This window comes from Mercurialis annua, linkage group LG7, assembly GCF_937616625.2.
Source record: "Mercurialis annua linkage group LG7, ddMerAnnu1.2, whole genome shotgun sequence".
NCBI lineage: Eukaryota > Viridiplantae > Streptophyta > Magnoliopsida > Malpighiales > Euphorbiaceae > Mercurialis > Mercurialis annua.
In genome coordinates this window covers 34853933-34926021 of record NC_065576.1, presented here as the reverse complement: position 1 = coordinate 34926021, position 72089 = coordinate 34853933, and the positions used below count along the sequence as shown (strand labels likewise).

The 72089-nt window shown below is 34.7% G+C and overlaps 5 protein-coding genes across 5 annotated transcripts; 3 read left to right on the top strand and 2 right to left on the bottom strand.

Annotated features, from left to right (window-relative positions):
* Positions 1-3715: 3715 nt before the first annotated feature.
* On the top strand, positions 3716-6501 carry LOC126656253 (U-box domain-containing protein 9). Its single transcript, XM_050350767.2, has 2 exons — positions 3716-4181; positions 5181-6501. The coding sequence occupies exons 1-2, from the start codon at positions 3891-3893 to the stop codon at positions 6264-6266; spliced, it is 1377 nt and encodes a 458-aa protein (XP_050206724.1). The 5' UTR covers positions 3716-3890; the 3' UTR covers positions 6267-6501.
* Positions 6502-24677: 18176 nt separating this feature from the next.
* On the bottom strand, positions 24678-29478 carry LOC126657796 (E3 ubiquitin-protein ligase CHIP). The gene is made up of 8 exons (XM_050352572.2): positions 29088-29478; positions 28919-28986; positions 28751-28814; positions 27997-28068; positions 25548-25681; positions 25246-25399; positions 25065-25175; positions 24678-24980 (listed from the first exon to the last, which is right to left on the bottom strand). The coding sequence occupies exons 1-8, from the start codon at positions 29202-29204 to the stop codon at positions 24849-24851; spliced, it is 852 nt and encodes a 283-aa protein (XP_050208529.1). The 5' UTR covers positions 29205-29478; the 3' UTR covers positions 24678-24848.
* Positions 29479-31492: 2014 nt separating this feature from the next.
* On the bottom strand, positions 31493-35213 carry LOC126657421 (adenylylsulfatase HINT3). The gene is made up of 7 exons (XM_050352099.2): positions 34864-35213; positions 34743-34798; positions 34318-34375; positions 32961-33027; positions 32164-32219; positions 31921-31974; positions 31493-31828 (listed from the first exon to the last, which is right to left on the bottom strand). Exons 1-7 carry the CDS (start codon positions 35041-35043, stop codon positions 31709-31711), a joined length of 591 nt encoding a protein of 196 aa, XP_050208056.1. The 5' UTR covers positions 35044-35213; the 3' UTR covers positions 31493-31708.
* Positions 35214-39213: 4000 nt separating this feature from the next.
* Positions 39214-45658, top strand: LOC126657084 (uncharacterized). The gene is made up of 3 exons (XM_050351708.1): positions 39214-40536; positions 40754-41383; positions 45632-45658. The coding sequence occupies exons 1-3, from the start codon at positions 39214-39216 to the stop codon at positions 45656-45658; spliced, it is 1980 nt and encodes a 659-aa protein (XP_050207665.1).
* Positions 45659-60693: 15035 nt separating this feature from the next.
* LOC126657083 (E3 ubiquitin-protein ligase SINA-like 10) lies at positions 60694-61429 on the top strand. Its single transcript, XM_050351707.1, has 2 exons — positions 60694-60780; positions 60860-61429. Exons 1-2 carry the CDS (start codon positions 60694-60696, stop codon positions 61427-61429), a joined length of 657 nt encoding a protein of 218 aa, XP_050207664.1.
* Positions 61430-72089: the final 10660 nt, after the last annotated feature.

The window sequence follows — 72089 nt, the reverse complement described above, 5'->3', positions numbered from 1 at the left end:
CTCTAATTCCCTTAAAACAGCCAACAAACTCATCGTTTTCATGCCAAAAACCAACCTCTTACCTTGATTTGATGTACAAGATTGATAGAGTTTCCAATTCTGAAGAGATCGCCACAAGAATCGCTTGAATCGGACGTCGAACGGAGAAACGGCGGCGAAACGACGATGATCAATATAAAATGAAGCTTCTGGGGCTCTAGTTTCATCATTCATAAACAAAACCTTCCTTCTGATTTCATCATTCATAAATAAAACCTTATATATTAAGGTTAAAGTGCTTCTTTAACCCTTATTTTGTTTATTTGTTACAACTTATCCTTTAAACTTTTTTTTCGTTCAATTTAATTCATAACTCAATCAATTAATACTTTAATTATAACTTATACGTATTATTTATATCCAATAAATAATACGACCCGAGAATTTATACTTTCCCGTCAAAACCTAAAATTTCCATTTTTGAGACGTAGTGGCTAAATTACCACTTTAGTCTCTGAACTTTATTTTGGGAATTTTCTTGACATTTTTCCTCTTAATTCCTATTCCATCTTCGGAACTAAAGTATAATATTAAATTTCCCGCAATAATCTTTCCGAAACCGACGTACTAAATTTACTTATCCTAATTTTCTCGGAAAGCTTTCCGATATCTCCACTCCGACGACTCAAAACGGGACACGTGGTTCAATTAGATAATTGAAATCTTTTGGGGTATTACATCTTTGGAATTCGGTCTTTTTGAGGATTCAGGCGAATTCGGTCTTTTTGAGGATTCAGGCATGGCGAGGTCCCATAAATTCGGGTATTATTATTCTAGACTTTTTTTTTTATCTTGGGCGAGTCTTAGGATTTACTCGGAAGAATGAATCTTGTATGACTCTATTCCCCTATACCTATGTTGGAATTTAGCTTCCATCCGTTAAAATTTTATTTTCGAATTTTCTTTTAATTATAATTATATTAATTATTCAATTAATTTTATTTTTTAGAATTTTAAAATTATTAATTTATAACTATTTAATATTTATTTTAATATAGTTATTTTCTTACAAAAAAATACCCTACTTAATTAGAAAATGTCAAAAATTAATAAACACCACTATCTCCTAGCCTATCCCATAGTGGAATTGAAATGGCACGTTAGCTTCTTGTATACAAGTGGAAGGTGACACATGTCACTCAAAATAGTTCCACGTGTAAGGCAAAGAAATAGGTCTAGAATCTGTCGCATACAAACAAAACTCTGTAACAGTCCAAGTTAAATTGATGCTTACTTCTAAAACTGCCTCCATTCAGAGAGTTGAGCCCACGCGTCATGCCAGCTGCTCATGCCATGGATTCCGTGATTGCCTACATGTCGGCCTGCTGTGGGTCCATTTTACTTTTCTTTTTTTAATTATTTCATGAAAAATTATTGCACACAACCGTTGCGCCACGTCATTCGTGCAACAAACCAATTGTGCGTTAGCCATGTGGAAAATTGAATGATAAAAAAAATAAGTAATAATTAAAAAATTTCCTATCGCAAATGCTCATTGGCTTGATGTAAAAATGACGTGGCGCAACGGTTGCATGGGATAAACACTCTTATTTCATTTCATCATTTCGTATTTTTTGTTTATGGCTTCAAATTATTTACGGAGTGTTTATCCCATGCAACCGTTGCGCCACGTCATTTTTACATCAAGCCAATGAGCATTTGCGATAGGGAATCTTTTAATTATTACTTATTTTTTTTATCATTCAATTTTCCACATGGCTAACGCACAATTGGTTTGTTGCACGAATGACATGGCGCAACAGTTGTGTGCAATAATTTTTCTTATTTACGACCATAATTTAATGATATAATGCCTCCTCGCCATCTAGCTCAAACTCTAATAATATTACTAGAATTGTATAGTTAAAATGATATGCATAGTATACAGTATTTTGCCAAAACCGTCAAATTATTTTTCCTAATACTAAACATTATTATTTTGCCAAGCCATCAATGATATTATAATTGTACACAAAATTTAAAATTTCCGAAAATGGAAATAATTTTTATTATAAAATCTAATTCATTATTTCATTCAATTTGATTTAATTTAATTTAATTTTAAAATAAATTTATTTACTTATTCATTAGACATAAATAGCTTAAAAATAATATTAAAGTGAACTAAATATATTTATATTTATTTGTAAATATATTTTTAAAAATTATAAAGTTAATTTATATCAAAAAATTAATTAATTCGTAATTCAATCTATTCATTTTAAAAGGTCAATTGTCTAATTTGTGTTTCTTGATCTTTCCAACTTAATAATCAAATAAAATTAAAAATAAAATGATTTAAATTTTATAATGATTTTTATTATTTCTGACAAAATAAGTTTCTCAAGACATTCTAAAAATACTCCATAAATAAATTAATAGAATTTAATAGACTCTAATATCTAAAGATAGTTTTATTATAATTTCAGTTTATTATTATTAATTCATTTACTAAAATTAAGAAAGAGCCTCACATATTTTGTCCAAAATTACATGTCCAAAGTTGTTTTTCCCTTTATCCTCATGAATGTCTCTCACAACTTCTGTTTATAAGCTTCTATTTTGATCCTCATTTTTTTCTATTGCATCTCCTCACTATTTTTAGTTATACTTCCAAATTGAAAAAACAATATTGAACCAACGAGCTGTAGCTCAAATGGTATAAGCGCTGGACAGCAAACTGTTAAGGTCGTGGGTTCAATTGCTTCCACAAGCGCTCCCCCCTCCTCCAATTATCAAAAAAAAAAAAAAATATTGAAGTCAATTGTTACAATGACACATTTTTATGAACAAAAGATCAACTCGTTTTTTAAATTTATATTTTGAAATTAAATAATTTATTTTTAACTATCTTGATCAATAGAACATAATATTGAAAAAATATTTCTTACTTATAATTTGATTAAAAATAAGATTTAGATAATTCTGATTTATACTTATTCATATTGTACTCCCTCCATTCTAAATTAATTGTCTATTTTACTATTTGTATATAATTTAAATAGTATAATTTTATAAAAAAAAATTATTAAATTTATATTAAATATTATGAGTACCGCACTTTATTGAGAAAGTGCCAATAAATAATGAACTTTGAACAAGCATAATAAAAAAATTAATTGTAAAAACTACAATTTATTAAAATAATGAATTAATATTTTTCTAAAAAATAATTATATTTTTTTTATCAAAGATAAAATTGCATTTGATTAATTATTACCGGAGGTTAGCAGGAATTAATTAATACACATTTTTAATTCAATTTTTAAATCAGCCAAATAGCGAGCTGCGGAGAGTCGGGGTCGAAGTCCGGCCTCACGCACATAAAACCTTAGCCACTGTTCAAGTGCAATCACATAGAAACAGAGAGAATATAATTTTATCTTTAATTAATTTAAAAATAAAATATTATTTTTGAGTAATTAAAATATTTAAAACAAACTTTTAACCATAAATCATAAATAAAAAAAATCAGCATAATTTACTAATATTGTTTTTCCTTATCCAAGTATTGTGAGTGATGAATGAGAAGTGTCTTATATAGGAAGTTTTTTTTTTATTTTACTTTTAAAAGAAATATACACATACATTTAACCTTTCATATTATTTTATTAATACTACTAGTAAGCCTACTCCCTACTCCTCACCCAGTTCATAAAACTACAAACCTAAAATAAGATATTTTTTGTCAAAAACCCAAAATAATAAAATAAAAAGAATGAAACAGAGCATTCTCTCTCTAATTCTCATTCTCTGTTTCACCATTTCAGTCCCTTACTCTAAAAATCACACATAAAACGCACTACCCACTTGTCGTTTCCTTCACTTCTTCTCCATCTTGTTTCACTTCCATGGCCAAAACCAGCGTGTGCAATTCTGATCCAACGGTCATGGCGAAAGCAACAGAATTGAAGAAGGAATTGGAAAAGTTAGTTAAATTTATAGTTGATGAAGAAGATTACAGTTTAGAAAGAATTGATGAGGCTAGAGAAACGCTGTCTGCTTTGAGAGAGATGAAGATAAAGAAGAGATCTTTGTCTCTTAAGTTTAGAGACAAAACTGTGGTGTCTTGTCCTGATGAGTTTAAGTGTCCCTTGTCTAAGGAATTGATGAAAGATCCTGTTATTTTGGCTACTGGTCAGGTTGGTTGTTCTTGATTCTTGGTTTTTGAAGAGAATTTTGTTTCTTGGATTTCTTGGTTTGGCTTGAGAAAATGTAATTGGGTGGTCTTAATTTTGAATTATGATTCTTTTGTTTGAAATTTTGTTGCTTCTTGAAGTTTTAGATTATAGGGTGGTTTTAATTTTTATGTTTGTAGAATTTTGAAGTAAAATTGAGGAGTTATGACTCAAATTTTTCATCTTTGGAGTGTTTGGTGATATGGTTTGTTCAATTAAGTTGCTGGAGTTCTTAATCTTGTAGAGTTTTGAGGTGAATTATGAATGAAGATTCATTATTTTTACATGGAAATGCGGTTTGTTTTGTATTGATAATTTGACTTTGTTTTGTATGGAGATTTCTTTAAATTGCGAACCCTTTAATCTTGATTTTCTTCTCTTTGTGCTTCTGTCAGATTGATTTGAGTTATTTTAGTCAACTGGGTCTCTTGAAAACTTCAATTTCTTGTTCATTCTGTTCTTATCCCTCTGTTTTTCTATGGAACCAAACAGTGAGTTAAGAGATTCTCCTTACGCCTGTGAGATGTAATGTTGGGTAGTTTAGGGTATTTGATTGTGTTCAGCCTTTTTATTGCCATTAATTTGAATGGTAGTGGTTGGTAAAATGCAAATGTTTTGATGTTTGTACTATATTTGGACAATGTTGCTCGGAAACGTCTGCATTTCCCATTTCAGCGTTTCTGTTTGTGTGCTACATAGTTTCCGAAACTACGAGAAGTTGGCAGTTCTCACGACCGATTGAAATTTGGTGTTATTCAGATTGTTGATGTGTTTATTATGTCTTTCTGTGTTTGTTATGTTTTTCAGTTTTAAAGCTTTTATAGATCTTGGTATATTAGATCAATGTGAAAGTTTATATATGTTTCTATTGTCTCTAAACCATTCAGGGAAAGAATTTTTCTGGTGTGCTATGGTTATTATAATGTTTGTCCTGATTTGTGTATTTTCTGTCTCTTTGTGCAGACTTATGATAGACCTTTTATTCAGAAATGGTTAAAAGCAGGCAATCTAACATGCCCTCTCACTCAGCAAGTCCTGTCACATACACTCCTGACTCCAAATCATTTGATCAGGGAAATGATATCACAGTGGTGTAAGAATCGGGGGTTAGAGTTGCCGGATCCTGTTCGCTACGCCAATGAAGAAGGAATATCGGAAGCTGATCTTGATCAATTTTTATCCTTGCTTGAGAAAATGTCCTTGGAACTTCCTCAGCAAAGAGAAGCTGCAAAGGAGCTTCGGAGGTTGACAAAGAGGATGCCATCATTTCGTGCACTATTTGGCGAGTCTGTCGATGCTATTTCACTACTGCTCAATCCTCTATCGTCTAGCAAGTCTGGAAACGGGGTACACCCTGATCTTCAAGAAGATGTTATCACCACCCTTTTAAATCTTTCTATCCATGACAACAACAAGAAGCTAGTCGCAGAAACCCCTACTGTAATTCCTCTGCTCATGGAAGCATTAAGGTCTGGAACTATTGAAACAAGATCGAACGCAGCTGCAGCCCTTTTCACATTATCTGCCCTTGATTCCAACAAGCCACTTATCGGGAAATCAGGTGCCTTAAAACCACTTATAGACCTTCTAGATGAAGGACATCCGTTAGCCATGAAAGACGTCGCATCTGCAATTTTTACCCTATGTTTCGACCATGAAAACAAGGCAAGAGCTGTGAGGGACGGGGCAGTGAGGGTGATTCTAAAGAAGATCATGGACGGTAGGCTTGTCGATGAGTTATTAGCTATACTTGCAATTCTTTCCACTCATCAGAAAGCTATCGAAGAAATGGGCGAGCTCGGAGCTGTTCCCTGCTTGCTCCGAATTATCAGGGATAGCAACTGCGACCGCAACAAAGAAAACTGCATAGCCATCCTTCACACGATATGTTTCAACGATCGAAGCAAGTGGAAGACGATAAGGGAAGAGGAGAATACGTATGGAACAATCACAAAACTGGTGCGAGACGGCACTGCAAGAGCCAAAAGAAAAGCTAATGGAATTCTTGAGAGACTGAATAGAGCTGTTAATCTCACACATACAGCATGATTCATGATGAAGTTGAGGGAAATGTAAATTCTACAACTGTTCCCGGTATTTTATCTGTGCAATTTGCCGTGTAAATTCTTGTCTCTGAAATTTCTATGCTCCGGTTTATGCGTCGGCCGATGTGAATAAACATGCCATAAGCCTTGCTATAAATTTTTGTTTTTTTGCCTTCTTTTTCTTCTTGTAATAGATTTGTTTGCGCATAAATACAGAGTCTGCATGCATTTTACTTCAATTCTTACACTTTTCCTTTTTTGGGTAGTTGAGAGAATGGCCAAATCGTACGATGATAGCACTAGTAAGTTGGAGTGTCCATTCAATTTGAACGGGATCCAGTTACATTATCACACTTTTCGCCTTTTGGGTAGGTAAGAGAGTCGGCAATTAAATATTTTTTTTGGCAAAATGCATATTTAGGTTCCTATATAATTATATTTTTTATTGGATCCACTATAATTTACATATTATAAGTCCTTGTATTTTTAGTTTTTTAAAATATTAGGTCGTTCAGTCAAAAAGTGTTAATAATGTCAAGTTAGACCGAAAATATACCACTGACGAACTTATTTCAGCAAAAATATGAAAGTGTAGGATTAAGTTCAATAAAATTAATTAAAGAATGAATAAGTTTATTATCCAAATCGCACTAATGGTGCGTAGAGCACACCCAACAAATGAATTTAATATTTATAAAACTAAAAGTATAGGGACTCAATCTTGACAAATAAAAATAAAGGGAGCCAATTTAAAAATGTGTGATAATATAGGAATTCAAATATGCATTTTTACCAATTTTTTTACTTTAACCAAATCAAATTTATCTATTCGGTTTGGTCTATAGACACTCAATCCCAATTGTAAAATTGATGGGTTCACGTAAGCAATGCGGTGGTTATTGATGAAAAACACAGGATTCAGATTGAAATGGAAAATTGAAGAGATTGAGTATGGCATAGGCAACAATCCAAATCCATGAAATGGGAATAATGTGGGCATATTGAATGGAGTTGAGGTTCCTGTAATTGTGGTCCATTCAACATGCCTAACCATTACCATATCTCTTCATTTACCTCATTTTCATAACCAAAATAAAAATAAAAAAAACATTTTGTCAACATAAATTCTACTTCATAAGTTGGATGTTCTTCCTTAATTGACTTTTCTTTTTTCTGTAATCAATTCACAAGAATTGGCAATTGATCAAGAGATCAAGTGAGCAATATTTTTTGTATGATGTACTCTTTGGGTAAAGGGTCGTTCCGGTACCTGAAATTATGACTTAGAATTATATAACTTACTCTCAATCATTTGATAAATTGAGAGAAAACGCTCTATTTTTAGGTCGATAAAACTAGATCATTCTAGTCTCAAAATTTGTTTATATCGTATAAATTTGTCCTTAATTGATCTAAAAATTAAGAATATTATCCTTAATCGATCAAGTGATAAAAAGTGAGTTATTTGACGCTAAGTTACAAGTTGAGAGACGAGCTTGATTCTTTGTTCGATTTTAATTCAGTTCGGTTGATTCGATTCAAACTAAAGGTACACTCATCATTTAACTCCGGTCATTGTCCGTTTTCTTTCCGTTGTTTCTTGGTTCCCATCATCAATCCCATAATTTGCAGCAAAACAACAAAAATTGCCAGCTAAACTTATAAACGAATAAATGCTTCATATTTCAGAAATTTTATCTTCAATTTGGATTTAATGTAATAAATCAAGTACTAATTGGTAGCTAGAAAACCTCAAAATAATGATATGTAATAAACATTTCACATGAAATCAATTTCTTATGCAGGGCATAATTGAATACAGTTTGACTGTGACAGCTCCAATTCAACAATAATTCAAAATATGCTCGAAATACTAAAATTCCATCTTATTTCCTTTTTCTTGCAATTTTATAAAAATATAGAGATGAGAATTAAAATTCATGAAATTATAAAATCAAAATTGAGTGGACTAACAATAATTGTTCATTCTTTTAGCTATGATTTTTTTGAAGAAAAAAAAAATATTAGCTGTGATTATAAAGATCAAACAAAGTGAATAACAGAAGGAAATGGGTCTACCATGTGGCACCTGCAACTTAATGGCTTAACTAAGCCAACACCAATCTACAAGGATATATTAGCATCACATGCCAAATATAAATTAAATTAAATCAGATTGTAATTTTCTTTTTATTTTGTGCAGAATGTTTGAATTTGAAACCATTGTTGTTAAATCCGACCTGGTTCGGCCGGTTCAACTGGAAAATCAGAAAACAAGGTCTTAGCTGAGCTAAATTTCCCTTAAAATCCTCCTTTTGACAAATACGTTTAAACCCGTTTAACCCATCCTAAAATAGCCAGTGTAGGCCTAATTTGGATGGTCGAGGCGTCTCCAAATGCATCAACAGGTCATGGGTTCGAATCCTGCACCCGTAACCAACAACTGACAAATTGAGACTTTAAAAATCATAATTTATCTTTGGCAAAAAAAAATACCCATCCGATTATTCATTTGATCCGGATAATCCGGTCCGAATTACTGGTGTGATGGATTTCTTCCATTATTTGATTTAATCTAACTTTTTCTCTATAAATCCAGATATTTACTCATTCTTAACGAAATGATTTTGTATAGAAATTGTTTGAAGCTTTAAACTAAACTATTTTAATAAAATATTTTTTTAATATGTAGTATACAATTCTATATTTGATCATATAAAGTATTTATTTCTCATAAAATCGCATATATAGTTATTAAAAATTATTAACTATTTTTAATCGATTCAATTTCAGTTGAATTCCGGTTGATTCTTAAATCCTTTATTCTCTGCATGCTTTAAGTAATTCAATGCCCGGATCTATCTTGACAACATTTGCAACTCTTTATTACAATGTATTTTTGGTTAGATTAAATGTAATTTCTAACAATAATTAATCGAGTAAAGGATCAACCGGATCTAACTTGAGAACATTTGCAACTCTTTATTACAATGTATTTTGGTTAGATTACATGTAATTTCTAACAATAATTAATCGAGTAAAGGATCAAACCACTCCCCCCCCAATGAAATATCAAATAAATCTAAATTTGCAAAAGTGGATCAAATCACCCTACAACTATGCAAAAATTTATCAAATATCTTTTTCCCCACTATCACCCTGAAGAGTAAACACACTCTCCGGTTTTATATGGTTTTAGGTGGTTTTAAATGGTTAAAAACTTAAAATAGTCTTTAATATTTATTTTATTTATAAAACTAACATTTAATTATTTTTAAAAATATATTATTTCTTTAGAATTTTAAAATTTAAAAAACCTTATGATTTTTTAATTAAAAAAACAATAATTATTTTTAACTTTGCCCCATTAAAATTCCAGCAAACCCCTTCATACTAACCGTCAGCCTACCGACTGTCGGCATGATTTTTTTTTGACCACCTCAACAGACCCATCTGAGTCTGCTTCATGAAGGAGCAGACCTATCTGGGTCTGTCTTCTCCTTCATCGAGAAGGCAGATACAGATGGGTCTGCCATCTACAATGAAAAAGAAGACAGAGGTAGATGGGTATGCCGTCTCCGATGAAGAAAAAGACAGACCCGGATGGGTTCGATGAAGGAGAAGATATACCCATCTGGATCTGCCGTCTCCGATGAAGGCAGACCCAGATGGTCTGCTGTCTCCGATGAAGGAGAAGACCCATCTGGGTCTGCCTTCTCAGCCACCCTTTTTCCTAAGATGGGTCTGCTTCGGCAAAAGGGGTGGCTGGAATTTTTTACCGACAGTGATAAGTTGGGCAGAGGTGGATAATTAATTTTAGAATTTGTATTAGTTTATGGTTTATTAGTATTTTAAGGGTTTAATTAGAGTTAATTTGAATTATGGTTGATATAAGAATTATTAGCCTTAATTAAAAAAAAGTTGAAAAAGCCTCTAAATTTATATTAATTAAATTTTATATTAAATAGGATTAATTAGTGTTTTAATTAAGATTAGCTAAAATTAATTAGGATTAATATTTTAAAAAAAATTCTCTTTTTTTGATAAAAGAGAAAAACTGATCCGGTTTTGTATAGTTATAAGGTGATTTGATCCGGTTTTGTGAATTTAGGTGTATTTAATATTTTGTGCTAAATTTAGAGAGTAAATTGATCCTCTATTCATAATTTATCTATTATAAACTTATTATTATAATCTCTGAGATTGACCTCAGCATTCTCTGGGAAAACTATCGGTGGTTGGTGATCCATACGAATACTTAGCGCTCTTTAAAATAAGAAGAATTGAAGGGGTATTATGTTATAGAAATAATAAAATTGATCTAGTGGTATTAGATTCATTTTTTAAAAGGGTTAATGTAAAAAAAATCACGAATTTTATACGTTCTTTTATATTAATCATATACAGTTTAAATCTTTTTATTTTCATACATAAACTGCCATTTTTTTTTTCAAATTCATGCACGGTGCTGAGATGACACTCATTCATTGGTGTAAAGTTACACCAATGAAGTCGTGACACCTTAACACCGTGCATGAATTTGAGAAGGCCTAATGGTATAAAAAAATACAAACCTTTACAACTTGTTGCAATTATATCCAAACCTTTTAATTTTTGCAATAATATCCAAATTGCATTTTTTTTATTGCAATAATATCCAAATTGTATTTTTTGTAGCAATAATAGTCAAATTGATGGCTAAATTTGTTGTTTTCAATTAAGATATTAGGCTATTATTATGTTTTGATGTGTAATTATATAGTAAAAGTCCCAAAAAATGGCAAAAAACTAAAAAAAAATCACATAAAAAGTGCAATTTGGATATTATTGAAACAAAATAATGCAATTTGGATATTATTGCAAAAATTAAAAGGTTTGGATATAATTGCAACAAGTCGTAAAGGTTTAGTTTTTTTTTTGCCATTAAGCCATTTGAGAATAACTGATATTTCGTGCATGAAAATGAGAAAATTTAAACTGCGTGATTGAAATGAAAAAACGTGTAAAATTCATGAATTTTTTATAACATTAACTTTTTTTAAATAATATTGTAGTTAATGTGAGAGAAGGTAGTATATATAAAGTGAATAATTTGATAGTTTGGTAGAAGTGATGTGAAGAATAGCTTGAATGATTAACATTTTAGCTAATAATCACTTATGAGTTTAATTTTTAGGTCTGTGAATCATTAAATCTTTTAATATTTAAAAACGATCACCCACTTTTTTTAATTTTATGGCGGTGCTCGCCAAACCTCTAAACCTAAAATCGGCGATTGTAAAGAAAAAGGTGATATGGCGGCGACTTTTCATGTCAGACCCAATAAAAATTTGTCCTCATGTCAGGCGTCAGCTGACACCTCACAAAAAAAACCAAAAGATCTAAAAAAAAATTAAAAATTAAAAGAATCAAACCCAACCCAATTAAATCTAATCAAATCACTTCACCCCTAAACGTCACCCACCACCTCAATTAAAAAACTATTTTTTTCAATAACACCCTGAACTTGTAAAACGGTCAATTTAACCTTATTTTATATTTTTGACTGTCAATAGCACCCCGACTTTATAACAATCAATTTTACCGTATTTTGTATTTTTGATTTCCAATAACACTCTAAATTATCAAATTGAACTATTTTATTTAAGACTTATTGTAATTATATTTTAAGTTAAATGACATGTATGAATCTGTTCAAATAGAGAAAAGTATGATATGACCCTTACATTTAGTTTTATTGAATATTTTCATCCTTATATTAATAAATTTTTTTTTTCAATTTAGGGTGCTATTAATAGTCAAAAATACAAAATAAGGTAAATTGAACGTTTTATAAGATCATGGTGTTATTAAAAAAAATAAAAATTAGTAGTTTTTCTGCCTATTAGTCTTTATTTTTCAAGGGGTTAATTCCATATAAAATTACCACCTTTACACGTTTTTTCATTTTAATCACGTCCTTTAAAATGTGTTAAATAAAATCACCACCTTTTATTTTTTTGCAAATCTATCATCGATGAGTAAAATTTGATGTCTTTTTCCTCCCAAATAAATATTTTAATCTGACTAATGCCCTATTAACACACAAAATACTTCCTCTTACTCTTTTCTTGTTGATTCCGGTTGTCGAGTAAATAAAGATACACCGAATTTTCACATTCGTGATAGATTTGCAAAAAAATGAAAAATAGTGATTTTATTTGGCACTTTTTAAAAAATGTGATTAAAATGAAAAAGACATATAAAGGTGGTGATTTTATATAGAATTAATCCTTGAAAAGAATAAAATTTTGAAATACTCCAAAAGAAGAAAAGGTTAAATTCATAAATTGTTAATAAATTATGAAATACTCCAAAAGAAGAAAAGGTTAAATTCATAAATAGATTAACAATGGAACTCATTTTGATAGGCAAATGAGCATATGATTCTTTGTCGTGTTTGAATTAATTAGAAGCATGATCATTAAAAGAAATTAGTGGTTGGAATCATAATTTAGATTAACTTTATTGTCTCATTTGATTAAAACATAAAATTAGCAATAAGCAAACATTATTGTCTCTTTTGAATGTCTTTCCATTCATACAAATTCCAAATAATCAAGGCTAAACCCATCTAGAGGCCCTTGTACTGTATCATTTTTGTTCAAAAAGCCCCTGTACTATTTTTTTGTTCTTCAAGTCCCTCTACTTACATAATTTTTAATTTTCAAGTCCTTTTTTAGTTTTTTTCAGTCCCTCTACTTACAATTTTTTTGTTCCTCCAGTCCCTCAAAAGGACCTGAAAATCGGAATTTTGTCAAGTACAGGAACCTGAAGAACAAAAAAATAGTACAAGGGCTTTTTGAACAAAAATGATATAATACAAGGGCTTCTACATGGGTTTAGCCAATAATCAAACAAATATAACCATGGCATTGCCGACAATATATTTCTGTTTTAGTAATTTCTTTTTTAAAATAGCTATTTTCTTTTTTCTTTCTCCAAATTTAGCAGACGAATGATGCTAAAAGGGGGAGAAGAGGAGTTCAACAATAGAATGAAGTCAAAGATTACCTTGCATATTCTACTACATCCTTTTAAAAAGTAATACTATAAATTATAATATAAATTATTAGCTTTTATGTATAATCACAAGTGTCGACTTAGTTTAAATGTTTAGATTTGTTTTCTAATTTCTCGACTCCATTATTTACTAGTAAAACTTAGAAAATTTTGAAAATTCATTATTCAACAGGTAAATGTTTATTTCAGAACTAAAAAATAATAGAGAAATTTGAATGATAAAAAAAACTAATACAAAAAAAAGGAATTTAATTTTTTTTGTTAATATTATTTCCAATATTAACGTTTTTTTAATATCTCTCATAGTTTATATAAAAAAAATTATACTAGAAAACTATTGAAAAATATTTGTGCTTAAAATAAAATAAAAATCGATAATTATGAACACAAAAATATTGACTTTTCTAAAGTCCTATACTCTTAATATTGAGGTTATTGAAATGAGCATTTTTATTGTGAGAGAAATTAAGGTGGTGGTCAATTCGGAGAAAAGGGGACATGAATGAGATAGATGCAAAATTCCAAGAATGGCAAATACATAAAATAAAAGCTATAATTAGATGATATGTTATTGTCATTGCCGACTATTATAACAACATGCATCATCTTTCATCGTCTTCAATCTTATTGAATCATTCAACTAGATCTCTATTCCATAATTAATTGATTCAAATTTATTTTTTTATAGAGTGTGTATAGACATTTCCATTAATTAAAGGCTCTTACTAGTTTGAATCATTTTTTATAAATCAAACTGATAACCGAGTAAAAAAAAATTGATAACCGAGTCAATATGGTCATCAATAACCGATAAATAATAGGAATAATGCTATATAACCCTCCTTTTCAACCCACCTTTTTTAACACACCTATTAGAAACTGAACTCAGAGTGTATTGAAATCAAAAAGAGAAAATTCTCATTAACCATTAAATGAATTATAAGAGATGTTTATATAGTAAATACATAACGGCTATATTGTCTAACGGATATTTCTGTTTCTTATCTAATTAACTAACTCTGTTAACTAATTAACAGACTTTAACTGCTATACTAACAGACACACCTATTGTGTGTTGCTGAGCTGGAATGAGCTGGAGTTTGTTTGTAACTGATTCAGCTTTCTTCTTCTTGCTGAGCTGGAGGTTCTTCTTCTTGCTGAACTGGAGGATAATGAGCTATATGTTTAACATCCCCCCTCAAGCTAGACCATAAACATTGTAAATGGAAAGCTTGCTCAAAAACTGAATGAAAGTTGAAGAAGGTAGTGGCTTAGTGAAGAAGTCTGCTAACTGTTTCTCAGATGGAACAGGAAACAAATGTATAAGTCCAGATTCCAGCTTTTGCCTGACTATGTGACAATCTATGTCTATGTGTTTGGTTCTCTCATGGAAAACCGGATTGTGAGCTATGTGGCATGCTGACTTATTGTCACAGTAAATCATAGCTAGGAAGGAAGACTTGATTTGTAGATCTTGAAGCAGATAACTTATCCATTGAAGTTCACAAGTGACATTAGCTAATGCCCTGTACTCAGCCTCTGAATTGGACTTAGAAACTGTAGCTTGTTTCTTTACTTTCCAAGATATTAATGAATCTCCTATAAATATGCAGAAACCTGTTATAGACCTTCTAGAGTCAGGACATGTTGCCCAATCTGAGTCAGAAAAGGCCTTTATCTTCAAACTATTGGATGCTGGAAAGAAAAGACCTTGTCCAGGTGACTTTTTGAGATACCTTAGTATTCTTGAAATTGCTGAGTTGCGAGTAACAGTTGGACAGTCAAGAAACTGTGACAACTGCTGAACAGGAAAGGCAATGTCAGGCCCTGTACTGCATAAGTAAATGAGCTTGCCTACTAGTCTTCTGTATGAGGTTACATCAGCATATGGTTCACCATCTTCCTTTGTGAGTCTTGTTGAAGATGTCATTGGTGTTGTAGCAGGTTTTGATCCAATATATCCAGTTTCTGTTAACAAATCTAGGACATACTTCCTCTGGCATAAATTAATTTCTTCTTTTGATCTGGCCACTTCTAAACCCATAAAATATTTCAGCTCTCCAAGATCCTTGATTTTGAATGTATCTTCAAGATATGCTTTAATAGAAGTAATATGATCCAAGCTATTTCCTGCAAGAATTATATCATCTACATATACAAGTAATATTGTGAATGTATTATCCTGTTTCTTTGTAAAAAGAGATGTATCTGAATTAGATTGTACAAAACCTTGTGAAATTAATGAAGTGGTCAGTTTTAAATTTCACTGCCTACTTGCCTGTTTTAATCCATAAAGAGATTTAGTAAGCTTATATACCATATTTGGCTGATCACACGATAATCCAGGAGGAAGTTCCATATAAATTTCTTCATTCAACTCACCATGCAAAAATGCATTATTAATATCTAACTGATGCATATACCAATTCTGTGATGCAGTAATAGCTAGTAATACTCTTATTGTTGTCATTTTAGCTACAGGACTAAATGTGTCAATATAATCTATACCATTTTGCTGAGTATAGCTCTTTGCTACTAACCTAGCTTTTTGCCTCTCTATAGTTCCATTACTATGATACTTAGTCTTAAAAACCCATTTGCACCCTATTGTTGACTTTCCAGATGGTAATTCTGTAAGAAACCAAGTATTGTTCAGGTGTAATGCATCAATTTCTTTCTGCATAGCAATTTTCCAGCAATCATGTTTAACTGCTTCCTTGTAAGTCTTAGGTTCTACATTAAAATCTACTTGATTAACAAAAACTTTGTGAGAAGAACCTAAATGATCATAAGAAAAAACTTTAGAAAGTATGTGAGGTGTGTTTGAACGCTTATCATTAACAACAGAATTAACCTTAGGTAGTTGATAAACATAATCATTTAAAAACCTTGGTTTTGAAGTTACTCTAGATGACTTTCTAAAATTTAAATCATTATTGACAGCATGCATATCAACAACAACCTGTTCATGGGCTTCCTCATTAACTTCATTAACAGAAAGAATAGGTTCAGTAACAGGATGTATAATAGGATCAGTAACAGGATCTATAATAGGATCAGTAACATGATGTATAATAGGATCAATGTATACATTGTCAGAAAATATTGGCAATATTGAGTTAGAATCTAATGAAGAAGTTATCTTGCTATCAATACATGGAAAAATATGTTCATAGAATCTAACATTCCTAGAAATTATTAATTTTCTAGAATTAATATCATATAATCTATAACCCTTTATATTTAAAGGAAAACCAATAAAAATACACTAAGTTGCTCTTGGTGAGAACTTATGTCTGTCATGAGGCAAAGTAGAAGCATATGCAAGACATCCAAATACCTTTAGATTATTAAAAACAGGTAATTTTCCATACAAAACTTCATATGGTGTTTTGTCAGCAATAACTGGTGAAGGTATGCAATTTATAAGATAAACAGCATGTGATACACAATCAGACCAGAAAGATAAAGATATAGAAGATTGAATTTTAAAAGCCCTAACAACATTTAATATATGCCGGTGTTTCCTTTCAACTATAGCATTATGTTCTGGTGTATAAACACATGATGTTTGATGCATAATTCCTTTTGAATCATAAAACTGTGGCATGTGAAACTCTAAGCCATTATCAGACCTAATGCATTTTACTTTAGTACTGAATTGAGTTTCAACATAATTGCAAAAACTTTGAATTAAAATCCTTGCTCCAGATTTAGCTTTTAACAAAAATAACCATGTAAACCTGCTTTTATCATCAACTAAGGTCAAGAAATATTTATGTCCATATAAAGAACTAACTCTAGATGGACCCCAAATATCAACATGAACTAAATCAAAATAATTTGATACAACAGTTTCACTTAAAGTAAATGGCAACTTCTTTTATTTTGCTAAATGACAAGTTTTACAATGTACATCAATAGGAACTGTAATACTAGAATGTATAGACTGTAAACATTTCAATCTAGTATTTCCTAAATGTCCTAATCTATAATGCCAACTAGTATTTTTATCAACTTTGGAATCACAAGAAACAACTTCAGGAGATATAGAAGTTTCAACAGAACAAACATTAACATTTTCAGTAAAGAAAGTTTTATCAAGCTGATAAAGCCCTTCGATTTCCCTAGCTAATCCAATCATCCTCCATTGTGCCGAATCATGTATGACACAAAGATTTTTATGAAGAATGAAGCAATAATGATATTGCTTTGTTAATTTACTTGTAGAAATCAAATTAAATGAGAAAACTGGTACATATAACACATCATGCAATATTAAGTCATCACTAAATTTTACTACTCCTACATGAGTTACTGCTATTCTCTATGAATTAGGCAATGTAATAAAGATATTATGAGCTATTCTGTATGATGAAAAATCATTTAAAGAAGAAACAATGTGATCAGTTGCACCAGAATCAATAATCCAAGTTTCACCAAAATCTTTTCTAACAGAACAACAAGTATTAAAATCCTTAAAATTCTGAAAATAAGATTTGACAGAATTGATACCTGATTTTATACCTGTATTCTCTGATGTTGTAGCAAAATTGGCAGATAAAGTATTGTTTTTTGGTGAAGAATTCACTCCTTTTTGCTGCCACAAACTCTCAATTGGTTGTACTGCTCTTGTGTGATCATGTTAACCACATTACTGTTATTATTCATATTGGTATTGTTTTGAGAATTTATCATCATTGCATTGGCACTATTACTTTGAGAATTAACCATTGTCCTTTCCAGATTACAAGTATCATCAAAATTATGTTCTTGATCAACATAATCTTGATAATTGTCTTGATCTTCTTCCATGCCATACTCTCCTATTTGATTAACAAAACTTTGTGTTCTAGGCTTAGGCTTATAACCTGGTGGATAGCCATGCTTCTTGAAGCATATATCAACAGTATGTCCACTAAAACCACAATAGCTACAAACTGGCTTATTATTATTTGTAGGCATAAAAAACTCCCTTTAACCCCCTTGAGATCTAAAATTATTTAGACCAGACCTATTATTTCCAAAATTCCTATTTCCTTGATATGAATTATAACCAGACCTATTCTGATAAGAATTAACTCCTTGTGCAGCAAATACTGAAGGTTCAGCATTCAAATTACTCAAATCTGTAACTCCAATTCTTAATTGTCTTTCATGTTGTAATACCAGAGAAAACACTTTGTTAATTTTTGATAAAGGATCTAACATCAAAACCTGAGTCTTAATTGTTGCATAGCTCTCATTTAGACCTTTCAAGAACTTAATGACATAATCAGAATCTTGTTGATTCTTAGCAGACTTAGTAGCATCACAATGACATTGTGGAATACAACTACAAATAGGCAATATCCTAAGATTCACATACTCATCCCACAGAATTTTTAACTGAGTAAAATAGTCAGTTACAGACAAATTATTTTGCTTATAAGCATAAATCTCTTCTTGTAAATCAGAAACACGTATAGCATTACCTTGAGAGAATATGTCAAACAAATCTTTCCAAACTTCTATAGCAGTATCAATCCACAAAATACTTTGTGCGATTGAAGGAGAAAGTGACCTCAAGATCCAAGAAACCACCATGGTATTACAACGTTCTCAAGCAGGATAAATTTCATCAGTAATCAAGGAAACAGAAATACTGCCATTAAGAAATTTAAGCTTGTTTTTTTTATAACAAGCACATTCTCATAGAACGAGCCCAAGAGCGATAATTTTGTCTATTAAGCACCAGAGAAACAAGAATCAAAGATGGATTCTCGCTTGGATGTAGATAGAATGGACTTGAAAGATTTTCAAAATCCAGATTAGTATGTGACATTTTTAGATCTTTAATCGAAGAACAAGAACTGATTTAGTTTTAGAATTGAAAGAATTTATGAACTTGATTATAGAAGACTCGAAGAAGAAAAGAAATGAGAAAGATTATATGAACTTGATTATAGAAGAATCAAAGAAGAAAAGAATTGAATATCTATTTGGTTACTAAGAAAATTGCAGTGTTTGTTTCTCGAGAAAAATTTAGAGTTTGTATTGCTCTGATCTATATTAGAAACTGAACTCAGAGTGTATTGAAATCAAAAGGAGAAAATTCTCATTAACCATTAAATGAATTACAAGAGATGTTTATATAGTAAATACATAACGGCTATATTGTCTAACGGCTATTTCTGTTTCTTATCTAATTAACTAACTCTGTTAACTAATTAACATACTTTAACTGCTATACTAACAGACACACCTATTGTGTGTTGCTGAGCTGGAATGAGCTGGAGTTTGTTTGTAACTGATTTAACTTTCTTCTTCTTGTTGAGCTGAAGGTTCTTCTTCTTGCTAAGCTGGAGGATAATGAGCTATATGTTTAACAACACCTGACGTGGCAACAAACTAGTGAATGCATTAAAAGTTGTTTTTTGAAATATACACTTTTGGAAGAGAATTTGACGAATTAAATGCCGCCACGTAATGAGGGACAATGAAGGTGGTACAAAATGGTAGGTTACTTAATTTGTCGCATTTTCATTATTTAAAATCTTCATGCACATCGTTTAACATATGCACATTAAATGTACTATAATTTTACTTTTATATCATCTTATTATATTAAATAATTTCATTTCATTAAAAAATATCTATTAAAAAATAAATGATAAAAGAAGATAAAAATGGAAAATCTAATTTAAAATATAATAGAAATAGAAATTTCAATTAAAATGGAACATTCAAAAAAATATTTGTCAATTAAAATGGAACTGCGGGATAGAGATGGCAATGGGGAGGGATTCCCCGTTCCCCGTGGGGACCCGCCCCTAACGGGGCGGGGAATCCCCACCAATTACCCCCATGGGTACGGAGATGGGGGAAAATCATTCCCCAACCACGGAGATGGGGAGGGGACGGGGACTATAGTTCCCATCCCATGGGGATCCCCATCCCCGTCCTCATGGAGATCCGATTTATATTTATGTATATTTATATTATATTATAAGTTCTAGTATGTTATTTATAATTTTAAATAATTTAACATAATTTTTTTTATTAGTTTCTATTTTGTTATAAATATATAATATTATAAAAGGTAACAATATTTTTTATCATGATTTTTTCTTTTTAAATATCTTATGAAAATAATAAAATTATTTATAAATTATATTTAATTAAACGGGGAACGGGAATCCCCATGGAGATGGAGAATCCATGGAGATAGGGATGGAGATAATTTTATCCCTATTAATTAAATGGGGACAGGGATGGGAATCCCCATAGACGCGTAGATAGGGATGGGGATGGCTTCCCCGTCCCCACCCGCCCCATTGCCATCCCTACTGCGGGATTATATATTTGAGATTTATAAGCATACATATAAAATTCTAAATAACAATTGTATAGAAAAGGTAATAAATGTATTAAACTCTAACCAGCAAATAAAAGATCATACAACCTTTACGATTTGATTGGTTCAACATTTTTGGAATTTTGTAATATTTTCCGTTTCAATTCGTAGATTTTTTTCTTTTTAATCATTTACTTAAACTTTAAATTGAGCATGAAATAAAGTAAGATTTGCTATTTATTATTGATGCGATCACTTGTATTGTTTATATTTAATTCGTTTTAGTGGGGAACAAGGAAAATTTATGATTTATAACCCAAAAGTTGAAGGAAAAAGGAAGAAAAATGCTTTGATTTCAACCTAAATATACGGCATTGACTGCGCTAGGAAACTACTTATATACCATATTCCAAGTAGACTATGATTATTTTTCTGTCTATTGATAGAATTTATTTAAGAAGATCAAGTATAAATATGAAAATCATATTACAAGATTTAATGTATACTTTTTACATTTTAATTCAACAAATAAATACAAAATAATTAAGGCTTATCATCTAAAAATACCTCACCTTTTCGACTTTTTTATTTATATCTCGAACTTTTAAAATCGTCAATTTTATCCCTTTTTGTAATTTTTCAATTTTGGAATTTTTTTTTCAAATTTGAACTTTTCTAATTGGAAAAAGGTTCAAATGAAATGTTCTTCATATTTGACATGCAATCTCATTGTTTAATATTTTTTAAAAATATTAAGGACTTATTTAGACTAAGCGTTAAATATGAAATACATATTTGAACCTTTTCTTAATTGAAAAAATGAGTACAATTGAAATAGAAATTAACAAATGGCATAAAATTGACAATTTTGAAAGTTTAAGATATAAATAAAAAAGGTTGAAAAAGGTTGTATTTGTTTTATTATTAGGGCAATAATGAAAGACACAATAACAATATTAGTAAAAAAAAAAATGAATCAAGTCATGAATCTTGCTAAATTATTATCTTAGGTCATAACAATGAATAACGTTCTGTTGGTGCAAGAATTTGAATTCATAAACATATTTAATGAGACCGTGCATAGCAAGACCCGTTGAAGCTTTTATATTTATCGAAATAACATTTTCAATAAAACTATGATAAATAAAATATCAAAATATATACCTAAAATTTTTAATTTTTTATTATATTTTGGAATTTTGGCTAAATCGATACATTTTTGACATGCAAATCAAAAATGAACTAAGGATCCTTCACTCAAATCAAAAAATCTTGATCAAATCAAAAATATTCAACAAGCATCTAAAATCGAAAAAAAAAATTCCCTGCAATCCTTGGATGTTTTTATTGATGAAAAAACATATTAGAAAGCTTTATATGTAAGGGGAGGATGAGATGTTTTTCAGCAAAAAGGCCGAAAACACCTCTTCTAAGCTGAAAAAATTGTTTTCTGGAGAGAAAAAAAAAAGGTGTTTTGTTGATGTTATTTGATTATGACTATCTACTGGAGATTATGTTCATACTAGTCGTATACCCGCGCATTTGCGCGGAATCAAAATAGTATTTCATTTAAATAATAATTTTATCAGAAAAATTAATTAAAAAATGTCGATAGAAAAAACAATTAGCACAAAATTCTTATATATATTATTTTCTTAAGAAAATATTGATAAATATTAATAAAAGATAAAATTTGGTTTAACTCTTTTATACTATACTATTATATCATGTAAATTTTTTTTAACAGCACAAATTAATTAATAAAAAAAGAGGTGGTAAATAATTTTCCAATTCAAACACCCAACTCAACCCATCTAAGAAAACATAGCCTATTTTCACCCAAAAAAAGTTTGAGTAATTATAATATATTAAATATATTTAATTTTATTTGTACATCTATGCCAATTAATAAAATAAATCAAACATAATTAAATGTCCCGAAACGTTTCCTTATGAGTTTCCGAGAGTTTTTGAGAGTTTTCGGTTTTTGAAACGGGACACGCGACTTCATCGAATTTTTACTTATTTCTTAGTTCATAAGCTGCACAGAACCAATAAAATATATTTTTTCGAAAAATGACTTATTCCGAGAGATATATTTATATTGAAAAATATCTTTGTTTCAAAAAATAGTTTTTTTCCTGAAAAATACTTTTTTTGGAAAATATTTTTTCTGAAAAATATTTATTTCAAATATCTCACCTTATATTTTATTTTGGCTTTTTTTTTTGTGTTTTGGTGACCCAACCCAACACTGCACAAACAAATTATAATTCAAAATTGTCCTACCCAAAATTGCCCGAATTCAAATAAACTCATCTAAATCCATCCAAAAACACCCAATCGCCACCTCTATTTTATATACAATTAACGCTCGATATACAAATTCATGTAAGCTTAATTGCAAAACCAACTAATTATGATAAACTATGATATTATATCACTTATTTTGAAGAAATGCTTTTAAAAAATCAAACCAGGACGAAGCCATTTTTTAGAGCAAAACAACTTTTTCAATCATAGGGTCAATATGATAGAAAAAAAAAAGATTAGAACATACGCTTAATAAAAAGAAACTAAAATTAGAATGACAACATACAAAAAGATTATATGTTTTAATTTTTGGAATTCTTCCATCCAAGGTATACACACTTTCCATGAACTATAAAATCACTCAAAACAAAACAACAAACTAAACACTTATCGATCAAAACCCATTTTATATATTATACAAAAATTTAGTAACAAAGATTGTACAAAATAAAAAAAATGATGTATCAAAACGCACCTTCATCCAATAATCAGAGACAGTTGCACAGCTTTTTACCAAATAAATATCAAAATTTTGATTAAGTTTTCTTTTTTTAGTATCATATTTAGAGAATGATTGAGATAACTATTTGATTTAGATCGAGAGACTTCGTTTTTTTAGGGTTTAACTCAACAAATTACGTAGTTTAACTTAGTAAAACAAACAGTAAGTAATTTTATTCATGACATAACTATTCGATTTAGAACATGAGACTACTACTTCCATGTTAACTCAGTAAATTGATTAGTTTTTTACTCAATAAGATAAGTAGTAAGTAATTTTATTGATTTAAAAAATAAAATTTAAATTAAATAGTTTAACAGAAGTGGCAACTAATAAGAATGCTCGATTTTGTAACAATCAATGAGAGGGCTCCGTTGGTCCTCTCAATTATATAAGTATATAGATTACGTGTTATATATGATAGCCGATCTAATGTGTGACCAAAAAAAAAATCCACTATTTCAATTTGAAAGCATATTACATTAACATTTTATTTATCTATTTTGCATATGTTAGACAACAAAAATACTTTTAACATGTACGAACAAACTTATTTTTAGAGGATGAAAGATTCATGTTTTGGTAAGAAAAGAGAAAAATCCCTAACTAAATCATATTCCTTCTGTTCCATTTTATATATCATTTTTTACACTTTTTGATATCTCAAAAAAATATCATTTTATATTATTAAAACTATTTTCTCTTTTTTACTCTTAACATTAATGAATTTGCTAGATATAAATTAATAATACGTTTGACTATATTATATTTTCAAGATAAAAAAAAAGGGTATAAAAGAAAATTACTCTATCACATTTAATATATTCTTAATATGTGTAAAATGAATATATGAGAAACAAAATGAGACGAAGGGAGTATGTATTATATTAAATTTCTATCAGTTAATTACAAAACACCTATAACATGCATTAATCGTCCAACAGGTGACATATAATCACACTTGATATAAGAACAAAATTTCGTTAAAGAATCCACAGCTACTACTAAAATTAATCCACAACTGCCCCATCTCTTCATCCATAATTGGCACAGCATCACTAAGCTAAAAATTACTCATTTCTCAAGTTGACATTTTCAAAGAAACACAAAATGAAAAAGACAATGAAAATTCCATTGTTAAACCGAATAAATAACTATATGATATGAGCATGGCGCGTAACTGTACAATTTGAAAGATGGAGTTCTCGTACAACTAAGATGGCATCATATACCGCACTTTGAAGCACGTACAAAAAGTTACATTCGGAATATGATGCGCACAAGAAATGCTAGCAAAAAGTGTTTTTTTTTAATCTTTGATAGAATGAGCTTTGCTATTACTATTATCAATGTCTATGAGCAACCTTAAAAAATTAACCTGAACCTACCTTGTAAGCCCAGCCATGTTTGTCCAGATATGCTTGAACTGCTTCCTTTATCGCCAAGTTTGGAATTAACTGAGATGGAGCTAGAGGTTCCCGTGTGACTGGATCAAAATTGCCCACCTAATTTAAAATGAAGATCGTGATTAGGGCAAATAACTTAAATCAGATAGAAGGCATGTACTATATTCAGCGGCAAATTCAAACCTTCCGAAGATGCTCAAGGATGACTGCTCTTTCATATGAAATACCACTCGGAGTGATGACAGGATCACGGAAAATATCAAGTGTAATTTTACAACATAGGTAATCAGGAACCTGAAATTTTTTCAATTTCCGTAAACCAGAGGATACCAAAGTGACGTAAAGAAATCAAGCTAGATACTACCTCGGCCGGAATATCATCCTCGGCAGCTTTATTAAACACGCGTCCTAAATCTTCCAATTGTTTCGAATGGGCAGCATTCATGTCATCCAAGAATCCTTCTGTTTGGCCATTATCTAGGAAACATTTTTCCTTAAGAGCATTATCACATGCTTCTCTGAGCAAAACACGAGTGAATCACGTAAATCGTAATTAGTAAACATCAAAATAATGCAAACAAATGGTTGCTGCCTAAGCATTGAAATGCAAAAGCTTAATTCCATCATAAGAAAGCCATGCTCACTGGACTCACTGCGACTACATACTTCAAGCTTTGGAGTTCCCATGAACGCTTAGTAGATGTTTGCTCCCACTCCATGTATTTTGCTTTAGCTAGTTCCTGCCAGATCTCTTCTACCATATAACTCGTTAAGTCTGCACCCCTACCAAGATCCAAAGCCTGTAAAATTCAAAGTGATCAGATCTTCATTAACAACATTACTTGACTAGCAGTCTAAAATCAACAGAGTTAGATGTAATAAACAGAGGAAGCTAAATTATGTAACTAGCTCATCTAAGCTACAACGAAAGTAGCTAGCACACCATCAATTAAGTCCAACATGGACTTACAGGCAACACACATGTCTTCCATTGGAAGAGCCAAGGTCCCTAGAGAATGTTGCAGCACCAAGTCAGCCTTCTGAAATTTAAGACACTACTTGCCCCTTTCAAAGGGTAAAATATCTGCCTATGTTTATGCAAGGATGGAACATCATAAACCTCTATCAAATCGACTGTAGGTTTACTAAACACAAGCAGACAGTACTACAAAAAGAATTAAAAGTAGCAACCAGATTAAATTCTATCAATTTTAAATTAAAAATCAAACAGTTAGAAAAAATCAACACGTCATTACAGGAATTCCCCTGTCGCAGGAATAATTCTGATTGCATAATCAACTAGAGAAACTAGATAGATAAAGCAGTAAATGCATCCCACTATTTTTAAACTTGCATTGCATCAAAACAAATCTATGCAAGTAAGTTTTGAATTTACGTGTTTATTGGTGTCCAACGCTGCAAATAAAATGACCAACTATACCTTTGCAACTTTTACAAGACATCAATACTGAACCAACATTGAAATTGAGTAACACTATATTTTTAATTAATATTCTGTTTCACTTTCATTTATTTCTCTTAGTCATAATTGATTTAAGATTCATTTCTTCCCTTCCTGCTCATTTTCTCCTTAAGTTCTTAATACGACTTCTTCTGTTATCACAGAAAGATACAAGAAAGTCTATGATCCTTACATGTATTTTGCCCTTTGGATCAATACAGCTTTCTAGTACATATTTTACCCGCATGCTCCTTTGACTTAGTTAGAAGACAGACATGAGGGAATTCTACAGCAAACTTTTAGGGACAAGAGTTGAAGTTTGAGCATTACTAACATCAAAAGAGTTTCTGCTTTAGATAGCTGGATATGACATAAATTGGTCAACTAAACCTAGATGCCTCACAACTCATCAAGGATCCTAAACTAAATACATAGGCATGATCAACAACTAATTTCGATAACAATAAATAAATGGGTACAGCCCCTAATTTTCGTACTTACTTTTGCCAAAGTACAAACATTTGAGGCAAAAATTGAAACTGACCCTATTCAGAGTAATTAGTCTAAATTACAGAAAATTGCCTATAATTTAATTTTCAAATTTTACTGAAATAATATTTCAGAAGTCCTTTTAATTTGTCTAAAGTCTTATTTAGAGTCCTACTTGGTTTTAAATTTTTACAGTAGATTAATAAAATTTTTCTAGTTAAGGATTAATAATTCAAGTAGTATTAGGATTCCTTTTGAGGCTATAATACACTTTACCTTGTATTATTTTATTTACCAAGAAAGGAATACTCACTCCGTCCAAATTGATAGGCAGTATTTGCCTTTTCTTTGTCCCAAATTATAGGCAATCCATTATTAATTAAGTGCTCAAGTGACATATACACCCTTTTAGTTAGTACACCAGCAGATTCCATTATAAATACAAGTACACATAGGTTACATTCTTCATTATTAATTTTGCACAAAAAACATAACCACTATACACATAAAATGCATTAAAACGAAAATGTATAATCTGGTTTCTGTTCTAGTGGGTGAGTTATTAATAAAGGTTGATTGTAAATGGTTTTATTTTGGTTTAGACAGTGCAGTTCCCAAAACGAAGTTACAATCATTATAAATATATAACATAAAATAAAATAACACTCATTAACTAAGGGTAAATAAGGCATTTTACCTAGACAAATTAAATTTCTTAATACCGGTGTTTGTCCTTAACTAAACTACATATCAATTTGGAACGGAGGAAGTAATAAAGTTCAGGCTTATGCTATTTGAAACCCTAAACCCTAAAGAGTGACTCAATTTACCCAAAAACTGTAGCAGATATTGCCTTGATGTGTGACTGCTCATTCAAGATGCGATTTTAAAAGAACTGTCTTTTTTTTTAATTTTCTATCCATCCAAATCTGAAATCCAATGATTTTATTGATTCTACCATATCAAAACTACTACCTTCTGCAAAAAGACACATATAATACTAACTCTAAGCTTTCCTACATCAGCAACAACGTAATAATGTGAAGAAAAACTTAATCTCATGATATAAGGAATTACAGCACGAAAACAACCAAATTTTTTAATTTAGAAGAAACATCAAAATTCAACTCGGGAAGCCTCAAGATGAAAAAAAAGAAAGATTACCTTTTGCAATTCCTTTACTCCTTCAGCAAATTCATTCTTCTGCATTGATGCAAGCCCCAACATATAATGCGCCTATCACATGCCAAAACAAAGGTAAATTAGACATTGTCGCAACAAACTAGATATGAAAAAATAACACAAAACAACAAATGCAGGTTTAGGTGTATCTATACAAGACTAGAAATTTTAAAATGAATCTTATTAATTATGTTACCAAAAAGCTACAGAAATGTAGCAAATACTTAGAAGCTAGCAATAAAATGCTTGGCTTAACGCATATCGGGGTCCTTCCACTATCACACTTTTAGCGATTGAGTCCATGTACTAAAATACGTCCACAATCCACATAGGCTTCCTATCCTATCGATTTCATCCAAATTAAGTCTTTCCATCCACTCAAACACATTGAGTTTATCTCTAAGAAAATGGATGGAAGGACTCAATAATCAATATGTTTGCAATTGATAGTGTAGCGATCAAATGTGGACATTTTTTAGTAAATGGACTCATTCGTTAAAAAGGGACCCAGATATGCATTATACCAAAATGCTAAACATACATGATGAACTGATTTAGTATGTTACTCACTCAAAGCAACTTTTTACCCTTAAATATATTCAGGCTTGCATAAAATCATATGGTTCGAGTTTACCCTTAAATATATTCAGGCTTGCATAAAATCATATGGTTCGAGTTTACATTCTTGCTCATAAGTATTCAGCAAAGAAAAGAATTGGAATGAGAAGGTGAATACCTTGAAAGAATTGTTGTCAAGCTGAATCGCTTTTCGACAATCCTCTTCAACTCTTTCCCAATCACTGAATTGAACAATCAAAACCACCCAAAAACAACGAAAAGAAAGACATTTAGTAGTGTTAAAAGTAAATTAACCATATAAACAGGACTTAGTGATCATACTTACTTGCGTTTCCGGTGGCATAAAGCCCGATTGGTCCAATAAACAGGCACATTAGGGCACAAAGTGATTGCCTTTAAAAAAAAACATACAACAATTAAACAATTCAATCAAAAAACAGTCAAATTTAAAAGATTGAACTAATCAGAAACCCTAAAGATAGAAAGAAAGAAACCTCAGTATAAGCATCTATAGCAGCACCAAATCGTTCTTTTCTAAAATAGCTATTACCGTCGGTTTTCAACTGCTCCGCCTGCTTCCCCGCCGCACTTAATGCAGCTCCTCGTCTCATTCTTCGTCTTCTTCTTTGTATTTTTTGGTTCAATCTCTAAAAATTGAACAGTTTGTGTATGATTTTCTTGAGATTCTTGACGTGTGAAATTGGAAATGGAAATTTTGAATTTGAAAAAAGTGAAGAAATATAAACAGAGAGCGAATTAGGATTGACTTCAATTCAAATTTAATCGAAATGACATTGATTTTTGGAAGGGAAGGGAAAGGATCGTCAGAATTGTGATTGAGGCTACTTGTTTGTGACTTTGGTTAGGTCACAGCTTCATTTTTATTGGATGAGTTTGGACTGTTGCTGCTGTTACATATAGAGATGACAAGCGTATTAGTATTACTAGGATTATTTTAGGTTTTAAGATTTACTAAATTCGAATTGAATTAATTATATAAAAAAAAAAATCGAATTGAATTATCGCACTAAAGCATCTCTTAGACTTAGACATTGTATAATTTAAAAAGATAATGGTAAATAAATTTATAAATTATATATGTTTTTTTAATTTAATTACGAATTTTAAAATATTTTAACTATATTCAAAAAATTTATTCTTTTCCAATCTGATGCATATGTTGATGTAACACTTATTTGTTGGTATGATTTTGCCAAGGTGGACATCATTTTTAGCAGCCACGTCATCATATGTTGTGACCTCGTGTATCTGTTGGAACAATTGCTGTTTGAAACTTTAAATTCTGAAAAAACTGAGTCGCAGACTAAATCGCTTTTTTCAGACGTGTCGCGGCTCAGTTCGAAGTTGCAAAGCTGACGATCAACCACGTCGTCCGTAGAATAAAACAGCCGAACAGTACTGTCACCATCGCACTGTGGTAACAGCTTAATAACACTAATTCGTATTGCTCTAGAACAAAAAAATATAGCACAACATGTGTGTTTTCTTAACTTAAGAAATGATCTTTGATTTTCGGTGCAAAAAACAAATAAGAGGAGAACCTCACTTAATAGGAAAACAAGAAGGGGACAAAAAATTAACATCAATAAATTTGAAATCTGTTTCCATAGAAATAAAGACAGTCAAACGAAATTAAATAAGAAAGAGCTGATTAAGGATTATGTCTATTGCAGAAAATAAAATAAAAACGTTATAAAAAAATATAGTGCTCGAACCAACTAGATCAAGTCGGACGATGCGCGCGTGTGGTAAATCGGTAAGGATTTAACTCTTAATTCACTTACAAAATTGGGTATCCCTTGGCAGGTTGCTGCTTTGCGCACATATTATTTGAAGTATGCCTTATTGGTACGATACTTTCAGAATACAGGATCAATTCACCCCCTTAACTTGGCACGAAAAATTAAAGAAGCCTAAATTTGCAAAATCAGATCAATTCAACTCATAATTATGCCAAACCGGATCGAACGCGCTCTCCCCCACCTCCAAAGAGTGAACCACATTCACCATTAGAAAATGGTAACAAATTTAACATAGTCTTTAATATTGATCTAATTTTTTTAAATTAGTACTTAAAGATTTTTTAAAAAACAATTTAATTCTTATAATTTTAAAAAATTTATATATTAAATACTATTTTATTTAAAATATATGGATTTTATACTTTTTACATTTTTCCTTCTTAGTTCAATATGTTTTAACCCTGACGACGCTAGCCTCCACCAAGGGACTGTTGCTACTGCTTCGTTGTTGTCCATCTCCTCTTTGCCAAAGACGAAGCAACTAACCACAGTTCGTTGTTTCACAGTAGCACCAGCGACATGAACCGATTAGGAAAGGCGAATGAATCGGGTGATGGTGAATGATTTAGGCGAAGGCAACGAGCCCAACGATGGAGAATCAACCAAACGATGGCTGATGGTAGGCAAACTGATCAAAGACGCCAAAATTTGTTAGAGTAGGTTTTAATCTTTCGGGCCAAATGTAATGGTTCATTTTGGGTGGCTCTTATCTAACTTGATATCGTGGATGGATTTAAAACTCTTTGTAGTCGATTTTAGACTCTTGTAATCGATTATTATCATTAATGATATTTTATTTTTGATAATAAAAAAATATTATTTAATAGTAAAACTCTTATATTTAATATGAGTTATATTCAATTATCTCTAGTTATAATAATGTATCAAGATATATGAAGTTTGACTAATAATTTATTAAGAAGCATATATTGGTGTATGTTCTTCTGCTCAACACCAGATGTTGTTCAACCATGCTTTTGTCAATACATGAAATGGTTTTTCCATCCATAAAAATAGCATGAGCATTCCCGGGAAGGAATGGACCCAACCAATCATACACTAAAAAATCTTACACATTTTTCACTAATCTTTTATTTTCTAACAACTAATTGGTTTGTATTCATGAATAAACAGCACCAGTCAAGAATTTCCCAGGATGGGATAATTACACACTCTGAATCAAATGAAACGGCTACCGAAATGAATGGGAATGTACAGTGTTATGGTACAAAGCTCAAACTACTGTATCATACAATGCTGCTAGAAAAAAGCATCTAAAACTCCATTAAATTTCAGGAGAGACTAGATTCTTGACCCTTTCTATCTTCAGAAACATTTGATAACTGTTCTCGAACAAGATTAACAAGTTGAGAAGCTCTATGGTCAATACTTAAGGGACGCCTCTGTATACTCTGTAAAGTTTCAAAATCATACTCTTTATCTTACTAAACTACACTCATTTGCGGTGATCGAAAAACACAAAGCAAGTGAAACATTTACATACCTCAGACGTCCACAAGCAATCGCTAGCCTTACGAGGAATTATATGGATGTGCGTCTAAAATTCCATGTTAAAAGAAAAAAATTAAATCAAAACTCTGCTTTAAGAAACGATGTAGCTCAATAACTATTGTTTATTAAGTCGCATTTTCATTCATATCCGGTTCAAAATACAGAACATGATATAGGTCGACAAACGAGGATTTAGTATTGATAAAATATTTTCCATTTTGATGAAATAACTTACATGAAAGATTACTTGGCCTGCAGCTGCACCATTGTTAACCAATAAATTGAAAGAATCTGCATAAAGTTCAATAACACTAAATTTAGCACATGTAAATAAAGTTTTGCAAAGGAAAAGACGAGATCAATTCTGTATAACTAAAAGAGGAGCACTGCATGCATTTTGACGCCGTTCAGCTATAGAAATATTTAAAGGTTAGAATCAATAATACCACTCAGATGTATCTATCCTAAGAATCTGAAGTTAAGGTGCCTTTGCCAACTGTTAAGAACACTGGCGAAAATGCTCCATGAGAATAGCCACATCACTAACTTACAATGCTCTTGTTATTGGAAAGATTTACAGTAATAATTATGGCTTAACTCAGCGCCCCAGCTAATGCTATCAAAACAGCCAGTTATGTTTCTCATGGGCCAGGGGAGAAAAAAATTTGGTGCAAGACACCGGATACAACCTACAAACGAGAATTGCTATACCTATTGTATAGAAAACCAGAGCACACATATATTTTAGTTCCTGCCTTTTGCTTTCTATCAAAGATCACAGAACCGATAAAAGAAAGGTATATAACAGTTTGTTTTAACCGTACATAACTAAGTCTGCCGCTAGACACCCTCGTGTATTAGTTTTTTTTTTGAGAATTCCTTTATTTATTAGTTAAAAACCATTCTCCTCATGGTTAAAGCATCAGTATCAACTTGATGCATCAAATTCAATATTATATATTGATAGTCAGAAAGCCCCAGGGATAACAACAAACAAGTTGCTCATAAAGGAGTACTAATTTTAACACATACCAAAGCCTGTAGCTTTCATGATTGCATTGCCAATTAAAGGCACTTTTGAACACATTGCTGCAACCACCTGCAAAATAAAGATCAATCTGTTAGACATCAATAACGAAATGCATCTATTCCTGTAGATTAAAAAGAATTAGATATTAAATCATTCAAAACAAAAGATACTTATTTCTCTATTTTCAAAGAGTTTATACTAATAGCTACGATTTTATGTTATATGGTAGCAGTGAAGAGTGCTTTCAGATACTATATACACTCCCTAAGCTCAAATTTTGATATTCTCCGCCAAATTCAAATTTTGAAAATGGTGGTCTGACCCCTGATTTTAAAGGAGGGAACAAAATCGAAATAGTGATTGCAGCCTCGGATAGGCTCCTAAGTGATTAACTGGTAGGGATTTATAGGAGTGCAAAAGAAAAACAGAGCTGATCACTTTGAGTGTGAACCTACGTATCTCCACCTGCCCCAGATACTTAAGTGTCTTAGTTTGTCCCGAACATATGGACCTCCTTTGAAAAGTGCATTCTGTGCAAAGTGTGAAACTTCATAGAAGTGACCCTCAATAACATTACACAAACAAATCATATTTTAGCTCATCCTTCTACTTTCCATTGTTAACGAGCCTCTTCTTCCCTTATCTAATTATCTCATTGTTAACCACTCATAAGCTAGAACCTTTTAAGCAGATTATAGCAAACTCAGAGTATTCTATATACAGCATGGTATCTGAGAAATTACAGACGTCTGACATAAATTCCATATGGGATTCTTTTAGAACTCAGCAAACTGAAACATTTAAGTTGCCCTTGTAATGATGACAAAATAACTACTAGAACAGCCAAAGCCAACTGCTGTAGGTTTTACACTACAATATGTTTATAACAGATAACTTCTTCTATGACTTGGGTCGGAACAGAATAGAAATAGACCAAACTTAAGTAGTGTGAAAACAGAACTCTTTGATGGAATCAGGTCGATAATGAACAGAAGACCTGAGAGGTCTATCTCCAGCAGGTCTATAAAATTCAGTTTCTTTTCCTTCAGAATTTTAACAGTTGGAATACATCAGCCTCTAATCCAAAATTACTAGCAGCAATCATACCTAACATATGAGTGCAAGCCACAAGCGGACATGCACTACAAATTACCACTCATTACATCCTCTATGTAGCCCCTAACAGAATACGCGGTTCATCTCGAATACTTGAACAGATACCATAAGGAAAGTTCATCATAGTTTCATAATGCACAATAATGTTGGATACAAATCAGGCCAAACAAGCAAGAAACAGAATGCAAGTTCTTCAAAAGACATGAAACAAATAAAACTAGTTAGATCAGAGAAAATACTTACAGATGGTGGAGTTGCTTCCAAGGAAGGATAATGACATTTTGGAATAATAAGAGAGTGCCTACAAAGCCAATAAAATTAATCAAAGTTTAGAGCTAAAATGCAAAATATAAATAAGCACATTAATTTTTTTTGACATAGATAGCATACGACTACTAGATTCTCATTTTATTAGATGGTATCACAACTATTTAATAGTATATTACTTCAATAAGAAATAAATGTGTGTCTGCTTGAAGCATTTAAAGCAGGACTAATTCAATTGCAATAGATTCTATAAAAAAAAATTAAAAAATAGTAGCAGTACAATTTAACAAGACCCAAAAACTTGACCAAAATTAAGCAGTGAACTTCAAAACACTATTTAGTGAGCTCAAAATTAAAGCTTAAAGAAACTACTATGATTGTACATTAAAATGGTACCTTACCCATGACTGAGTGGACTTGTATCCAAAATGCAGAGACACGTGTCATCTTCATAAAGCTGCAACACATTCTCAAATTAGAATCTAAACGGGGTACTCAAAAGAAACGGCTACAAATTAATACCTTAAACGACGGAGACTCGCCGCGAATAATCCTACAGAAAACGCAGTTATTTGGCTCATTATCTATACTGTTAGAGTCAGAAACACAGTTGGAAGACGATAACGGAGAAGAACTAGCGGCGGCATCAGGGCGGAGATGGGAGGAGATGACGGCGAGCCTCCTCCTGTGTTTCTCCTCCATTCACGGAAATTCAGGTGTTTGGCTGTGTTTTATTAGCTGCTTAAATATAAAGTCCGTCGACATGATAAGTTATTAGCGACGAAATGAGGGAGGAAGTTTCAGGTTTTTTGTGACCTGTCGTTTGGTTTGTTTTGGTTGTTGCTTATCCTCATATTGGTTTCTTTTGATAATTACACGTGTGACATGTCTGCTTTTATAATCTCTAGTATTTCATTTTATTTTTGTAGAGAACAGAAAACAAAATCACAAATGGGTTTGTTTTGTTTTGGCAGAAGGTACAAAAAAGCCCTTGAATTTTTCTCAAAAGTACAGATCAGCCTTTTTACTTTATCTGGGTACAATTAAGCCCCCGTGTTTTTAAAATTGAACAATTAAACCCTTATTATTTTAAAATCGAACAAATAAACTCTTTTAGTTTACTTTTGGGACACTTACCCCCTCAAATTTTTGGTAAATATTTTAAATATTAACATTATTTTTGAACTTTTTCCCTACATGATTATGAGAGACATGTCAGTCATTAACAAGTGTTTCTAATGATGTTGGATGAAATAGGTTATTTGTTCTATTTGAAAATAAAAAGGGTTTAATCATACCCCAAAAAAGTAAAAGAGCTGATTTGTACTTTTATGAAAACTACGAGGGTTTTTTGTATCTTTTGCCTTTTGTTTTGTTTTGTTTCGTTTTTTATTGAGATGTTCACAAAAATTACTAAAAAAAATATATTTGCAGAATCTAACTTTTAAATCGCAATTTTTTTAGTCATACTCTTACTCCCAATGGAAGTGTTCTTTGTAAGCGAGCAACTCGACTCACAATGCAATCCATCTTATAGAGCATGTTTGGTTCAACTTTTTTTTTTTTATAGCTGGTGGCTATTAGCTGTTAGCTGTTAGCTGATAGCTGATATCTGATAGATCATAAGTATTGAAGCAGATTTAATTAGCTGTAGCTGTTTATATATAAAATGACTTTAAATGGCATAATTTTTATTTTTGTTAATTAAATTATGAATATATTATATCATATATTATTTAATAAAAATATTACTAATTATTTTTTATAAAAAGCAATATTTAGTTTAAGCTTATTTAGATATTTTTTTGATAAAGATATAATATATTATTCAATTTTTTTTTTAAATTATAGTTGTTTAAATATAAATAAAATAATTTTATATAATTTATAAATAATTAGAGTATTTAAAAATAATTTAAATAATTTTATATATTAAAAAGCGATATATTTTGATAGGGGTAATTTTGTCTAAATAATTAAAAATATTGAAACAGGTATCTGATGTTGGTAAAAAATTTCAAAATAGAGCTTTTCAAAGAGCAGCTGTTGGAGGTTCAAAAAACTCCAAAAAACTCTAAAAGAATTCTCACCAAACACTTTGGTGGAATTTTTTAAAAAGCTAAAGTTAAAAATTCCACCAAAAAGTTGAACCAAACACCTCCATAATCTAGTTCCGGTTCTAGGTCAGTGTCGAAAAAAGTTCTCCCAACTCAGAACGTCACTAGCTCATTAATAGATAACTAAAAGAAGTGAAGACATATAAGAATTTTAATCCCTAATGTTAATGGCATGCATCATAATTACTCATGAAGTTAAAATTTTAATATTGGAAAGCCAAATTATATTATGTATTAGTATATAAAAGAGTTTCAACCGGTTTTAAATTATTTTTAAAAAAATACAATTTATAATCGTTTTCAAAGAATTATCTTTTGGAAAAGAAAAACTCAAAACAAGCAAACCATCTCTAAAAGGCTAATCTCCTAAAAAAACCTCCCACCTTTCAATCCCCTTTCGTTTGCACCTCACCTTTCAAAATCCCCAATTTTACCCAAATTACGACCTTTCGCTTTTAATTGCACCCTCAAGCATCAAATTGACCTCTTTTCACTGAAAAAATGTTTAAATTAATACTTTATATTTTAACATGTATTCCAAAAAGTGCTTAATGTTATATTTAAAATAAAAAAACACTTCTTTCAAAAATTATAAAACTTAATACTAATTTTGTATTTAATAAAAATAATATTATGTTATAGAAAATTATATCCGTAAATACGTCGTCTCGACTCTATGAGATTAACTGACAATATTCCGATATTTGAATAATTTTGTCGAAACTATTCGACCCGTTAAAGAAATTTAGGCTAATAATCACCCACGGACCCTGACTTTAGGGGTACCTTACGATAAACCCCCTGATAAAAAAAACGATCAGTAAACCCCCTATTCTTTGTGACGGCTGCACGTAAACCCCCTGAGCCAATTTCTCGTCGATATTTTGGCAAAATGATGACGTGGCACGATATATTCACTGACGGCTCTGCAAGTCACTCTGCATGCATGTCAGACATGTGTAAGAATGTGTAAGGCTGTGTAAGGTTGTGTCGGTTGACTTTTTTCAAAAAAAAAAAAAATCATTTTTACTGCTCGGTTAAAAGTCACTTTCTCTCTCTAACATATTTAACTCTCATCTTCTTCTCTCTTAGTTTATTTGATTTTATTTCTGTCCCAAAAAAACGTCCTTTCTGTTCTTTTCGTGTACCTACTTCGTTTCTTCTTCGCCTTGATCGTTTCTTCGTCGCCTTCTTAGCTTCCTGTTAGGGTTTGGTTTCTTGATCGTCTTCTTGGGTTTCCTTCATTTCTTAGCAACTGGGTATGTAACATTTTATAATTTCTTGAAAATGGAAATTTTTTTGAATTTTTGAAAATGGGTTTGTGTTTATGTTAGTTGGTTCGTGTAATGTATAACTTTAACAGGCTTGTGGTTGGCAGGTGTAAAGGAAAAAAATGGGGAAAAGAAAACGAGAGCGAAGGGAGCGGGAAAGACAAAGTGAAAGAGACAAGAGATGGGAAAGGGAGTCAAATAGTCGAGATAACCCTTTACACCTCCATGATACTGATAGTGAAAGCAGTCAAGAAGTAGTCGAAGGTACGAAACTTTTGTAAATGTTGACCTCATAACCTCTAGGACCACTTATGTTGAACTGGTGTGCTGAAAATGAAGTATGATTTTTGTGGGTCCATTTGTGATAATATTTCTTTATATGCTTGCTTTTGGTGAAAATTTGGATTTTGTGTTGGCTTTGTGAATACTTTATTGTGGTGTGTTGGCTTTATGAATAGTTTATTGTTGGTCTGTTCCTGTTTAAAATTAAATATTGTTGCTGTGTTGGTTGTTTAGGATATAGAGAATTTATTGTCGTTGTTATGTTGGTGGGTGTATCCAATTGTGTGGTTTGTTGGTTTGCTTTAGAAATGAATGCATTGGTTATTTTCTCTTTTTGCAGTTTCACCAGGAGGGGGTAAATTATTCCAGATTAATTTACATCACCATGGGGATCTTGGTGACTTGGCCTATTATGGTGGGGAAGTTCAAAGTAGGATATACCATATTGGTGAGATTGAAATGTCCGACCTTGACAAATGGTGTAGGAGGCTATACGGCGGAAAAGCCATTGTTGATTACCATTGGTGTCCGAAGGGAATCGAATACCGGGATGGGATAAAGGCGATAAACCATGAACAAGATTTCAGGGAAATGGTTGTGACAGGATTGAAGGCAGGGTCTGTTGAGGTATACGTAAGGGAGTATTCTGTCAAGGACATTAAAGAGTTACATGAAAAGATTAAGCTTGACTTGGAGCCTCCTCCTCTTCCCCCTAGTACTGTTGTTATTGAGGAGCTTGTGGACCCGGAGGCTGGGCCAGGGGAAGAGGTGAATATACCAGTTCAAGTTCAGGGGCCACCTATGATTTTACCAGAAATTGAGGGGGTTTTGTTGATCGAGTGGCACGGCAACAATGTGCAGGCACCAGTTATAGATGCATTGGAGCCGGAGGATGCAGTAGCGGGGCTGGAAGAGGGTGTGCAGGCTGCAGTTGTAGATGCTTGGGAGCCTGACCCGTTTGTTGATGTGGTGCAGGAGGGGCTGGATGAGGTGCAGGAGGGGCTGGATGAGGTTCAGGAGGGGCTGGATGAGGTTCAGGAGGGGCTGGATGAGGCGCAGGAGGGGCTGGCAGAGGGTTTAAATTTAAATGAACATGAAGAAGTGGTTGGGACAGAGAAAGAGTCTGAGGGGGCAGAGGTTACTGAAGAGGGGGAGGTGCTGCCAGAAGGGGGCCAGATTGTCCCCCTTCAACTCTAGAGAGGATGGCACAGGGTCTATTTGATCATATGGCTGAGGAGCTAGAGGGCATGGAGGGGCTGTTTGATGACGATGACCAAAATGAGGTTCAAGCAGAGGAGCAAGAAGGTCAAAGGGGGAAGAATGAGGGTGAGAAGCCAACTCTTGACGACGTCGAGCTAAATGTCGATGATTACATCGTCGACCCAGATTACGACATATGGGACGACGATGACGATTTGATAACGGAGCTTAGATCGACGGGCCAATATTTTAAAGAGGGACCAGATGCCCAACATGAGGATGATGTAGATGTTGGATCTTCACAGAGATCTGGTGGGAGACCAAGGGGAGAGAGTCAGGCAGAATTTCGCCCGGGGGGCGTTGAAAGAACTATACATCCAGAAGCTGACGAGCAGGAGGAGGAGGTAGACTCGGACTACATTGCTTCTGATGATAACAACACGGCTTCCGAGTCTGACGGTGACGGTCGGGTGAAGTTCAGGATGTTCAACGAGGAGAAAGAGATGGAAAATCCAACCTTCAAGAATGGATTGCAATTTGTGAACAGAGAGCAATTCAAGAAAGCATGTAGGCAGTGGGGCATCAAACACAGGTATCAACTGCATTTTCCTGTGAACGAGAAGACCCGTGTTAGGGCTAAGTGCTTTGACAAGAGTGACAATGTACCTAAGTGTCGGTTTGAAATATTTGCATCCAAGCAAAACATGTCAGATCCGGATGATGAAACATTCCTAGTGAAGACCCTGAACTTGGTACACACTTGCCCGAAGAGAAGATCGAATTTCCACATGACCAGTGCCTATCTGGCTGAGAGTTTCTTGGAGGAGTTTAGGGCCAATCCAGATTACAACCCTGAGCAGTTTGTTGCAAAGATTGCACGGGAGCTGAAGCAGAAGATCAGTGTGCAGACGGCACGAAGAGCACGATTCAGGGCTGTAAGAAAATTGGAAGGGGATGAGGATGGGCAGTATGCTAAGTTGTATGACTACCGAAGGGAGGTCCTTCGAACCAATCCGGGGAGCACAGTGGATTTTAAAGAGCCTCGAGGAAAGTTTGCGGGTATGTACATGTGCTTGGCTAGAATGAAGAATGCCTTCCGGAATGGGCTGAGGCAGATCGTTTGTCTGGACGGTTGCTGGTTGAAGGGGAAGTATGGGGGTCAGTTGCTATCTGCAACTGAGATTGACCCCAATGATTGCATGTATCCTCTGGCTATGGCATGGGTGAAGGTTGAGAATACTGAAAACTGGACGTGGTTTTTGGAGCTATTGAAGGCTGATTTGCATATGGGCAACAGGACAACCTTCATGTCAGACAAACAGAAGGTAATTGCTTTCCATAACAGAACATTGATTATATAAGCTGGTAATTGCTTTCCATAGTTGATTTTTTTATCAGTAAGGTCCATAGTTGATCATTTAGTAAACGTTAGGGTCCACAGTTGATCATGTGTTAAACGTTAGGGTCCACAGTTGATCATTTGTTAAACGTTAGGGTCCACAGTTGATCATTTGTTAATGTCTTTAACTTGTGCTTCTACAGGGCCTCATACATGCACTGGACGCGCTTTTTCCACATTCAGAGCACAAGTATTGCTGGAGGCATCTGTGGGCAAATTTCAGAACCACCTTCCACTTGCAACATTTAAAGCCGCTTATATGGAACATTGGGATTGCAACCTACACATCCAAATTGAATGCTGCCATGATAGTTTTGGAGAATACTCATACGGCGGGCTACAACTGGATTGAGGAGAGATCTAGGGAGCATTGGTCCAGGGCACATTTCAGGCCCCAAGTCAAGTGTGACATATTGCTGAACAATTTAGCGGAGGCCTTCAATAAATATGTACTGACTTCGAGGACGAGACCTATCTTGACTATGTTTGAAATGATTAGGACTCAGCTGATGAAGAAGATCCATGACAAACAGATTTTTGGGAGCAAGATTGATTCGCGGTTGTGCCATAAAATTAGGAAAAAACTGGACAAGATAATTGAAGAGGGTTGGAATTACACCGCACACCCTGTCGGCAGTCCACAAGAGCAAGTTATAGGTCCCGGGGGTCAGTTCGTGGTAAATTTGGACGAAAGGACTTGCACATGTAGGCGTTGGGACCTCACTGGGATTCCATGCGTTCACGCATGCCCCTGTATTTATGAGAACAATGAGGTCCCAGAGAACTATGTGGACGACTTGTCACGACCCAATCTCAGGGCCGAGACCGGCGCTAGGGAATGGGAGTGGTTGCTCCGAAACCCGTAGCAAGCCTAAAAACGTAAAATAATTTTTCGCAACGTAAACGTCATGCATGATATAAATAAACACGTGTCATACAGAAGCACACATACCAGGCACACATATCTTCTGGCAGTCACAATATATATAACGCAGCAAGCGTAAAACGTTTAAAACTTTAAAACGTTAAAGTTGTATTTACAGAAAACTACACATACAAGCTGACTTACAAAACACTTATCTACTGCAGCTCTAAGAGTAAAGTACTATTTCTTTACATACTCAAAAATACAGACTTCTGGAAGTAGGATAGAAGTCCGTTGCTTCAAAGCGTCTTTATCCCGAAAGGAAATCTGTGAGGGGTCAGTATATTGGGATATACTGAGTGAGTTCATACATTTACTAATAAGTATTCAAATAAAACATAAAATCGTAATCAATCATATGCAGCCAAGTACAGGATCCGATTGAAACCTTAATCCTCAAACATACTAATAATCAATCTATCAACCCAATCATAAATATCAATTGCGAGTCCAACTCGCTGGTGGCCCAGCCACTAGATACGGGGACTTCCAGGCTATACCGTAGCCGAGTTCACTCTGCGTATCGAAATCATAACCCAATCGTAAATTTCATATTCATCATCAGCTCCCAGCTGAGTTATATCAAAACTGGTGATCACATAGTCCTATTGTCGCCCAATAGGTAGCACGTTCCATCGGATCAATACCGGTTTCAAATCAAACATATGCAATTCATAAAAAGAATTCGTATACCAAGCATGCAATTCAAATACAAAGCAATATAAAATAATTGCTTAAATACTTTAAAAGCAAATCGTATAAACTCACTGAAAACGCTTATCCAAAAATACGTCGGGGCTTTAGAACGTCAAGCTTCCCGAACTCCTGGTCCAGCTCCTTCTTGCCTCGCTGGATCTAAAACAATTTCAAAACATTTGACTCACATCAGAATCCTATTCTAAGATTGACTCTAGACTCGAGATTCGACACGTTTTACTTTCATTAATCGTCGTGCTTCTCACTTATACTCCGATAAACGGTATCAAACTCGTTTATGGATAAAATATCACTTTTAACTTCATTAGGTTAATGTCTCACATTAATCAATTACTAACCCATTTCACATCTCGATATGCGCGTATAAAATTTCTCGAAGAACTAGGTCGATTGGCGAAAACACTGTGCGTACGCACGTCTGCCTGTGCGATTGCACAGGGGACTGTGCGTCTGCACGGTGTGACTGTGCGTTCGCACAGTCCTAGCAGACTGTGCGTTCGCACAGTCACCTGACTGTGCGTTCGCACAGTTGACTGTGCGTTCGCACAGTCCTGCTGTGCGTTCGCACAGTTCGACTGTGTGACGCACAGCCACGGGCTTTTGCCCGGAAATCGTTTTCCGACGTGCTCCATCGTGCCAAAACGCTCAAAACGTAACTAAAACGCTATTTCTAACTTCAAAACACCCAAATACGATCCTATAATCAAATAAACGATAAAATCGTTTCGTGGCCTAAAACTTTGAATCGATATAACTCAAAATATAATCAACGAAACGGTAAAACGTCAAGCTTACCGTGATTCGCCTCGTGAATACGATCAATTCGAGCTATTAAACGTCGAAAATGGACGAGAAACGGAATCGAGCGACGGAAACGGCGATGAACGAAACGAGAGAAATGAAAGATGAAGATGAAGGTCTGGATCCTTCATCAGAAGGGTTTTTATATATATCTGGCTAATTTGTACTTTGGTCCTTGAAACTTTTCAAAAGTTTCAATTTAGTCCAAAACCTATTCGCGTCCAAATTTTAAACAGTCTCCGATCGACTTGAAACTTTTACCATAAATACTATAAATTATTTCGCGGACTTTGGCGAAATAAAATTCCTTACGGGATTTATAAATTATTTTATATTAATTTCTGAAGTTAAATCTCCAAATCCCGCTAATTGACTTACTAAAATTTATTCTAATTTCCCGATATAATTAAATTAAATTCTTCTTAATTTAATTTATCGGAAATCACGACACGTGGCACAACGTAATTATCTTAAAATATTTTGGGGTATTACATTCACCCCTCCTTAAAATAAATTCGTCCTCGAATTTAAAATTAGCCACGTACCTTGAGTAAACAGATGTGGATATTTCTGCCTCATATCCTCTTCTGTCTCCCATGTGCACTCTTCTACAGATTGACTTCTCCAAAGAACTTTCACCATTGGAATTCTCTTCGTTCGTAATTGTCGTATCTGCGTGTCGACAATCTGCACTGGCCGTTCTTCGTAAGTTAGTTCCTCGCTCACGTCCACCACTTGCGGTTGAATTATTCGAGAAGGATCTGGTACATATTTCCGAAGCATGGAAATATGAAAGACCGGATGAACTTGCGACATCTCTGGTGGCAAATCCAGCTTATAGGCAACTGAGCCTATGCGTTCTACGATCTGGTAAGGTCCGACATATCTCGGTGTCAATTTACCCTTCTTTCCAAAACGAATTACTCCCTTCATCGGTGATACTTTGAGAAACACGTAGTCTCTGATCTGAAATTCAATATCCTTCCTCTTGGGGTTCGCGTAACTCTTCTGTCGACTGGAAGCAGTATTCAAACGCTGCTTTATCAACGGAACTTTTTCTGACGTAATCTGAATAATCTCTGCTCCAGTGAGCTTTCGTTCACCGACTTCGTCCCAACAGATAGGGGATCGACACTTGCGACCATATAATGCTTCGTAAGGAGCCATCTCGATGCTTGAATGATAGCTGTTGTTGTAGGCAAACTCGACTAGAGGTAGATACGTATCCCAACTACCTCCGAAGTCTAATACGCAAAGTCGAAGCATATCTTCTAACGTTTGAATCGTTCGCTCAGACTGGCCGTCTGTCTGAGGATGAAACGCAGTGCTGAAATTCAATCGCGTTCCTAGCGCATCTTGTAAACTCTTCCAGAAATGAGAGGTGAATACGGAACCTCTGTCGGAAACGGTTGACACGGGAACTCCGTGTAGGCTCACAATCTTATCGATATAAGTCTCCGCTAACTTTGCTGCAGAATAAGTCGTCTTTATAGGAATGAAGTGCGCTGACTTCGTCAAACGATCCACGATTACCCAAATAGAATCAAAACCTTTTTGCGTCTTGGGTAGTCCGATTACGAAATCCATCGTGATCTGTTCCCATTTCCATTCCGGAATGGGTAACGGCTGAAGAAATCCGTAAGGCCGTTGATGCTCCAATTTGACTTGCTGATAAGTCGGGCATTTCGCCACGAACTCTGCAATGTCTTTCTTCATTCCGCTCCACCAGTACGTTGTCTTGATGTCATGGTACATCTTCGTGGAACCAGGATGAACGTTATACATCGTTCCATGAGTCTCTTCCATGATCTTCTGTCTCAAATCTTCCGTATCTGGAACGCACATTCGATTGCCGTATTTCAAGATTCCGTTGACAATACTGAAATCTTGACTCTTTTCTTGTTGAACTTCCTCAATTAAATGCTTCAAACTGAGGGTCGTCTGCTTGCAACTCTTTGATCTGATCTATCAACGTCGATCGTATCGTTAACTGAGCCATTAGGTTTCCGAGAGATGAGATCTCAAACTCAACCCCTTGGCTAAACATCGTATAAATCTCGTTAATTAATGGTCTCCGCCATGTCGTAGTAATATGCGCGAGACTTCCTGCCGACTTCCTGCTTAATGCATCCGCCACTACGTTGGCCTTGCCTGGATGGTATTGTATCGTACAATCGTAATCTTTCAGTAGCTCCATCCATCTCCGCTGTCTGAGGTTTAACTCTCGTTGGTCAAAAATGTACTTGAGACTCTTATGATCCGTAAATATCTCGCACGTAGCGCCGTATAAATAATGTCTCCAGATCTTTAGCGCAAAAATCACCGCTGCTAACTCTAGATCATGCGTGGGATAGTTCGTTTCGTGCTTCTTGAGCTGTCGCGAAGCGTATGCAATCACTCGACCGTGTTGCATAAGAACACATCCTAGTCCAACTCTTGACGTGTCACAGTATACTGTGAATCCTTCCGTTCCTTCTGGTAACGCTAAGACTGGTGCCGTCGTCAGACACTCTTTCAGTTTCAGAAAACTGAGTTCACACTGATCCGTCCAGCTGAACTTCGCGTTTTTCTGAGTTAGCTTCGTCAAAGGTACAACGATCTTTGAAAAATCCTGTACAAATCTTCTGTAGTACCCTGCTAAACCAAGGAAACTTCTAACTTCCGTAACTGATTCAGGCCGCTTCCATTCTATCACAGCTTCAATCTTCTTTGGATCAACCTTAATTCCGCTTTGTGAAACCACGTGACCTAAGAAAGCCACTTCCGTTAGCCAAAATTCACATTTAGAGAATTTGGCGTAAAGCTGATGCTCTCTTAGTGTCTGTAGTACTATTCGCAAATGTTGAGCGTGCTCTTCTTCTGAACGTGAATAGATCAAAATATCGTCAATGAACACGATCACGAATTGATCTAAGTACGGTTTGAATATTCTATTCATCAAATCTATGAAGGCTGCTGGGGCGTTCGTCAATCCGAACGACATAACAAGGAACTCATAATGTCCGTATCGAGTTCGAAAAGCGGTCTTTTGAATATCATCATCGCGAATCTTTAGCTGATGATAGCCTGATCTCAGGTCAATCTTGGAGAAAAACTTTGCTCCTTGTAACTGGTCGAACAAATCGTCGATTCTAGGTAACGGATATTTATTCTTGATCGTCACCTTATTCAGCTGTCGATAATCGATGCATAGTCGAAGCGATCCATCCTTCTTTTTCACAAATAGCACTGGTGCACCCCATGGGGACACACTCGGTCTGATAAAACCATGATCAAACAATTCTTCTAACTGATCCTTAAGTTCTTTGAGCTCTGCTGGCGCCATTCGATAAGGAGGTATCGATATCGGCTTCGTGCCAGGAGCCAATTCGATACAAAATTCAATCTCACGATCTGGGGGTAATCCAGGTAATTCCTCTGGAAAAACGTCTGCATATTCTGACACAACTGGCACGTCACTTAAATTTATACTTTTCTTCTCCATGTCTCGTACTATCGCTAAAAATCCTTGACATCCCTTCTTCAACATACTACAAGCTTTAATAGCTGAAATAATACTCGCAGAAGATTCCATCCTATCACCCTGAATTGAAACTGCTTCAATTCCAGGCGTGTTAAACGTCACCGTCTTCTTCCGGCAATCCACATTAGCGTAGTGCTGAGCTAGCCAATCCATTCCTAGTATAACATCAAAAGCTAATACTTCGAGTAAAATCAAGTCAACTAGCAAATCTCGTCCTTGGACTTTCACAGGACAAGACGGGTAAACGATACTAACTTCCACACTTTCTCCAACTGGAGTAGCTACAGACAAAGGATTTCTAAGATACGTTGGTTGCACTCCTAACTTACTAGCAAAACTAGGCGAAACAAACGAATGCGTAGCGCCCGGATCAAATAAAATTAACGCATCTTGAGAAGCGATAGAAAAGGTACCTTGCACCACTGCATTGGAAGCCTGAGCCTCCTGAGGATTCAGTGCAAAGACCCTGGCCTGACTCCCGCCAGCCTGCGAAGTCTGACCAGTACCGCGTCCTCCGCCATTTCTGCCTCCTCGATTTGTATAACCACGGCCTCTCTGACTAGTGAAGGTACTTCCTGTCTGATCGTATCCTGATGCTGTCTGCTGTGCAGTCCTCTGCTGCTGATAAGAAGGCTGTACTACAGTAGTCATCGAGCCTTGGGGCATTTGCCTCAGACAATCTCTAGCAAAATGGCCCCGTTGACCACAATTAAAACATGCTCCGGTAGCAATGTAGCACGCGCCATAATGCCTCCTATTACAGTTCAGACATATAGGAACTCCGCCTCCCATGTCACTCATCGATCTGGCACTAAATCCAGTGCCTGAAGTACTGACTCTAGTTCCATACCGAGTTCTCTTATTTTTCTGTTGACGTGATGGAGGTCGAGAATAACTCCTAGCATATGATTGGGTAGGTGCGCTCTGTACGCTGCGAAACGTATTATCTCTCACAGGTGCAACATTGGAAGGGTCAGGAATTCTTCCAAAACGGATCAGAGAAACTTCCATTTGTCTAGCACTATCAATCAGTTGCACTAGGGTTCTTCCTATATCAGACGTTAGACTCACAAATTCAGCTCCTAAACCCTCTACAAACCTCGAGTTCACCCTAATTGGGTATGTAGTCAGGTCTGGGCAAACCTACTCACCCTGGTAAACTCTGTCACATACTCTTGCACAGACCGATTGCCTCTACTCAGGGTCAACCACTGACTACGATAACTCTCCGTCACCGCATATGGTAAAAAGTATTCCCTAAAGTGGTTTGCAAATTCAGCCCAGGTCATAGTATCCATGGTTGGCTGAATATGCTGCTGAAACCAATCTTTCGCAGGTCCTTTCAATGACATTTCCACCATAATGATGGTCTGTCTCTCATTAGCTTGCAGGCGTCGAGCATTACGTTCTACTTCTTCGAGGAAATCGAGAGCATCGCCTGTACTGTCAAACTTAGTTGGCTTAAGGCGCATATAAGCCAATACGATATCTCGGTCAGTGAAAGCAACATTGCGTAACTGTTGCTGCTGTAGTTGTTCACGATGCATATTCTGCACCTCTGCCTGATTAGCTAGCATAGCCGCAATTCCCGTAAGAAACTGATTCAGATCAAAACCCACAACATTAGGTTGCTGGGCTTGCGCTTGCACTCCAGGTGCCTGCGCCTGGGCCTCTTGGCCACCACCTCCTCCCTGAACAGAAGACTCATCTTGAGCTTCTGGATGAACGTCATGCGCCCCTTCTATAATATTTCGTGCTGCAGCGGCAGCTTGCTCTACTTCTTGTCGTTGGTCAGACATCCTGACCAAGACAAACAGCGTTACTTAATCACATAATCGCATATTATCACAAACGCATACCGTAATAAACGCGCATCTCATCACAAGCGAACACACACGTAAGACAGACTCACATCCTAGAGGGAAGGCTGATAGTTTAAAAATCAAATGAATACGTAACAAAGACAAGACTCGAACCCTACATGCTGCAGTAGAATCCTAAGAAAATCAATCACTCTTCTAACATAAGCAATGGTAACTGGACCATGCTCTGATACCAACTTTGTCACGACCCAATCTCAGGGCCGAGACCGGCGCTAGGGAATGGGAGTGGTTGCTCCGAAACCCGTAGCAAGCCTAAAAACGTAAAATAATTTTTCGCAACGTAAACGTCATGCATGACATAAATAAACACGTGTCATACAGAAGCACACATACCAGGCACACATATCTTCTGGCAGTCACAATATATATAACGCAGCAAGCGTAAAACGTTTAAAACTTTAAAACGTTAAAGTTGTATTTACAGAAAACTACACATACAAGCTGACTTACAAAACACTTATCTACTGCAGCTCTAAGAGTAAAGTACTATTTTTTTACATACTCAAAAATACAGACTGGAAGTAGGATAGAAGTCCGTTGCTTCAAAGCGTCTTTATCCTGAAAGGAAATCTGTGAGGGGTCAGTATATTGGGATATACTGAGTGAGTTCATACATTTACTAATAAGTATTCAAATAAAACATAAAATCGTAATCAATCATATGCAGCCAAGTACAGGATCCGATTGAAACCTTAATCCTCAAACATACTAATAATCAATCTATCAACCCAATCATAAATATCAATTGCGAGTCCAACTCGCTGGTGGCCCAGCCACTAGATACGGGGACTTCCAGGCTACACCGTAGCCGAGTTCACTCTGCGTATCGAAATCATAACCCAATCGTAAATTTCATATTCATCATCAGCTCCCAGCTGAGTTATATCAAAACTGGTGATCACACAGTCCTATTGTCGCCCAATAGGTAGCACGTTCCATCGGATCAATACCGGTTTCAAATCAAACATATGCAATTCATAAAAAGAATTCGTATACCAAGCATGCAATTCAAATACAAAGCAATATAAAATAATTGCTTAAATACTTTAAAAGCAAATCGTATAAACTCACTGAAAACGCTTATCCAAAAATACGTCGGGGCTTTAGAACGTCAAGCTTCCCGAACTCCTGGTCCAGCTCCTTCTTGCCTCGCTGGATCTAAAACAATTTCAAAACATTTGACTCACATCAGAATCCTATTCTAAGATTGACTCTAGACTCGAGATTCGACACGTTTTACTTTCATTAATCGTCGTGCTTCTCACTTATACTCCGATAAACGGTATCAAACTCGTTTATGGATAAAATATCACTTTTAACTTCATTAGGTTAATGTCTCACATTAATCAATTACTAACCCATTTCACATCTCGATATGCGCGTATAAAATTTCTCGAAGAACTAGGTCGATTGGCGAAAACACTGTGCGTACGCACGTCTGCCTGTGCGATTGCACAGGGGACTGTGCGTCTGCACGGTGTGACTGTGCGTTCGCACAGTCCTAGCAGACTGTGCGTTCGCACAGTCACCTGACTGTGCGTTCGCACAGTCACCTGACTGTGCGTTCGCACAGTCACCTGACTGTGCGTTTGTTAGTAGTATATGCCCTAGGGCCATTTGATCGTGTATATTTGTAGAATTAATCCCAATGGCAAAGATATATATGTTCTATTTGAACTAAGTGTCTCATCAACTAAGTGTTCATTTATTACGTATTGTCCTTATCACATTGTGATAGAATCTATTCTTAAGGTGTTAAGAATATGAGTGACAGATTCTATTATACAAGTGATCTAAATAATCGTTCACGATCGATGGGGTCCTACGAATAAGGGCATCGCATTATCCCGGAAAGATTGTCACCTCTGTTTATTCTCCTGATTAGTAAAGAGTTACTAATTATAGGAAGTAGTGAGTCTCATACTACTTGATGGGGATCAGAATAAACATGTGGACACTCAAGGTGTTGAGTGAGTCGAACAAGTGACGCTAGATGACTTATACATGGTAATTCATTAAAGTCAATTTAATGTCATCGAGTTCATAATTGTACATATGTCCTTTGACTTGCGGTGACACTATCTTGTATATAGGTGATTAGAGTTTGATACTCCTTAACTCTAGATCTTTCATGAGCTAGAGCCGCGGGATGTGTTGGCTCTAGTTAGTTGTATATGGAGATAGGGGTTTAACCTAGAAAGGATTCATCACTCTGGATGAACGGAGACAAGATTCTATGCTATCTCAAATTGTTCTTGATGGATGATAAAACCTGCGCAGGTGTATATGACTTACATAGAAAGTTGTTTCTAGTGGAAGTCATATTTATCAAGAATTAGAACTGAGAGATGAGGTCATATGATCAAGACAGACAGTGTTTGACTTAACCGTGACACTAGTCGAGATTGGAATCTTAGATGAAGGGAATTTTGAGTGTACGGTATTATGAACAATGGTTCATAAAGAATGCATCGAAACATTCATCTCTATTTGGGGGTCGTGATATGTTGCTAGACGTCACTCTCGATCTACGAGAATTAATAATTAAATGGGATTTAATTATTTTAATATAAGAAAGGCGTTTCTTATGACTCTCGTTGCCATATAGATGTGAACCTAGTTAGTCACACACAATAGAGTGTGCAACCGATTGAGTTTACGAAAGATCGATTTCATATAGATACTAGCATATCTCGGAAATTAATCTAAGATGAAAAACAAGTACAAATTAGGGACTAATTTGTAAGAGTTATAAATTAGTAGGAACCTAATTGTACTATGTCCAAGTTAATTAGGGACTAATTTATAAGAGTTATAAATTAGTAGGAACCTAATTATATTTTAACCAAGTTTTATGATTAAAAGGTTTAAGTAATTAATTAGTGTAATTAATGATACTTAAATGACTAATCATTAGCTAATGGAATGATGATGTCATGGTGATGATGTAATGAGATAAGCTTATGTCATATATGTGATGTCATATGATGGCATCACCTATATGATGTCACCTATGTGATGTCACCACATGAAAGGTGTCATGTGGTGGCAACACCTTTGCTTGGTGTGTGACACCTAGCATGCAAGGTGTTGCATTCTTAAGGCATGCTCTAGCCTATAAATAGAGCATGTCCTTACTCATTTCAAAATACCACACAACACACATCTCACTACAAAGTTGTAGAGAGAGAAAGCACTTGAAGGAGTTCAAGTATTCATCAATCACGGGAAAAACTTGGCGACGTTTTTCATATATCCGAGCAAGGTAGTGATCGCGGCGAGAGTTTGAGCTTAGGGCTGCTCGGCAAGAGGAACTCTTACGAATTACTTCAAGGCGAGGATTCAATCGGACGCATACTCGTGTGGACGAGCTTGAGGTCACCGTACTTTCGGGACTACAAGAATCGTTGGAGAATCGACATAGGTATTCTTCTTACGATTCCTAGATGCGTGCTTTAATTAATAAATGATACGACGATCCATTTGTTGTTGATATGATCAACTTTAGGATCCGGATTGTTGGAATTCCGATTTTGAATTGAAATATACGATCCGAACCCGCGCCTCCCGCTGCGCCAACAGTGGTATCGGAGCCACTGTATCATCGAGTATTAACGCTTTACGATTGAATAAATGTATAAATAATCATGGACTTAGTAATTATTATTGGGCATGTAATTTATAATTCCGAGGGATTTTGTTTTTCCAAAAACGAACAAACGCTATTGTGATATTAATTACATTTGATTAAATTCTGTCTAGGAGATTGGTACTTAAGTGGTCCGCTCGTGATCCTCCAATCTATCCTGGGAATTTTTCTAATGTGATCATTTAACACAATACGTGATTCGCTTGTGCATTATGTTGTCATCAACGGAATATGCGGAAAAAGCGAAACCCGAAAAAAAAAAAACCCGAAAAATAATAATAATATTTTTTTTTCATAAAAACCAAAAATGCTGAAAAAAGGGTTTTACACCCGGGAAAAAGTTTTCGGCCCGAAAAAAGAAATATTTTTTTTCTGTAAAAACCGAAATGCTGAAAAAGGGGTTTTACACCCGGGAAAAAGTTTCCGACTCGAAAAAAAAAAATGTAAAATAAAATAAATTTTTATTTCGAGGATCAGCGATCGGTTGAGGCTTTCGGAGGTTCTAGGACGATTCCTCTATACCTAAAGAAAGCAGATATTACATAGTGAATGATTAGAGAATCATTTCCGAGATATGTAATAGTTTGCTCATTCTTTTGTGGCTAAAGAATGAGACCTAGGAAGTTCATGATCATACATGTGTGATTGCATGATTAATTTTAGCTTTAATATGTATGAGATGCATGCTAAAATGTATTGTGTGTTTAGTGAGACCTGAATAACTTAAAACCCTAAGAAATCTTCCTAAAAGTTAAAAGATTAAGTTTATATTGATTAATCATTAAATTGTTTATCAATGGCTCTCCATTGGAGCAATAAACTAACACGCTTTGAGTTATCATCTTGTCGGCTATGAATACATAGGGGTGAGATGATATCGTCAAGAGATGTTGTTGAGTTTATTGTTAAGCATGAGATGTTACGGGTGTAGTCGATATAATATACGGCGAGAAAGGCAATTAGGCGTACCTGAGTCGTATATTATTCAAATCGATACATCTTAGTTGATTCAATGGGTTAAACTTAACTAATGTGGAAACCTAAGAATAGCATTAAGTACTTGAGGGTGAAAGCATTAGGAGCCGGAAATGATTGAACCTCATATGAGATATGATGAACAAGTAATTGTTCACTTATATATCATTTTGATCCCAAGAATAGCATTAAGTACTTGAGGCAAAGATAAATGAATATAAGAATTCAATCACCCACTTGAAATCTTTTCCAACAAAGATTCACGTTTCCTATTTTGGAAGTGTAGGATTCGAAAAAGATAGTGGGAGGCCATTTTGATAAAGACCAAATCATTATGGTTAAATATACAAAATAACACGAATACTAATTAGAGATCTTTGCTATCTAAGGGATAATAAGATTAAATAGAATCCTTTTAAGTGACATTCACGATTGTAATCGGCTAGTGGTTTAAAATCATTTTTTTTGATTGATTAAGATATTTAGATGCCTCCAAGGCTATTGCGAAAAAGAAATGCACATTGGTTAACAAAGAAAAGTGTTTTCGTTTGTTAAGATGTAGGACAGTATAAGTCATAGCCGGAAATATTTGGAATATTTAAAAGGCGGTTCGGTCAATAAAAGAAAGTGTTTCTTTTGTCAAACCGAAAGACATTGAAATGGAAATTACATTAAGTATTGTGAATACTTAAAGGGCAATGACGAGAGGAACGACAATTCCATCAAGAATGTGTCTATCTCATGTTCCAATGTCAATTGCTCATTTAAAAGCTTAGGTATTGGATACCGATGCTAATTCTCACATTTGTTTATCTTTTACGGATTTAGTAAAAGTGAGAAATAAAGGAAAAAGATGAAGTAATCTTAAATCTCGGGAATGACGCAAGCGTTGCGACAAGAGCTATAGGATCAGCTTCAATTTTCTTAAATAAACATAAGTTGTACTTAAACAAGTTTTTTTGTACTTACCCAATATATATAGAAATATCATATCCGAATTTATATGACAAATTTGGTAGTTGATTTTCTATTTACAAAGGATGTTTGTAGTATTATGTTTGATAATACGGAGTTGGGTATGGATATGTACAAAATGTTTTTTATGACTTGAATAAAGATGTTTAATGCAAAAGATGTTTTGGAAATTAATACCATAAGTAATCAAACTTCTAAACAACTTTGGCATTTATAATTAGGACATATTGCAAAAGATAGACATAACAAGTTAGATAGGATGGGAATCTTGAGCAATCAAGATTTTGCATCTCTTCCGATTTGTGAGTCGTATCTTAAAGGCAACATGGCCTGATTATTCTTTGTGGGACAAAGAGGTAGAGCTAAAGCCGTTTAAGAGATCATACATAGTGATATATATGGTACGTTTAAAGAAACGGACCAAGGTAGATACTTATACTTCATTTTCTACATCGATGATTTATCACGATATAGTTAAGTTTGTCTTATGAAGAACAAACATGAAGATTTTGAAATGTTCAAATGACTTCAAGAATGAAGTAGAAAACCAAATTGGAAAAGGTATTAATACTTTACGATGTGATCGAAGAGGGAAGAATACTTGAGTACAGAATTTGGTATGTTCCTAAAAGGAATGTGGTATTATTTTTCAACTTACTCCTTGAGAACACCATGGTTGAATGGTGCGTCTGTCAAGAAGGACGTATCGTACATTGTGGGAAATAATACGATCAAGAATGAGCTATATACTGACTTATCCATCTCGTTATAGGGTCAAGCATTTCTTACCGCAAATAAAATTCTAAATTAAATTCCAACTAAATCCGCTCCATACATACCTTATGAGATATGGTATGGAATAAAGTCTTAAGGATGTTAAGATTTGAGGGTGTTCGGAACATATCATGTAACTGATATCCGATAAATTTGGAATCAAAATCAATCATGGAAATATTATGTTGGATATCCTAAAGACAGTTTAGGATATTGTTTCTATATTCGAACAGAACAAACAATCGTTGTTTATCGGTGGTAGTCTTTCTTAATAAAGCGTTTATTCAAGAGGGACACTAAGAAAGGAATATAGAATTAGATGAGGAGTCATCTAGTTACCAACAAAATAATGAATCAATGAAGATTGATCAAACCCACTAAAAGCCGGAGTTAGTAAAAGATGTATCTACATTAACAACTCGAAGATTAAGTAGAGTATCTCGTCCACTGGAGAGAGATGGTTTTCCCACATGATAAACAAGAGTTGTTTAGTCATGGAGTAAAAGATCAAATGTTGATCCCTCTACTTATGAGGAAACTATATGTGATATAGATTCTTCAAAATTGGTTTGAAGGAATAAAATCTGAAATGGATTCCATATAAAGAAACCAAATTTTAAGAGCTAATCGATCCATCCAAAGGTATTATACCAATAAGGTTTAAATGGATCTTCAAGTGTAAAATTGGTACTAATGGAAAGGTGGAGACCTTTAAAGCTAAGCTTGTTGCAAAAGAGTTTTGCTAGAGGCAAGAAGTTGTATTGTGAATACACTTTATTGCGGGTAGCCATGCTTAAATTCATCAAGATTTTTCTTACCAAGGCTACACATTTAGATTTTGTGGTTAGACATATGAATGTAAGAACCACATTCCTTAATGGTTAAATTAAGGAGTATATCTATATGGAACAAGTCGAGGATTTTGAATCTGAAGAAGGTTCCAAGACGTGTAAGCTAAAATGATCCCTGGTGGATGAAAAGAAAGCTTCGAGTTTCATCGTCTTGATAAATCCGTAAGAAGTTACGAATTTATTAAAAATGATGATAAACCCAATGTTTACAAGAAGGTTAGTGGGAGCAGACTCACTTTCATGATCTTGCATGTAGATAACTTATTACTAATAAATAATAATATCGGAATGTTAACTTTTGTAAAACTTTGGTTTATCTAATACGTACTCCATCAAAGACCTCGGAGAGGTAGCCTAAATTCTCAGTATTAGACTCTATAGAGATAGATCTAAGAGAATAATTGGTTTCTCCTAAAGGCTCTTCTTAGAAAAGATATTGAAGTAGTTCAATATGGAAAATTCTAAGAGAGGATTGATTCCTGTTAGGCATGGAATTCACCTTTCGAAGGATATGTCTCCAAAGACTTATGAAGAAAGAGTTGAAATGGCAAAGATACCATATGCTTCGGCAATTGGTAGTCTTATGTACGCTATGTTGTGTACGCGGCCAGATATTGCCTATGCAGTTAGTTTGACTAGCAGATATCAATCCAATCCAGGTTCAGAACACTGGATGACAGTTAAGAATATCTTTAAGTACTTGAGAAGAACTAAAGATATGGTCTTAACATATGGAGGAGGTGATCTTAAAATAGATGGCTTTACAGATTCTGATTTTCAATCAGATATAGACGATCGTAAGTCTATATCTGGATTCTTATTCACGTGTAATGGAGGAGCAGTGAGTTGGAAGAGTTCCAAACAAGAAACCACTGCAGATTCCACTACAGAAGCCGAGTATATTGCGGCATCAGATGCTGCAAAGGAAGCTGTTTGGATTAAGAAGTTTGTTTCTGAACTTGGTGTGGTTCCTACCATTGAGTCGGCGGTTACTCTTTTCTGCGACAACAATGGTGCTATAGCCCAGGCAAAGGAACCCCGGTCTCACCAAAAATCCAAACACATAGAAAGGCGATATCATATTATCCGAGAAATTGTTGGAAAAGGAGATGTGTCTCTCCAAAAGATAGCATCAGCCGAAAACACGGCTGACCCACTGACAAAGCCCATGACCCATACTAGCATATCTCGGAAATTAATCTAAGATGAAAAACAAGTACAAATTAGGGACTAATTTGTAAGAGTTATAAATTAGTAGTAACCTAATTGTACTATGTCCAAGTTAATTAGGGACTAATTTATAAGAGTTATAAATTAGTAGGAACCTAATTATATTTTAACCAAGTTTTATGATTAAAAGGTTTAAGTAATTAATTAGTGTAATTAATGATACTTAAATGACTAATCATTAGCTAATGGAATGATGATGTCATGGTGATGATGTAATGAGATAAGCTTATGTCATATATGTGATGTCATATGATGGCATCACCTATATGATGTCACCTATGTGATGTCACCACATGAAAGGTGTCATGTGGTGGCAACACCTTTGCTTGGTGTGTGACACCTAGCATGCAAGGTGTTGCATTCTTAAGGCATGCTCTAGCCTATAAATAGAGCATGTCCTTACTCATTTCAAAATACCACACAACACACATCTCACTACAAAGTTGTAGAGAGAGAAAGCACTTGAAGGAGTTCAAGTATTCATCAATCACGGGAAAAACTTGGCGACGTTTTTCATATATCCGAGCAAGGTAGTGATCGCGGCGAGAGTTTGAGCTTAGGGCTGCTCGGCAAGAGGAACTATTACGGATTACTTCAAGGCGAGGATTCAATCGGACGCATACTCGTGTGGACGAGCTTGAGGTCGCCGTACTTTCGGGACTACAAGAATCGTTGGAGAATCGACATAGGTATTCTTCTTACGATTCCTAGATGCGTGCTTTAATTAATAAATGATACGACGATCCATTTGTTGTTGATATGATCAACTTTAGGATCCGGATTGTTGGAATTCAGATTTTGAATTGAAATATACAATCCGGACCCGCGCCTCCCGCTGCGCCAACAGCGTTCGCACAGTTGACTGTGCGTTCGCACAGTCCTGCTGTGCGTTCGCACAGTTCGACTGTGTGACGCACAGCCACGGGCTTTTGCCCGGAAATCGTTTTCCGACGTGCTCCATCGTGCCAAAACGCTCAAAACGTAACTAAAACGCTATTTCTAACTTCAAAACACCCAAATACGATCCTATGATCAAATAAACGATAAAATCGTTTCGTGGCCTGAAACTTTGAATCGATATAACTCAAAATATAATCAACGAAACGGTAAAACGTCAAGCTTACCGTGATTCGCCTCGTGAATACGATCAATTCGAGCTATTAAACGTCGAAAATGGACGAGAAACGGAATCGAGCGACGGAAACGGCGATGGACGAAACGAGAGAAATGAAAGATGAAGGTCTGGATCCTTCATCAGAAGGGTTTTTATATATATCTGGCTAATTTGCACTTTGGTCCTTGAAACTTTTCAAAAGTTTCAATTTAGTCCAAAACCTATTCGCTTCCAAATTTTAAACAGTCTCCGATCGACTTGAAACTTTTACCATAAATACTATAAATTATTTCGCGGACTTTGGCGAAATAAAATTCCTTACGGGATTTATAAATTATTTTATATTAATTTCTGAAGTTAAATCTCCAAATCCCGCTAATTGACTTACTAAAATTTATTCTAATTTCCCGATATAATTAAATTAAATTCTTCTTAATTTAATTTATCGGAAATCACGACACGTGGCACAACGTAATTATCTTAAAAGCCACCTACCAAAAAGTGTACAGCTATGTTATCAACCCTTTGAATGGGGCTGATATGTGGGAAACCGATCCAAATCCATTCCATATCATAGTTCCTCCCTCGCCTGTGCAAACAAGGAAGCGGGGTAGAAAACCGACGGTAAGACGAAAGGAAGCGGAAGAGCTGGAGCAGCAACATGAACAGACTGTACAGGAGGCCCATGCAAAGAGGGCAAAGTTAGGACGTAAGGGGCTTCAGAAGGTTAAATGCAGTGAATGTAACCGATTTGGCCACAACAAACGCACGTGCAAAAAGGACAATGAGCAGGCTGCATGTGGGGGTGACACTCAGCCAGAAGCAAGAGCTGCAGGGGATGAAACAGGGGGAGAAGCACCAGATGCAGGGGAGGTTCCAGGTGGGGAGTTTGGAACTGGAGAGCAGACCCCAACAGGAGAGTCTGGCATACACCTAAGTGGAGCCTATTCTGCAACAGAACAAGCCTCGGTTGAACAGCAAGCTGTAGGGGAACCCAGTCATGACACTTCTACACAAGCTGCTCGAGCTGCTAAGAGAAAAGGAAAGAGGTCTGCTGGTCGAGAAGTCCCTTCGCGATACAGGGACTGTTTGAGGAAACGAGCAACGAACAAGTAGTGCAACAAAACAGATGGATGTATATTTTGTACCATGTGCTTTTTGTTAAGGAACGTTTTTTGTTTTGGGCAACACATGGATGTATATTTTACTAGATGCCCCAACTTTGTTGTGTTTAGAAGCGTACAGTGGTGTATGTGCAATTGTAAATGGTTGGAAATGTTATTCTGAATGGTTTTTATTTGTAAATGAAGTTGGTTTATGATTGTCTTTAATTGTGACAGATTATGGTTGTCTTTTATTTTCATACGCTTGAGTGAAAGTATAATATCCTACGGCCCTCCATGTATTAGAAATAATCAATCATGGACCCTTATGTTTTCTTATATGATCAAGCATGGACCCTAATATTTCATTATTTTAACAGACCTAGCCCCTATGAAAAACAACCCAATCATCCTTGGCCCACAGTGTGGCCCATAAATATCCGCCTACAACTCATCCAACCCCACTCATCCAGTGTTAACGCTTACAACTCAACTCAAAAATTACAACCAAAAATGGAAGGAGTAGCTGCACAAGTGGTTTGCGATTGCGGAATCCCATGTCGCCTACAGATTTCTTCAACGGATAGGAACCCTGGTCGAAGATTTTACACTTGTTCAAAGCGAACTGTAAGTAATTTATGTGCTTTACAAAAAAATTCAAACTGTAAGTAATTTACATTAATTTTTTGACCTTACTTCGCCTTTTATTTTTTCGACCTAAATTTACCAGAATCAGTGTGATTTTTTTGCCTGACTAGACAATGACATGCCTTACCAAATGTCGGTGGTCCGAGGCTTGAAAATTGACATTAATGTCATGACTGCTGAACTGGAGGAGGCCAAAAGTTTGCTTGCTGCTAAAAAAGACGAGTTCCAGGGATTGAAGGAGTCCCATGACATGTACATAGACGAAAATCAGGGATTGAAGGAGTCCATTGAGATGTATCGCGATGAAAATGGAATCTTGTTTGAGGAAAGCGGTCTACTTTTTATGGAGATAGACATACTGAAGGGCCAGATCAAGGACATGGAGGTCAAGTGTGCAGACTTGAAGAGGTCAACCAGGATCATGAAGTTTGTTTTTTGTGCTGCTTGTGCAGTTGCAGGATGTAGTATAGGCTTGCATTGCATGAGGAAAAATTGAATAATTATTAAATGATGTTGCTTCATTATTATTATGGGTTGTAATGCTACATATATTAATTAAATAATTTTTAATTTCAGACAGTGTTTTTTAAATTATGATAGAGCAATTAATTAAATATGCTAGAGTAATTATTAATGATGTTTTACAGCCCAATATCACTAATTATACATACTGACTTGTCTTATCAGCATTAATGTTGTTTAAGAAACCAATATACCCTTTCATTAACCAAAACCGTCATTAATGACATCCACTCACTTGGGAAACAACACAATGCTTAAGTGAAGAATATGAAAAGACATCTATCCAACTTCTTTAAATATGTAATCATTCTTACTTACTAACACACACAAAGACACTTATCATTCATACTTAAAGTGATCCACTTTCGTCTTCATCTTCAAAACAACGCAGCAATGCCTGATAATACAGTCCGTTCGTTTGATCTTGAACTCATGGACTGTGCCGTATGCTGTGAACCTCTACGCCCTCCCATTATTCAGGTTTGACCCCACATCATTTATATATTTGGAACTTTAGGTTATTCTTAATTTTCTAACTTTTCCTTTTCTTCTGTGTCAGAATGGACATGCAACATGCAACTCCTGCTCTGTGAAGATGGGTAAATGTCATGCTTGCACTTTGCCAATCGGACCAATGCGCTGTCGGATAATGGAAGCAGTCGTGGATTCTTTAACGGTTTACTGCCAGAACAAAGTATATGGTTGCCAAGAAAGCTTCAATTACGACGAGAAGACAGATCACGAGAAATACTGCTCTTTTATAGAGTGTTCATGCCCGCTTCCAGAGTGCAATGTGAAGGGCTCGTCCGAAACCATTTATGCTCACTGCAAAGAGTTGCATAAAGATATTCTCACACTATTTAACTTTGGACGTAAATTTGCAGTTTCTGTGGACATGAATGATAGGGGTTTGCTTCTCCAAGAAGAACAATCAGACATTGTGTTTGTTCTGAACAACACGAAGTGCTCTTATGGGAATATTATAACAGTGTTTTGGCTCGGGCCATTGTCAAACGGAAGCTGCCCTTATGACATCGAAGTGAAGTTTGATGAATCGTCAGTGCACAGGTTTCATTCTTCTACCAAGAATTTTCAAGACACCAACAAGTATTACCGTTCATTGACATGATTCCTTCTTGATAGTAGCGACCAAGAGTTTTTTGCTGACGGGTTGATCAAGATGGAAATTTCGGTATATCGATCGTTGGAGCTTGGTTCTGCAGATGATGTTTAACGCTGCCCTTAGTCAACATGTTTTCTGGTTTTCTGTTGTAATTTGGAATATTCTAGTATAGGTTTTATTTTTTTGCTTGATGAATATTGTAGTATCGTTGATGAATATTATAGTTGTAATTCGTAGTTGTTTTATTTTGGAAATTTTTATATATTATGGTTGATTGATATATGTTGTATCTTTATGGTTGACGAATTTTCATTATTGATGTACATGATGTTTTAATAAATTTCAAAAGTGCGTATTTATTGAAGGGTCCAAAGATGATCAGTAAGAATACATGAGGGTCCATGGCGGATTATAAAATAAAAGTATAGGGTCCATATGTAATTATCAGTTTCAAGGAACATGTAGGTCGTTTCAAACGAACCGAACGACGATAACTACAAACTTTACTCAATTTCAATAACAATAACAACCAATATTAAAAACAAAACAGCAATAACATAAGCAAACAATACATTCCAAGTTTGTAATCAACATTCATTTTGATCTAAAATCCAAATTGTCACTAATAATATAAAATGCAACATACATATTAACCTAAAAGGTTACAAATGTTGTTCATATGGCCCAAAAATAGGTCAATCTAGTGTCTCGGCCTTTAGTCTGACCCACCAATCTGCTGCTGCTCCTCCGAGGGTTCTTCAACTGCTTCAATTTGCAGCAAATCCAGTGGTTCACCTTCTTCTTGACCTTCAATATGCAGGACCTCCACTGGTTCACCGGGACCTTCAATCTGCAGCACCTCCACTGCTTCCACAGGACCTTCAATCTGCAGCACCCCCACCGGTTCAGCCTCACCAACACCCTGTAGCTCCAATGCATCATCCCCATCTTCAAGTTCTTTCAACTCAAATAATGTGTGTCCAAATACAGGCCTTAGGTTGCACACGTCAACACAGCTTAACTTACTAACATACACATCAACACTACCATCTTGTGTCCCAGCCAGTGCCATGTCCATGACATGGTCATCATTTTCCATGGGAATTAATTCTTCAGTATACATGCCAGCCCGCCTCCAATAATACATTAACAATCCCTCAACCTTCAATTCAAGTAACCACTTATCTAGACTATTTAATCCTATATCCTCAATATGAAATTTTCTAACAGCCACATCCTCATTAAAATAACCAAAGTCTTCAAACTGTCCATTGTAGTTCAGAATAATTTTAAAGACCTCAAAAAGACAATCTTCAGTAGAAGCTGCTCAAACCAACAAATAAACAAATAAATAAAGACCAATTTTTAATTAATGAACCAGTGAAAACCAAACCAAAACAACAGGCAATGACGAACAAGAAATAAAATACCAATAAAATTCAAAAAAAATCACCAACGAACCAAACACAACTCAAAAAAAATTTCTTCCGGCGAAAAAAAACACACATACCTTTTCGTTTCTTCCCTTTTCTGTCTTCTTTTCCCATTTTTTTCATTTCTGTGGATCCCATTTTCTGTTAAAGAACAGAGAGCTCTAAAAATATTTAGACAAGAAAGGGCCACAAGCAAACAAAGAAAAACGAAGAACTGAATAGGGGCGAAATAACACACAAGATGGAAGAGAAGAAGATGAAGACGATGGACGGCGATAAGGGTGCAGGAGTAGTAGACCTAGGGCAAGGAACGAAAAAAAAAGGAACAAGACGAAGACAGGATGAAATATTTGAAAATATGACAATTAAAGGGAATGAGGGGGAACAGAGGGAAAAGTTAAAAATGTTAGAGAGAGAAAGTGATTTTTAACCGAGCGGTAAAAATGATTTTTTTTTTTGAAAAAAGTCAACCGACACAACCTTACACAGCCTTACACATTCTTACACATGTCTGACATGCATGCAGAGTGACTTGCAGAGCCGTCAGTGAATATATCGTGCCACGTCATCATTTTGCCAAAATATCGGCGAGAAATGGGCTCAGGGGGTTTACGTGCAGCCGTCGCAAAGAATAGGGGGTTTACTGATCGTTTTTTTTATCAGGGGGTTTATCGTAAGGTACCCCTAAAGTCAGGGTCCGTGGGTGATTATTAGCCAGAAATTTACATTCAATAATTTTTCTAAATATAAAATGCTTTTTACTTTTTTAAAATTAAAAATTTATAATCCGTTTCGACCCAACCACTACCATCACCCCACCGCCGCCACTACCGGAAAATTTTCTGGTCATCTTCTCCAAATTCACGATGACCGGAAAATTTTCCGGTCATCCGGATCTGTTCATGAAGAACAGACCCCGCGTGGATCTGTTCATGAAGAACAGACCCCGCGTGGATCTGTTCATGATGAACAGATCCAAACCGGATCTGTTCATGAAGAATAGATCCGGCCTTCTGATGACCGGAAAGTTTTCCGGTCATCGAGACTTCGGAGAAGATGATCCGGGGGTGGGGTCGGTTGTCGAGTTGGGTAATTTTTTTGTTTTTTTAAATTAAAATTAGAGATATTTTATTACTTTTGAAAATTTAAGAAAGATGGTTTTTTTGTCTTAATTATAACTATGAGGACAATTTAAAATATTTAGAGAAATTTGAAGTATTGGAATAAAAGGTTAATTTAATGTTTAAGGGTGTAATTGAAACTAAAAGGTGGTGATTTTAATATTTGAGGGTGCAATTGAAAACGAAAGGTCATAATTTGGATAAAATCTGAGATTTTGAAAGGTGAGGGTGCAAACGAAGGGGGATTGAAAGGTGGGGGTTTTTCAGGGGATTAGCCTTTCTAAAACTACATTTTACAACAGTTTGCCTACAGTATTGAATACAAATTATTTTTAAAATTATTTTTAATAATTGCTTTTTTAATTGTTATTAGGTGGCTCTTAATCACGTGCATATAAAAGCCCACCAAACATGACCCATGTTGCTTCACTTTGTTTCATTAATCAATCATTTAAATAGAGTGGTAAAATAAGTTAAAAAAAAATACAGTGGTAAAAGATTTGAAATTCAAAATAATTAACCACCGGACTATATTAAAAAAATTATTTAATTTTCAAAAATATGCTTTAAATTTTTTAAAAAAATTACATATTATGTAATTACTTTTTACTATAAAAATATTTATTTTGATACATATTTGATATCTCAAATATATTTTACTAATACATTTCTGATACGGAACATATAAAATGAAAATTTTTAGGCAATGTAGATACTTATTTTTCGGACAGATAAAAAGTGATAAGGGACTGAAATATCCAATGATGACTTCCAAAAAAATCTGTACGAGTGACGAGCTATCGATTTGCTTGCTGGAATCCAAGCAGGCATAATCAGTGCATAACTGCAAACTTGGAGGATTAAAATGTAATTAGCAACAAATAGCCATAAAAATTCAAAGAGATTGTAGTCTAAGTCCAGAAATTGGACTAATTGTAATATTTTAGAAATCTATAGGCCAATTTATAAGTTTTACGGACTAAAATTGACCATATCCAAACTCATAGGGTACATGAAGCCTTTTTTGCACTTTTACGCACCAAAACTGATTTTTAGCACCTTTTTACTTAGCTAGCTGTTCAAATCCGAATTTTAAATGTAGAAACCTAAAACTAAATAAATAAAAGATAATTCTAATTCTAATCACTTATCACTTAACACTTTTTCAACCTTAAATCAAATTTCAATTAGGCAAAACAGTAAATTTACTTAAAGCTAAACCTTAAATCTAATTTTTCATATAAATACAGCCTTAAAACAGCCTAACTAAACGTCAGACCAGAAACACAAAAACCCTATCCTAGAATTCAAATTTTCCTCGCAAAACCATAGCCTTGGCCGAACTCACCCTCACACACACAAAATCACTCAATTTCAGTCCTTAAAACACCTAAAATACGCTTTAATTCTCTAAGAACATTGCCCAGCACAGATTCGAAGCTGGATTCTGCGTCGCCTTCGCCAGCAAACGAGCCAAGAACTTAAAACGGTACTTCTAAGGACCCTCAATTCATTGTTTATTGATTTTTCTGCCATGATTTATTTGCAATTGCTGAATTTTGTCAAATAGGCTGCATATTAGCTTATTTTCATTGTTTTGCCATAATTGTCAAATTATGTGTTCTTGATGAAATTGCCATGTAAATTTGAAAATTATATGATTATGGGTTATTTTAATACACATTGTATGCTAACAATCCATAATTACGTCAATTATATAGTTTAGAATGCATGTTATGATGTTTTTAAACTTGTTTACCTAAAATTGCATTAGCTAAACTCACCATGAAATTAGCTGTTTTTGTGTTTTATTTCGATGTTAGACACTTTAAATCAATCCCAGTACGTATTTTTTGCATTCCTTGTGCTTTTTGATGTGTTGTTGCATGAAAAACCGAGCGAAAACGACAAAAGGAAAACTGTTGTCCTCCCTGCCCCAGACGCCGCTGCCATGCCAAACTGTCGGCGACGTCAGCTTATATTGCCGGCGCGGTAAGTAAACCGTGCCTTCATCGGCACTGTGGGTGGCGGCACCGTCTGTTCTTTGATGCTTCCCATAACCTATTTCCCAGATCTTCTAGACTTCGATTTTAAGACTTTTAATTAGGTTTTCGGGCTCGTTTGGGCTCCAATTCTGACCCAATTTGAACCCAGACGTAGATATTTCAAGGTACTTTACTATTACGCACTGTAACGGGCCATACCCGATTTGATTTGGACCTCAAACTCCACAGATGTAACATAAAGTATAAACCGGGCCCATGGGCCCACAACCGGCAAACCCAGCCACATCCAGGCTACGTTCAGGGACCACCCAAACTTGTAACCGATTGTGGTTCAAACCGATAGAACCGTAACAAAGAGACAGACAACTTTAATATTCTGACAGAGAACCAGTTTTGACCACACTAACGGTCAAACCTGCGCGAGTGCCAGGCACTCAAAAGTTAACGAGGTTTAAAAGTATTCCTCGCCTTGTATGCATACCAACTGCCCGTGAGCACGTTTCAATGTTTACCGCTTTTCAAAAGCATGCCAAATCCAGTATTAAAAAACTAAAGGACTAACCACGTTAAATTAGCTAAATCAAATCAAATCCAGCAAATCACTTAGACATCTTAGGACTACCATGAAAAATGTAGTAAAAGGTTGTATAGGGAATTCTTGATCACTTAATAAAATCAATCAAACTTAGACTCTCGGTTTAGGCTTTGTGCATGTAATTAATCCAGACCAGCCAGACTTTTGTTATTTGTTAGCAACCGCTAGGTTTAGATGTATGCTTAGGGATAAGTGATATTTGCCTCAAATGTCAGTTCAGATCGAGTCATATGCGAGTTTATGTGTTTATAAGTTTTCAGACTTGTTTACATTTCCAGTATTATATCCTGTGACTTGCAATTGAATGCTGAGATGAAATAAATGAATATGTCCGGTAAATAAAATCAATAACAGATAAGCCAAGCATATGAGTCTTAGGGAGGTCCACAAACCCGGTTTTTTAGTCCGATGCACGATAATCTATCCATAAGCGAGTAAGGTTATCTAGTGGATATAAAAGGCATTTTCTAGTTGAATTAGGTGGCGACTCGATTTACAAACCCTTTTCAGATCCAAAATTAGCCATAAGTCTAGGCGAGCGGCCTCCGAACCTCGCTCCGCTCACAGGTACTAAGTGAAAACATTTTAGATACTAAATGAAAACCTTTTTGGAAGAGTATATTTTTAAAAATTTTATGTTGTTCTTTTAGATTTTTCTATAATTTTCAACTTAAAACTTGACCGATTAGTATAAATTTTTAGTTGTATGACACTTTTCTTATGTGAAAGTGTTGGACTTTATGAAGTTAATTCTTAATTGAAAATTCTGAAATATATATATATATATATATATATATATATATATATATATATATATCTATTTAAAAAACATAAATTTTTAAACTTAATCATCCAAAATACTCATTCTGTTTGACTTTTTTTTATTTAGGCATAATGATAAAAGTAAATTTAAACTTTTGCTGGTTGTTATAGTTTTATTCAAAACTTTTAATTTTTCTAATAATAATCTAATTTTAACAGTTCGTTGCAATTTTAGCCGTTTTTCAATTAATTATTTAATTTTTTTCAATTCTTCACCTTATATACAATACCTATTAGCTTCGTTTGTCTTTTCCGATCATTTTTAGCTTCAGATTTGTTTTGTTTGCATCAATCATCGGAAAAGTTTGAGAAATTATAAATTAGATTTTAAAGTTATATTGACTTTTATAATTAGAAGTTAAATTTTGAAATAAATTTTGTTAATTACAGATTAATTTATAATAAAATCAATTAAAATTAGGAATAATGAAATTGATTGAAAAAAACTTGGTTAAAATAGCAACGAAATGTTCAAATTAAGTTATTATCACAAAATGTAAAAGGTTTGAATAAAACTACAACAACCCGTAAATTTTTAGATTTATTTTACTATCAGACTTTTTATTTATATCTCAAATTTTTAATATCGTCAATTTTATTCTATTTTGTAATTTTTATTTTCAATTTTACCCAGATTAGAGTTGTTCTCCCCATTTTACAATTTTTATTGGCAATTATATCCGGATTGGAGTTTTTCACTTGAAAAAGGGTCAAAATATCTTTCATATTTGACACAAAAAATGGGTACAACTAAAGCTAAAAACTGAAAAATGAGGTAAAATTAACGATTTTTGAAAGTTTGAGTTATAAATGAAAAAGTAAAAAATGTGGATATTTTTGGATGATTAGGCCTAATTTTTATAACAACAAGCATTTAGTACAAAACTAATGAATTCTAACTTAAATGGTAAGTGTGCTGGACATTCTATTAAAACAATGCGGATGAGGATGAGGCGGTGAACGTGGCGAGGAAGTAAAAAAAGGAATATATTTTGGTCCTTGGTTTATTTTGTTTAATTAGTTTCAGTTTTTAACTTATAAATATTATTAGTTAGTTAAAATTAAATTAAAATAATTTATAAGTCTCGAGCGAATAATTTTGATATTAATATTCGCGGAATAATTTGACGAATCTACCGTCAAATTTTTATAAAATTTGGACTATGATTTTAGTTAGGTGGGATTGATTTGAACCTAATAAATCTTCCGGAATTTATTAAAACTAAAATATATCATTTCTTCATTTCCTTTCTATTTTAAGGGTTACAGCAAGCAAAAAATGGAGAGAAAACCTAGCGTTTACGCGGTTCGATTCGTTTCACGATTTCGACTCCGATTGTTTTGATAATCCGCATGTATTCGAGGTAATGATCGTTAATTTGAATTATGTTATTAATAATTTGGATTAAATTTGAGTTTTAAACGGTTATCGTCTCGTATCGAATCGATCGAATTCGAATTCGAATCAATTCGACGTTTAAATTGCATAATTGGATTGTTTGGATTGCCATTTTGTATCCGAAGCAGAAATATTGCGTTAAGCACGTCGGAATAGCCCCGGGGCATCCCCCGAGACTGTGCAAAACACACGGTCAAAGGGCTGTGCGAACGCACAGCTCAATTGTGCGAACGCACAGCGGCTCGGATGTCCGATACTTTGACATTTTTGATTCTTTTTTAGTCGTATACTCGAATTGGATTAAACGGACTCCGAAAAGTGAAATAGGATGTTTGAAAAGGTTAAAACGTTTATGTAAAGTGAAAGATATTCGATTTATTAAAACAATGTTATATTTTAATAAAGCCCTCCATTAATCAAAGTGGTTAATGTTAAAAGTATTTTAAGTTAATACCAAGAGTGGTATATATATTGAACGAGAAGTTCAATATTGAAATTAGTTCATACATTTTATTTATAAAGTTGTTTATAAACGGAAATGGTATCTACGTCTATCGTTTATGCGATGGGACTAGAGTTAGGAATTCAATGTCTGATATTGTTTGACATTTGGGCTAGCAGGAGCATACACTTTTGGGGGACATCGGTTTTGTGAGTTTACTTTGTGGCTTTTACTTTTGAATATTTATATTTAAACTATTTTTAAATAACAAATCGCATTAGTATGATTATACCATGAAAGATCCATTGGAATAAACTTCCTACTGGTTTTCAATAGGATTGTGTGATCGCAGTATTACGCTAGATATGAGATTGTATCTGACGTAGAGGTCAGTTAAGTCATTGGGCGTTGGAAGTGCTAGCGACCCTGACTTAACAGTCTGAGATGGTTGAACGGTTACGGTCACAATTAACACTGTGATGGCAGTTTCACGGTTACGGTCCAGACACTTGGCTTAGACAGCAGTGATTTAGTTCACGGTCTAAGGCCCATGTTGTGTAGGTTGAGAGCCATACAATAGTCTGCCTTCTAGGGTTTCATCTGGATCAAGTAATTGGTAATATTTTATATATATAATTGTTTTATATATATGAAATTTGAATATTCAATTATAAAATTGTAGACTCACTCATAAACATTTATATTTCTGACCCCCAATATTTCACCTTTTAGATTATTAGGTACGAGGTCAGAGTTCCACAATAATTCCGGAAGTCAATGTCAGCCATACCTCTAGAGTTGCAATTAGTTTGATACCGGGAAGTTTGTCTTTCCGTTTATAGTAGTTCAATCTATTTTGATAAATTCTGATTTTTGAACTACTGTATATGATTTATGTTTGAAAAGCTGCGTATTTTCTAAAATGCTTTTAACCAGTTGTTTGAGAGATACACTGGTTTCAGGTTTTTAGCATTTCAGGATTGTATTGGAAATAGAGCAGATACGTCATATGAGATTGATGTTTGCGCTCTAGTTTCTTTAAATACAATCAGGGTCTTAAGACCCAGTTTTTGTACTGTTGGCATTGTGTCCGGACATGGGTAATGTGTTATGTGAAATGAAAATTACGCCCTGATGTCCAGAGATACAATCACAGTTCACAATCACATTTTTAGAAAAGGTTTTAAAGTGATTCTGCAACGAGGTTGCGAACCTTTTTATATTTTTAAAACGTAAAAAATTTGTAATGGTTTTTAGGCGTGTTACGGGTTTCGAAGCAACCACTCCCATTCCCTAGCGCCGGTCTCGGCTCGAGTTTCAAGTGGAAATCGAGTCATGGCACAAAGGCATCAGGCTTCAGCTTCAAAAGCCCACCAGCCGGAAATTAGGGGGCATCAGGTCTCCTTCTGCCAGAAACCAGGGGGCACCAGGTCTCCACTATCCAGACATCATAGGATAAAAGGCTTCCCACAATTCAAAAATCACGGGACTATGGACTCCCACTATTCAAGTACTCGGGGGCATTAGGTCTCTACTATTTGGACACCATAGGATTACGGGCTCCTAATTACAGCAACATCTCGTGACTACGGGTTCCCGCTATTCAAGACTTAAGCATAAAGTCTCTACTATCCGGATGATATGGGACTACGGGCTCCCACACACAACATTAGAAAAGGTCGAACTGATTCTAGAAGAAGATGAAGAATCAGGCCACTTCTCACAAACTGGAAGTTAAAATAAGGCGTCCGAAACACAAAACAAACGGAATACAATAAGCAAAGTATCCACGCATATGAAACAATGTACTAATATACAAAGGTCATTGTCAAAATAAAGCAAATGTTCAAAACATAAACTAAGTAAGTAAAGATAAACATCTACTCGTCCGAATCTCAGTCCTGCACCAAGGTCTCAGAATCTCTAACATAGCTCCCAGAGAGTGTATCATCAACATCACGCCTAGCCTGTGCACCACCAGAAGAAGAGGCAAAGTCTCAACGACCCCCATGGACGCCAGGTCCTCGACCACTACAAGCTATGAGGCCACGACTGCCGACACGGAAGTTTCCACCTCCACTGCCAGAAAATACAAGAGGAACATCAGCCTCACTATCAGCGGGACCCATCTCAGCCCGACGCAATCGATCTCTCATCTGTGCATAGACATCACATAGTCGATCCCACCAATAGTAAGCCGCATCAGTTAGCTGAATGACCTCAGACACCGGTACCTGAAAATCAAAAAAGGATGCTCAGTCCAAGAGGGCAAACATATCCTCAAAAACAAACACAAGCACAAGCAAACACTCACATGAGTAGAGTTAACAGGCGTAAAGGAATGCGGCCGATAGCAAAGAGGAACAAAATCTTGTATGGACCCACGCGCGTTATCATAACGAGCAGACCTCTTCGGCATCTGTCTCAAAGAACCTGAAACCATGCCAATAGAAGCATCCCGTCTAGCAAGGATTGGACTAGAGGACCCCAGAACGTCTATCCTAGCACAAATAGCATGATTCCCACGTCTAGCTCCTCCTTGAGAGGACACCAGTAAGAAAACTCAAGCAGATGTAGCAATCCAGAAAGATGAAGCCAGAAAAGTGATACATAAAGACGGCCCTATACCCACCCGCTGAGCCTGAACATCTGGAGCAACAGGCACCTCAACCAAAGGCAGCCTCCCTAAAAGATGATGCCTCACAAGGTCATCCATGTAACTCAATTGAGGGGCAAATGCAAAAATCTGTATCTAGATAACCCCTCATATCCTATCGAAAAGCAGGCGATACAACGTCCCTGCCATACATCATCGACAAAGGAGGTCCTCTAGGAACCATACGCACAC

Coding starts and splice junctions, on each gene's coding strand:
- LOC126656253 (XM_050350767.2), top strand. CDS start 3,891: ATGGCCAAAACCAGCGTGTGCAATTCTGATCCAACGGTCATGGCGAAA. Junction 4,182..5,180: donor TTATTTTGGCTACTGGTCAG/GTTGGTTGTTCT, acceptor CTCTTTGTGCAG/ACTTATGATAGACCTTTTAT.
- LOC126657796 (XM_050352572.2), bottom strand. CDS start 29,204: ATGAGACGAGGAGCTGCATTAAGTGCGGCGGGGAAGCAGGCGGAGCAG. Junction 28,815..28,918: donor TTATGCCACCGGAAACGCAA/GTAAGTATGATC, acceptor TGTTCAATTCAG/TGATTGGGAAAGAGTTGAAG. Junction 25,400..25,547: donor TGGGAACTCCAAAGCTTGAA/GTATGTAGTCGC, acceptor TGTTTTGCTCAG/AGAAGCATGTGATAATGCTC.
- LOC126657421 (XM_050352099.2), bottom strand. CDS start 35,043: ATGGAGGAGAAACACAGGAGGAGGCTCGCCGTCATCTCCTCCCATCTC. Junction 34,799..34,863: donor GCGAGTCTCCGTCGTTTAAG/GTATTAATTTGT, acceptor AATGTGTTGCAG/CTTTATGAAGATGACACGTG. Junction 31,829..31,920: donor ATTGCTTGTGGACGTCTGAG/GTATGTAAATGT, acceptor GAAACTTTACAG/AGTATACAGAGGCGTCCCTT.
- LOC126657084 (XM_050351708.1), top strand. CDS start 39,214: ATGGCACAGGGTCTATTTGATCATATGGCTGAGGAGCTAGAGGGCATG. Junction 40,537..40,753: donor TCATGTCAGACAAACAGAAG/GTAATTGCTTTC, acceptor GTGCTTCTACAG/GGCCTCATACATGCACTGGA. Junction 41,384..45,631: donor GTATTTATGAGAACAATGAG/GTCCCAGAGAAC, acceptor TTTCTGAGTTAG/CTTCGTCAAAGGTACAACGA.
- LOC126657083 (XM_050351707.1), top strand. CDS start 60,694: ATGCCTGATAATACAGTCCGTTCGTTTGATCTTGAACTCATGGACTGT. Junction 60,781..60,859: donor TACGCCCTCCCATTATTCAG/GTTTGACCCCAC, acceptor CTTCTGTGTCAG/AATGGACATGCAACATGCAA.